The 71,046-nt window shown below is 48.9% G+C and overlaps 5 protein-coding genes across 5 annotated transcripts in view; all 5 read right to left on the bottom strand.

The window, feature by feature from the left end:
* LOC112588762 (uncharacterized) overlaps positions 1–15,080 on the bottom strand; it is a 95,902-nt gene extending 80,822 nt beyond the window's left edge. Inside the window, exons 1-3 of the mRNA XM_025299572.1 lie at positions 15,045–15,080; positions 14,600–14,712; positions 6,739–6,747 (exon numbers count right to left, since the gene is read on the bottom strand). Of these exons, the coding sequence (XP_025155357.1) occupies positions 6,739–6,747; positions 14,600–14,712; positions 15,045–15,080 (158 nt within the window). The remainder of the gene's footprint in view (positions 1–6,738; positions 6,748–14,599; positions 14,713–15,044) is intronic.
* Positions 15,081–36,859: 21,779 nt separating this feature from the next.
* On the bottom strand, positions 36,860–39,110 carry LOC105192486 (ICK-type antimicrobial peptide 1-1). The gene is made up of 3 exons (XM_011156654.3): positions 39,000–39,110; positions 37,903–38,025; positions 36,860–37,264 (listed from the first exon to the last, which is right to left on the bottom strand). The coding sequence occupies exons 2-3, from the start codon at positions 38,002–38,004 to the stop codon at positions 37,130–37,132; spliced, it is 237 nt and encodes a 78-aa protein (XP_011154956.1). The 5' UTR covers positions 38,005–38,025; positions 39,000–39,110; the 3' UTR covers positions 36,860–37,129.
* A 2,990-nt stretch (positions 39,111–42,100) lies between these two features.
* LOC109504723 (uncharacterized) lies at positions 42,101–43,887 on the bottom strand. The gene is made up of 3 exons (XM_019845691.2): positions 43,836–43,887; positions 42,681–42,796; positions 42,101–42,292 (listed from the first exon to the last, which is right to left on the bottom strand). The coding sequence occupies exons 2-3, from the start codon at positions 42,771–42,773 to the stop codon at positions 42,167–42,169; spliced, it is 219 nt and encodes a 72-aa protein (XP_019701250.1). The 5' UTR covers positions 42,774–42,796; positions 43,836–43,887; the 3' UTR covers positions 42,101–42,166.
* A 733-nt stretch (positions 43,888–44,620) lies between these two features.
* Positions 44,621–45,441, bottom strand: LOC109504719 (hypothetical protein). Its single transcript, XM_019845680.2, has 2 exons — positions 45,235–45,441; positions 44,621–44,775 (listed from the first exon to the last, which is right to left on the bottom strand). Exons 1-2 carry the CDS (start codon positions 45,313–45,315, stop codon positions 44,650–44,652), a joined length of 207 nt encoding a protein of 68 aa, XP_019701239.1. The 5' UTR covers positions 45,316–45,441; the 3' UTR covers positions 44,621–44,649.
* Positions 45,442–69,833: 24,392 nt separating this feature from the next.
* LOC105192487 (pancreatic triacylglycerol lipase) overlaps positions 69,834–71,046 on the bottom strand; it is a 2,108-nt gene continuing 895 nt past the window's right edge. The window contains exons 3-4 of the mRNA XM_011156656.3: positions 70,773–71,015; positions 69,834–70,693 (exon numbers count right to left, since the gene is read on the bottom strand). Coding sequence (XP_011154958.3) covers positions 70,287–70,693; positions 70,773–71,015 — 650 coding nt within the window. The 3' untranslated portion in view covers positions 69,834–70,286. The remainder of the gene's footprint in view (positions 70,694–70,772; positions 71,016–71,046) is intronic.

Genomic DNA, 71,046 nt, shown 5'->3' with positions numbered 1-71,046 from the left:
TAGGCCTGGCAGGCAGACAGGTAGGTAGGCAGGCAGGCAGGCAGGCAGGCAGGCAGATACCGAAAATCTATCGCTCGTCCGTTATTTCGCAGTTAGACGTGCGCGACATAACGCGCACGTACGTTCTTCTCTCTCTCTCTCTCTCTCTCTCTCTCTCTCTCTCTCTCTCTCTCTCTCTCTCTCGCTTTCGCTCTCTCTCTCTCTTTCCCTCGCGCGCGCGCGCGCGCGCGAGCGAGCATGTGCACACGTATACGTGTATTTATACGGCGTGCGCACATTTACTTAATTGCTTTCCGATAATTGAAAGACAGCGAGATTTGTGGACTTTCTATCCGCCACGTCGCGGCGAGTGTGTGAGCGGCGGACTGTTCGGACTAAACGAATATAATCTTGTCCGATGTCCGGAGAAAATAGCTAAGACCGAGATTCGTGCCGGATCGCTGATTAATTTGTTTTCTGCCTCTCCGAGAAACAACCTTCAGGAGCGAGCACCGTTTATTTCGGTGCCCGGTGACGGACTCGAGGTACATTGATGACACGTTAAAGTGTCTCAACACGAGCGCTCGGTATGGTTTCGTTGCAACGGTCCGCGTTAAGACACTCGAGGAAATACACCTGCAAATGTCGTTTATAGAGAGGAGAGAGAGAGAGAGAGAGAGAGAGAGAGAGAGAGAGAAAGAGCGCGACGTATTTTGGCAGTTAGTTAAAAATGCGTCGCGGAGACGCAACCTTTTCTCTCGAGTAATATTTGCCGGAATTTGTCTCTCCGCGCCGACGTGATTTCAGTCGCATATTTCGACGACATGTTCTCCGTAATGTTTCCTGAACGTGCGACGAGACTTGGCTAAATGCGGCTAATGGAGTATGCTCCACGCAGTAATACAGAGCGGGATTACACGCGCGACGTAACGTCGCGCGGGTGCGCGCGCGCGCGCACGAGCGGGATAATTGTAATCTAAATAAAGACCGACGAGCGCGCGCGGCTGCTGCGAGCAGCGGCACGATGGGCGAAAATATTCGCGAAAGGTTAAACGTCAACGATTGGTTGAACGAGAGAGAGAGAGAGAGAGAGAGAGAGAGAGAGAGCTGAGCAATTTCGTGTAGACGTGGAACTTATAATCAGCGTTATTTAGCGCCGGCCATGCGGTATTACGGCCTCAAGTAATAACTGTTTAATCTTACCGCACGGGAATCGGTCTCTCCCTTCGGCTATTGATTGTGCGGCAAACAGCGGTGTCGTTTAAACAGTCATGTCATTTAAAATCTCATTATTACGGCATGCTTGCGGCTGATAAACGGGCTCAATTTCGTGATCTATATCCGTTTTCGTCGGACGTCATCATCGGACGACGACGACAACGACGATGACGTTCATTTATCTCGTTCGTATCGTGCAGCAGCGGAAAGAATAAGAATAACAATGTGAGACAGCGCGATATCTCGAGAGTTTCCACGAGTGCACAGCGAGGAGCCGCGTCGAAAATCCACATCGCGAAGATATTTCGACGGTGTTTCAGCAACCGCACTCGCGCTCGCTCGCGCGCGCGAGCGAGCGAGCGAGCGAGCGAGCGAGCGAAATACGTCTCTGTCGATGCGAGCCGCACTCGCGCGGTTCGAGTCCGGCTCCGAGAGAGGTTCACGAACCTTAAATGGATTCTTTGAAAAATTCACACGTAATGGTGGGTCGAGCCAACGGTTTAAGATTGCTAAAAATAACGGTCGAAAAATACCGGTCCTGTTAGATGAGAGCATTATCGGGCAGCCAGCAAGGAATGTTCTTGACGACAGAAAACAGAGAGTGGATATAAACGCGACGTCGAAAATCGAGACCGCCGGAGGACTCCCGACGGAGGCGGCGCGGCGCGCAATAAAATCACGCGATCGCGCCGGGAGCGCACTCAGCCGTACACGCTCGTGACGCATTACGCACTCAATTTGACATCCGCACGTTGGCATATCGCGATGTAAGCACCTCTCGCAAAGGAATCTCGTGTTTTATCCAAAGCGTCGCCGTCGCACTCCGCCGTGTCTCCTACGACGGACCACTGTGTGAAATGAAACATAAGTTAGCGGAGAGGACTCGGGAGGACTGCGGAGGATCGTGCGAGCTTTCGTCGTGCCAACAGAGCGAGAGAGAACGAGAGAGTCGCGTTTCTCGAAAGTTCTCTTGAATTTCGCCTGCAATCGCATACGGTTACGTCGTTGTCGCACGACGAGAGCTCGCAACGGCGCTGAGATGAGACGCGAAAGGATGCAGGGTCGGGGGGAGAGTCGAGGGATCGAAATAAATAAAATGCAACCAAAAGCAAAAAAGCATAAATTGTATTTCGTAACAATGATATGAGCGAACGAAAGCGAAACACTGGTAGCACACACCGCATAAGCCGCGCATTGACAATCGCGATGAATAATGGAGGGGTCAATTAAATCTCAATTAAACACCACCGGATAATACGAATCGCAGCTCTTTTCAGCGTCACCCCACCGGACAGAGGGAGAGAGAGTGAGTGAGAGAGGAAGAGAGAGAGGAAGAGGGTGAGCGAGCGAGCGAGCGAGCGAGAGAGAGAGAGAGAGAGAGAGAGAGAGAGAGAACGAACTTGGTTTTTTAAACATCACCGGGGCGCGCGTTCACCCGTTTCGGAAATCGGCATGCCATCTAGAGCGCGCACACGGTCGGCCACACACATTTTATACACCTCATAAAGAATAGCGCATTAAAATTACGTTGATGGACCTCGAAAATATGATTTCCACTCGGCGCTCATCGATAACCTCGCCATTCGACCGAATCAAATTTCATCCCGACACTTGGCGATACCGATACCGCGCGTATTATATTCCGTATCGAATTATCCGCTAATTTAATATCACGTTGTCGTACTAATTTAAAGCCGCGTCCATCATTAATCACGAACCCGCCCGCGACTCGAAACTAAATCAGGGAGCCGCCAAGTACGCCTCGCGCGCGCTACAACGGCGGGGGTCGTGAACGCGTTTACATATGCGTTACACCCCCGCGTATCGCTGCGGGTGCACGCAACGTCGACGACCTTCTCGTCGCACTAAACTCGGCCAAAGAGAGAAGAAAGGCCGGGACGTACGCGAAAGAAACGTTGTCGGACGTTGGCGGTTTCGTCGCGTCCTCGCGCGACTTTCCTCGTGCGGATCTCGCGCGGTCCGGGGTTCTCCTTGTCCTCGCGAGAAAAGCTCGCGATCGGTATCGCCGATGTGTAGTACGACCGCTCTCTCTCTCTCTCTCTCTCTCTCTCTCTCTCTCTCCCTCCCCCCTCCTCTCTTCGTGTCTCTTTCTCTCTGCCTCTCTTTCCCCCGTAATATCCGTATTATCGGTGTGAATGCACAACAGCAAGCGCAAATCGACGACGATCTCGATCGTCTCGTCGACCTGCGGGACGGCACACGTGAAATCACTGTAGATCGCTCGGACACAACATAAGGAGAGTGCACCGGTGTCACGTAACTTTACCTTGTCTGCGATGCGACCACGTTATCCCCGAGATAAACACACGTGTCACACTGAGTCACGAACGGTGCGTCGGAGGCGCGACGACGATCGTGGAATCGATACGCGTCGTAGTAGCGCGGGTTCGTCGGCTGAACACGACTGTTCGAAGACACTCTCGAAGAGCGAAGGACGAAGGTCGGTGCGTGCGTGCGTGCGTGCGTGCGTACGTGCGTGCGTGCGTACGTGGACCGACGCTCAGACGCTTCACTCCGGTTAATCGCCAGGCACACTGCAGTCCACCTACAATTGTTCACTGGTCGGTCGATCGGGCGATCCTTCTGCGAGATCGCGACGAGAGAGAGAAAGAAAGAAACGCGAAATGTCAACGCGGCGATCACACTGTCTTCCGCGCGAGTCCCATCGTCGTCGCCGTCGCCGTCGTCGTCGTCGTCGTCGCCGTCGCCGTCGCCGTCGCCGTCGCCGTCGTCGTCGTCGTCGTCCTCGTCGTCGTTACGATGTCGCGACCTCAGCAACGGTATCAGCAGCCCAACAGCGCACGAGCACTCTCTTATCAGATTCTTTCCTTGGTCGTCCGTGTCGGCCACACTTTCTCTCTCTCTCTCCCTCTCCCACTTTCTTTCTTTCTTTCTCTCTCTCTCTCTCTCTCTCCTCCTCTCTGAGTGACTAACAACGAACTGAAGATTCCGCGCGGTACACCGTAAGCGGACTCGCGCACCTCGACGTTCGCGGACGCGTAGCTCCACGCCGTTTGGTCCTTCGTGTCCTTAGGTGACGTACGTGTATATCGGCGGGCGGGTGTGCGCGCTCCTCCCTCGGACGTGTACACACGTGCATGTAAGCCGGATGCCTGCGTACGTGTACGTGGAGTCGCGGATCCGTGCGGTGCAGGCCAGTCGCCGTTTCCCCGATGCGGTACGTGTGCGTCGCGCGTGTGTACGAGTTGTGCGCGCGCGCGACGGTGGTAGTCTCATGGGTCGGTGTGTGCGGTGTATGTCGGTGTGCGTCGGTGTGTCGCGGCGTGTATCTGTATGTTGTCGCGGCGTGTGCGTGTGTGTACGTGTCGTGTGCGTGTGTGCGTGTGTGTGTGTGCGTGTGCGTGTATGTGTGTGTGTACGTGTGTATGTGTGGGTGGGATAGCGGTGCGCGCGCGCGCGTCTATACCGGTGGGTATATTACAAGGTGTACGCGTCTTAAGTGATTTCGGCCTCGCTGGTCAGCCCCGGCAGCTCCGTATGATGAGGCCGCCGCTTTGCTACTGACAGACCTAAAGACCACCCTAACCCTGCAGTCGGGGACGAGGGGTTCCCCACCCCCGTCGTGAGCGGACGAGAGAGAGACCACCCTCCCCCGCCAGGGACCAGGGCGAATAAGCAACCCTTAGCACCCGATGCCACCTCCACGGCGGCGGCGCAAACGCACTCCTGCCTCCGAGGGTAGTCTTATCCCCACCGACTCTTTCGTAGGAGCGAGAACATCACCCCCCACCCACCCCCCAGCCGGTCCATTCCTGCCACCACCACCGCCCCCTCCTGCACCCCCTCGCGACGCACGCTACCGACGCCGCCGACGCCGCCGCCGACGCCGCCGCCGCTGCCGCCGCCGCCGCCGCCGCCGCCGTTTCAACCCCTCCAGCGCGAGTCCGACAGCGAGGAGGAATCCCTTCCAGAGACGAGAAACCCCTTCTTCTCGTCTCGCGCGGCTTCTACGGAGGAGAGTCGTCTTAAGATAAAAACACGGACGATCGGGTTTTGCAGTTAACCCACTCACCCTCGGACTCGTACCCCCTCTACGCGCGCGTCGCGTCCTTTCCATCCCCTCGTCGTACTATCCCCGATCCGCCGATGTATCCCCCTACTCCGTGCTACGGACTCTTGCGAACGAGCGAGCGAGCGAGCGAGCGAGCGAGCAAGCAAGCAAGCATACAAGCAAGCAAGCGAGCAAGCAAGCAAGCAAGCGAGCGAGCGAGCGAGCGAGCAAGCAGCCTCGAGTCACCCAACCCTTTCCTCCAACCTCGCTACGCTACCTCCGCGGATCTCTCCACGACTCGACGAAACTTTCGATTCTTTCGGGGGCAACCTTCACAATCCCCCACCCCTCCTCCCCCCCCCTATTTTTTCCTCTCTTCGTCGACCGATACATCGCGTGCCCGACCCGCGTTCGACGTTATCATACCGTTCACCCTCGGAGCACACATATCCCCCACCCCTCGCCCGGCGTTTCCCACTGCGAGAGACAACAACGGGACCGACCTCGTGGTTTTTTACAGGGGCAGAGGGGAAAGGCTGGCCGTATATATTGTTGTCATTTTTTTGAACGGTTTCAGGCGCATCGATCTTCGACGACTACACGTCCCCGTCCTGGTTACGCGTCAATGTGACGCGCCGACAAGATCACTTTCGCCGCGTTTCTTCCCGAGACGAACCCCGCGACCTCGTCACGTTACTTTCGTCGATACCGCGATACTCGCCGCTGACGTACGCGACGAACTTGTCGCTTCGGCTAGGACGCGGTGATTAATGACGGGTAATCTCGCGAGACGAGATTAGGTCCGTCTCTCTGTATCTCGCCGGGACGGATACAGTGTTCGCGAGTGCTTCGCGATTCTTTCGTTACGGAGAGTAATTGTGCGATAATTTCGCATCCGTTTGTTGCGTGACTCTCTCTCTCTCTCTCTCTCTCTCTCTCTCTCTCTCTCTCTCTCTCTCTCTCTCTCTCTCTCTCTCTCTCTGTGTCGGACGAACTCCGTCCCAAACGGATACAAATGGGATTTTCAGATTGATAGGAAGATGGTCGGCAGGAAATGAGATACGTTCGTTTCGCGTGGTGCATCAGTGGAGATTGAGACGCGGAAAAGAGAGTCTCGGAGCGAGCGTGACGAACGTGACGTCGAGATTATCTTAACGTAATGCAAGAAATGAAAGTGCAATTAATACGGAGAATGTAAAAGCGCGTCTCTCGGCCGTGTGTGAGAACGGCGCTCGATCAGCGAGCAATTTTTGCAAAGATTACGTTTCATCTGGAACGATTCTCTCGGGAAATCTCTCAAAAGGGGGATCTAATCAGAGTATTCTGTGCAGAGCCTCATGTGTGAGTTGATATAATGCTTATCTGTAAATGCGAGTTTCTCGTAAAATATGGAAGATGAAATGTGCTCTTCATAAATATGTAATACATTGGCAAAGGCACTCGTAGATTCTCAAAGCCACTCGTGCCGCGTTGCATTAGGCACAAAAGAGCTTGCGAAATACACTGACCGTATTCTTCTTTCGACGATTGATTACTACAAATGAGCGTCGGTTTGAACGTTTTTCACCTGGATGCGAAATGTCGCGCACAGAGTCGCACTCTTTAGCGTCGTCGCGCTAACGCTCGCGCGTCGGACAGGTGGAGGCGTTTCTTTCGAACATTCTGAAACGACCCAACGGCTATTACCACGAAATTCTAACAAAGTCGACGGTGGTTGAGTGCATGCGACGAGAGGGGAATAGCTCAAATACAGGCGGCAAAACTAATTTAAAGAAAGAGAAAGAGAGAAGAGGGGAAATTTAGAAAGTAACAGATGCGAAAAAAGGAAGACCTAAAATCGCCGCGAGGCGATTCAATCACGCGATTCGAAACTGTAATGTAGAGAGCTGAGATGAAGAACGCTATTTTAATAAAAATAATCTCTCTCTCTCTCTCTCTCTCTCTCTCACACGAAAGAGAGAAAGAGAGAGAGAGAGAGAGAGAGAGAGAAATTATTTTTATTAAAATAGCGTTCTCTTTCGAGAGAGAGAGAGAGAGAGAGAGAGAGAGAGAGAGAGAGAGAGAGAGAGAGAGAGAGAGAGAGAGAGAGAGAGAGAGCCACGACGACGAACGATCACGGAAATTCTTCTTGATAACCGACAGTTATGCACCAGTAAGTACGGCACGTAGTCGGCTGGACACAAGAACACGCTTTCGATCTGCTTTCGAACGCGCTCTGTCGCAAAAGTTTTTCTCACGTTTGGCCCTTTGACCGCGCGATCGTACCGATTGAAATGCCCGGACGAGTATGATCGTTTAGGGTTTACCCGGAGTTTCAGAAAACTGATAGCAATTTCAAGTTGGTCCACAGCCCCGGGTGGCTCGCGCAGTGGCAGACGCGTGATCGAAAAGGACCGAGGAGCAAAGTGTATTCCGGTCGGAAAGCGTCCGGCCGACGCTCGAGGTGTCGCGCGATCCGACGTAGAATCGCAGAAAATTCGCTTGAGACTTGAGACGGACGTCGTAGCAGGCCGACGTTCACAAATGTACGACGAACAGGCTTGGTTCGTGCCACGAAGCCGCCCCCGCAGCGCAGAGTCGCGGGGATGGCGGATGTATCGAAACAAATTTTTATGCGGGTCAAGCTTTTCTGCGCTTTTCGAAGCCGCCACCCCCACCCCTGGATGCACACCCCACTACCGATCGACACTCATTTATACTTTTACCACCACCCTACCGCCCCCACCGTGGGGATTGTTTATGACACGATTCGTTTGATTATTAGCTGTTTATACGCGACCATCGATCGAACCGCTAACTGCACGCGGCATTCCGACAGCAAAACAGTTGCGCCGCGCGCTTTACTGCAACCCTTCCGCTCCAAATTCAACGTTTTTTTTTTTTGCCAGTTCTTTTTTTCTCGATTGTCTGTCTCCTTCGAGCGTGTCGGCCCGGGAACCGGTGGAACTGGTTCCGCTGGACTCTCCGCCGGACTTGCTCGCACCTTCTCGTGACTTCAGTTCTGCACCAACGACAGTACAAACAAGATCCTAAAAGTGCCAGCCGGGTACGTTATTGCTGCCGTAACCGACCGTTGTCTCATCGCATCGTAGCGCCGACAGGCGATTTCAAGTGTACGCCAGAAGAAACGGATATCCCCGAGGCTCGTCTGGCGTGCGAAGCGTAGTGTTCGTGTACGAATCTGCGAGCGCGCGATTACCGAAAGAGAGAGAGAGAGAGAGAGAAGCAAGATGAAACGTCACTTTCCGACACCGGTCGCGCGAATTCTTACGTCTTTTTATAAGTTCCATGCCGCACCGAGTACTTGTCCGTTCGCTAACGTAACAACGGACGGTGCAATTCCCAGTGAACGTCGCGCGTTGTCTCGTCGAGATAGTCTTTCGAATCGTTATAAAAGTGGCTAAACTGATGAGTGAGGAACGTGCGGTTGCAAATTGTCTCTCGGCCGAGCTCTTAATGTCTCGGAGAATCGGCACTCGCTACGGTCATTGATGTTGCCGTGTTAAACACGAGTTATTTGTACGTTTCGATTTACATTGCCGCTTTGGAACGGATTCAGTCCAATTGATATCGTAGATTTAAGAACAGAGCCGCTCTGTCCGAATCCTGCGGGTTACACGGCTGCCGTCGGAACAATGTTTGACGTTTGCGCTTTTCCGGCTGACAGGAGCCGGCCGTATTCTACTGCCGACGAAGACGCTCGCAATCCGTCCTGTCGAATCGTCGCGCGTTTGAAGTTTCCTCTGACTCTTTAATACCTCGATGTTACACTGCGGTACCTCGGGGGTACCTTTCTTTACAGCTCGCCGTGTCCATTGCGCGAAACTTGTGATTACGTATTTTTTTCTTACGTCTTGAACCCGTAACGAACCCGATCTTCTTTCTATTCACCGTTGTATGTTTACGTTCTTTACCAGCACGACATTGACGCAATTCTTTCAGTTACACACAAGTCCGACGAGACGCGGTCTTCTTACAACGAAATTCTTCGCGTTACACAAAGTTGTTGCTCGCGGTCGAAGGCTTTCATTTCAGGAGCGTATGGTATAATTTGGATAGAAATTTTTATAAAAAGTGTGTTTTCGAACGCGCACGACACGCGCGCGCGCGCGCGCGCGTGTAATACATCACACATTTTTACCACTGGATTTTTTTTCAGTTGCCAATGAGATTTCACACAGAGAGCGCGAGATTTATTAACGGTTTAACGCGCCGATCGCGATTGAAGTTTAAGTACATCCGATCGAAATTCAACTACATCCGCTGTACAAGAATACACCGAGACGTGCGCGACACTATCTCCCTTTCTCCTTCTTTCTAACGAAGCGATACACAATTTCGTTTGCAATTATCGCGACTGCGTGGCGCGATGCCTTTTATACTGTGATTAAACGACGGGTTTCACTTTGTTCCGTTAAGCAGGTAATTATATGCACCATCATCTCGTCGTACTTTAGAAACGCCAAGATACAGATCTTGTAAACACTGCGGTGTTAATGCGCGTCGTTTTAAAACGCGAGTCCATTTTATACGAATTATTCTTGACGTTGGCACAGTCAGCACAAAAACACATCACACCCGTCACCGTTGGCATCACCACACGACCGAGAATTCTTCCTTCGCGCGAGGCATGAGTACCCTAAGGGGAGACAGTCGGTGCGTTACGGACATCGTAAGAGGTGAGGGAGATAAGTGCTTCGTCCGTTAGCGAGAGATACGTCGTTTCTTTTCCTGTATTTTTCAAAGTCACGCTCGCAACGTGCCTCTCTATTCAAGGAAAGCAAGTGCTCTACCATAAAACTGCTTAATTATACGTACAAGTGTGTGCTCGTATGTGCTCCGCTCATTCAAAGAGAGAGAGAGAGAGAGAGAGAGAGAGAGAGAGAGAGAGAGAGAGAGAGAGAGAGAGAGAGAGAGAGAGGAGAGAGAGAGAGAGTGAGAAAGAGTGAGAAAGAGTGAGAGAGAGAGAGAGAGAGAGAGAGAGAGAGAGAGAGAGAGAGAGAGAGAGAGAGAGAGAGAGAGAGAGGGAGAAGGAGAGAGAGATCGCGCGCTGAATCCGCGTGCCGTATCAAAGGGCAAACGTCAAAGTTGTTACGCGCTCCAGCTTATGTTCGTGCCGCGAAAATTCGTCCATGTGCCTCGTGTATCGTTAAAACAGAGCTTGTCAGTAAATCGAAAGGTCCGCTCGTGCGAGGAGAGATATGGATTCTGTACTGAGCGCGTCCAAGTCCCGACGTTGCTTCCCTTACAGAACGATTCGCGTAATGCCGTTAATGAGATAATCACAGGCCGCTGGAGTCTCGTAGCTGTCGCAAGCGCCGGTCGCTTGGCGATTCTCTCGCTCGCTCGCTCGCTCGCGAGATCGAGCGAGGAGGATCGTACACTCGTGAAAGCGCGGACAACTCACTCGCGGACTGTCGCGGATGGACGAGAGAGACGAGCGGGACGACGAAAGAGGTTAGGTGGAAAAACCGGGTGGTCCGCGCGGGGTTCGGGGTTCTCGTGAACTCACCTGTTTGTCGCGCCGATCCCAGGTAGACGAGTTCGGAGGACGGGTAAGAGAGAAGACGTTCACAATATCGGCGCACTCGAAGCCGGCAGGACGATCCTCCTGGACGATTCTCTCTCACTGCGAGCTTCCGCGCGAGCTCTTAACATCACAGTATCTACAACGTCGGAGCCGCGTTAAAAAAAAGTCTCTCCCGGCACCTTTCCCTCTTCCTCGCGAGTTTCCTTTCCGTGCTTCTTATTTTTGGAAAAAAGAAAACGAAAGCGAACGAAAGAGAGACGTGTTCCCGTTTTGGTTTTTCTTCGAAATATATATATATATATATATATATATATATATATATACTTTAAACAAATCGTTCCTTCTCGTCCTTTTCTCGGCTCGCGCGCGCGGCCCCGGTGTCTCTTTTTGCGTGGGGGCTCCCGGCCTGACGAACGTGGCCGATCAGCGCGCGGGTAGAGAGAGCTTGGGCTGCGTGGCGGAGCGCGAACTTTCGGGCTTGCGGGCGCACTGGCGCACACGGCACACTCGCACCGCGTAGGCGGAGAGAGGAGAAGCTCCGGCGGATGCTGTAAGCCGAAGGGAGAGAACTACGCGCGCCGGCCAGCGGCGGAGCAAGCCGGTGGCCCCTCTTGGCCGTTTGCCCCGTACGGTGGCGCCTCTATCGTGCGCAATCGCAAGCTCCCAATTGCTCTCCTAGGCGCGCACACGAGCGACGAGGACGGCGGACGGACGAGAGATCGGCCAGGCGGTGGGAAACGAACGAGAAAGAAGATCCGCGCGCTAGCCGGAGAGAAGGACCGGCGCGCGGGCGCGCGCGGACGCGCGACGAAGGGTTGAAGGGGGTTGGTGTGAGAGACGACGCGACGGCTCGCGCCGAGGCCGAGTGAGAGAGAGAGAGAAACAGGGAGGAGGGAGGAGGGAGGGAGGGAGAGGGAGAGAGAGAGAGAGAGAGAGAGAGAGAGAGAGAGAGAGAGGGAGAGACGGAGAAAAGTGCTACGGGAGCAGGACCGCCCCTTGGCGCGCTGGATACGTAGAAATCGACTGCCTGGAGCGGTAAAATTGAAGATTTATGCGAGACGCCGTTTACGTCGATTAACGCTACGCTATGCTGCCCACCGTGCCCCCGCTTGTGACTTATTTAAGGACCGCGCGATCGCGCGCGCGTTTTTCACGCCGAATCAGCCCCGCGTGGGGGTGACTTCCGCGCCAGACTCCGCGCCAGCCGATCGATGCCACGAGCGATCGAACTCCTCGGAGGCCCCTCGTCGATCGGCACGACGATGTTTCAGCGAAGGTAAGGAAAGCGCGTTCTTCGGCACGTCGCGTCTCTCGGTGCTGGATGTATCTTTCGAAATATGCGCACTTTTCAGACACGTACGCACGACAAATTCATGGAATCGAAAATTCAAGGTAAAAATAGAGGCAGCCGCTGCTTGAAGCTTGAACGTGCGACGAGGACGCTTCGATTTCGTTGAGACAAGGAATCGTCGCGCGGAGGCTTCAGCGAAAGTAGAATTTCAATCGGGGAGGCACCCGCGCGCAAGGGTAGCCTTACCCGGGGCGACGATGACCCCGCGAGCGGTCCTGTATGAGTCCGGAGGAAGACGATAGCAGCGGCGGAATCGGCGGTGCGACGAGGAAGATCTCGATCGTGTAAGCTTGCGACGGAATCGTCGTTGGTGGATGTACAGGCCGGCCGGGGTCGGAAAGGGGTGAGTCGGGCGCGCGCGAGGGAAAAGGACGGCGCGCCGCTCTCTGCCGGCGTGAGTGCGACGGGGATGTTCGTTGGCGAACGATACGAGCGCCACCGAACTCGTCCGAGACGCGCTGGACAGCGATCAAAAGAGGAAGACGGGGCTTGTGCGGAGGCCGTGGAGAGGGTGAAAGAGAGAAAAGCACGGCCGCGCCGGACGGGTGAGCGCGACGCAGACGGAACCGGGGGAGACAGCGGGGGTACGAGGGGGAGAGAGAAAGCGAGAGAGAAAGAGCGTGCGACAGCGAAAGAGAGAGGGAGGGAGGGAGAGAAACGGTGAGAAAGAGAGAGAGAGAGAGAGAGAGAGAGAGAGAGAGAGAGAGAGAGAGAGAGAGAGAGAGAGAGATCGGGGCCGAGGGAGGAGGGAAAAGCCGAGGGAGAGAAAGAGAGAGAGAGAGAGAGAGAGAGAGAGAGAGAGAGAGAGAGAGAGTGAGAGAGGAGCTTGCGCTGCAAGCTGACCATGCGCTCTTACCCTCTGACTGAAGGTGTACACGGAGAAGGAGGGTTAGATGCGGCGAGCAGCGGGTGCGAGTGAGCGACCGAGTTTTATCACACTGACGGTGAGTGCGCGCGCGAGCGCGCGCGGCAGTGTGAACCGCGCGGATACCACGAGGTGTAACATCGGTATTTCCAAGGCGATAGTGTGCGTTCGGTGTATCGGCGAGATATCTCGATCACTCACCTTGGACGCCGGGCAGATTTAAATAAACGCCAACGCGAGGCCAGGGCGATCCTCAAGCTTACCTTTCCTCCCTCCGGCAGGGGTTTCCGTTTGCGGTTAAACAAACGAAAGAAATGGAGCCGGAGGATCTCCCCGGAGGAAGGGTGTCTTCAGCAAGCGCAAGAGAGACGCGGAGAGACGCGTCGATTCGGATCGTCGACGCGAGACTCTCGGCATCCCGCATCGATCCCGGTCCGCCTGTTCCTCCCTCTTTTTTTTTTCAGCCGCAACACACATCCGGAGCATTAGCAAGTTTTCGCGTAATTAAGCGTGAATAAACAAGCGAACGGACCTATAATTTAGTCGGTCACTCTCCGGCAGGACGGAAGCGGCGTGCGGGAAAGACGGCGAGAGCGAGCTCGGTCATGCGCGATCGCCGGCAAAAGAGAGGCTCGCTACCCTTTCGATACGCGAAACGAGGACACGCGCAACCTCACCGACTCGCCGCGCGCTTGTATCGCGTCCCGATAGGGTGGCGGTGCGCGCCGGTGGTGGTGAAACGGCCGTCGCCTGTGTTGGTGCCCCGAAGAAAAATCGCCGCGAGTCTGTGGACCCCTATACGTGCGTACTAAGGGGTTGAGCGCGGTCTGTGGTAGTGAAAGGGTTGCTGGACAGTGGCGAGCTCTTGCTTAGGCGGCCGACGGCGGAACTAACGAGAAAAGGGGTTGGTTTCTACCACCTTTGCTCTAATGATCGTGCACTGTACGGGCACTCCGTGGTTCTCGCTTGCCTTTCATAAATCCGGCACGTCGGCTCGACAGATCGCGAGCGCGACTCGAGCGTCCGTCACTCTCGACAATTTTTTTTCGGGCGCGCCCGTGCCCGGTGCGCGGAGAAAGCGGATGATTTATGGAAAGAAGTTGACAGCGTGCCCATAAGACAGGATCGCTTGTCTGCACGGTTCTCGGCAATCCTGCGTTTGCGCGAATATATTTATGGAGCTTAATGCAAAGCGACACAAATAATGAAGAGTCCGTAGCAATATCTGTGATTAAAAGCCGAAAGCTTTTTCTTGTATTTTCGAATTATGCGGAGAATATAGCCGGTATAAAGGCAGCGCGGATCTCTCGCGCGCCGCGTATTATGCATGTCAAACATCGAAATTAATATTGAAAATAAAGAGAGCTTTAAACGCGAGGAGCGCGTCACGCGATCCCGATCGAGCCGATCCCCGTAATCCGAGGACGATCGATCACGGCTGACACACATTTTCGCCAGAGGGTTGACACGCCCGGGCGAGGGGGGAAAATCGTTCCTCTCGTCGCGGGACGAGAAACCGCGGGACGCGATCTGCTCGATTTAGGCCTGCATCTCGGCGGGTTACACCACTTTTTGCGCTCCCACCCCGAGCCCGTTTACTCCAACCTCGAAAAGCCCACTTACCCAATCATACCCCAATCTACCCGCTGGCTCAGCGGCGGCGTGCAAAACTCTCGATCAACCGCCAGTATTTTTATCCCCGCGGTTTTTAAGGTCACTTGTTGCTTCTTACTATGCTAGTGCCGTGGAAAGAATCTCGACGCCCTCTTCGCGAAAACCATCGCAATCGCGCGTTATCCTTCTCCCCCTCTCTCGCCCCTCCCCCCTTTCTCTCTCATTCTCTCTCTCTCTCTCCCCCTCTTTCCACTTCCAAGCGGTTTCGCTCATCCCCTGCCCCTTTGCCGCAGCGCTGCACCGATAATTATACAGATACAAATGACCGAAGGCGCGATGTGTGCGCGCTGGTAATTATAATTTTCTTTTTAAGAAAACCGCGCGCGCGGTTGTGAAATCGAGTTAACGTACGATCGCGATTACAGTAATTAGATCCGATATCGAATATAAATACCTCAGCCTGGAAGAGGTCGATTTCATTAAAACGCATCGCTTTACACGAACAAAATATCGCGCAAGTATCGCAACGCTTCGCGCTATGTATACATGCCCTGTGGTCGGTTTGGCATCAGCTAACGGACACCCCGTTCTCTTATTCCGCACCGATCGCGAGAAATAACGCGGCCTAATACGATGAAATTATTTATATTATATTGCTTCGCACCTCTCTCTCTCTCTCTCTCTCTGTCTCTCTCTCTCTTTCACGCATCAATTACGACAAGAACGGGAAATCCGCATCGGGGGAAAAGTCGAGGCGCGTCGGGTGGGCTTTTCCGCGCGCGGCATTTAGCGTGCATTAACGAGGAAATCGAGCCGGGCAGAGCGCGCGCTCGTTAGTCTGCTGTAATAATCGCGTCTGTATTTGGCAAAAGAAGAGAACGAGTGAAGCGAACCGGCTATAATCGGTGTGCAATAGTACCGTTCGCTCGCCCGTTTCCTCTCTTTCTTTCGCCTCCTCTTCACCCCCCCCTCCCTCCCTCTCTCTCTCTCTCTCTCTCTCTCTCTCTCTGTCTCGCTCGCCCGCGCATACACTTTTAATCGACGAAACTTCCTTCCACGTTGCGCCTTGCCGCATTACGTACACACGTTCTGTGTTTTTCTCAATGCAATCGCGATGTTTGCGTTCTCGGCTTGTGCTATTGCTCGGCGAGCTTCCTTGGCTCGCGCTGCACGGAACGCACCGCTCACCCAGTTTCACCCCTTCGCGCCTTGGCCGCAGCTGCGCACGATATCCGATCAGTGGCCGGTATTTTTATTCGTAGATTTTAAGGTCACTTGTTGCTTGTTTAGTTATGTCGGCGTACACACGCGCCGTCAACACACGAGCACCACGGATCGGCCACCGCACGGGAGAGCATACGCGCGCGCGCGCGCGAGCGAGCGAGCGAGCGAGCGGGCAGACAGGCGGGCGGGCGGGCGGGCGGGTGGGCGAGCGAGCGAGCGAGAGCGCGAATGTGTGCGCTCATGGGCGTCCGTTCTGGTGTATCGTAATGCACGTAGACAAAGCAATCCGCCGACATGTGTTGAGGATGCTACATGTACGCGCGGGATTGTGTACGTGGCATCGGACCGATAGGTGGACGCCCTGTCGATTTCGTTTCCCCCCATCGGGCCGCCGCTCGCTCGCTCGCTCGCTCGGACGAGGGGGGTGCGCCGGCGGGGTTGAGCGTTCCACTATTTTTTTCTGGCTTTTTATCCCTTTTTTCCGGGGCGTCCGGATTTCGCGTTGCGGTTTTTTTGCGCAGCTTTCGCTACTCGCGCGTGGTGTTCCTCCCCTCGCTCACTCTCTCTCTCTCTCTCTCTCTCCTTCTCTCTCTCCTTCTCTCTCTCTCTCTCTCTCTCTCTCTCTCTCTCTCTCTCTCTCTCTCTCTCTCTCTCTCTCTCGCTCTCGCTCCGCCGCGGATTCCGCATCTCTTTCCGTCGCTCGCTACGTCTACGCTCGAAACGTCCTCGTCTCTCTCTTACTTGCTGCTTCTTTTCGCACCAGTTCAGTCTCCCAGCCCCTGCCTCCCCCCCTCCTTCCCACCATCTGATTCTTCCTTCCTCTCTCGCTTCATTTTTTCTGGCTTTTGCTTTTGTTTTTTTTGCCAACCACCGCTTGCCGCGTTGCGCGTTCGTTTTGTTGTTTAGTGAGTTATGTCATGGCCACCAAATCGATCTTCGATGTCTGAATGCATACGGCTGGAATTACGCTTGTAAAGCAAGGTGAGAATTATGACTCCGGCAAGGACTCGGCGGTCTACCGTCTCGAGGGCTGCGCGATCGTCTCGAAACTCGCGGCGGCGGTTTTATCTTCGGCGCGCCGAACGCGCTACCACGCGGATTCGCCCCGCGTCACTCTCGCGAAATATTCCCTTCATAAAAAGAAACGCTGGTCGGAAGGGGCGGGCAAGAGGGGGGACGTTTATTCAATCCCGGATTTGAATATCGACTTACTTCTCGACTCGCGCGCGCGTGTGCATGCCGAAGCGGCAGTGTAATGACAAGGAGCGACCGTCGCGCGCGCAGTTGCGGGCACGCACGTATACGACACGGGATGCGAATACACGCGCGCCGAATGTGGTGGTTGATTTGCGAGCGTGCAGCTTCCATAGATCGACCAGATCAATGGCACCGGCTCCCTAGAGTCAGTCTTTTCTCCCATCCTACTCCATCAAGTTGTAATGTACATGTGCGAGGGATCCGACTAGAACCACCAACGACTGACATATTCGATCTCGATTATCGAATGCGCGTTCTCGTAAACAGGTGCAATCGGGAAACCTTAAACACGGCTTACCGTTTAACAGTCATTCACGCTGTCGGTCCGGTGATAAATGATCTCGCGGACTCAAACATCTATCTCTATCAGACGCAGAAAATTCTCCGTCCGTGGATTAACGAGCGCGCGCGCTCGCGGCTACGGCCTGCTTTTTATCCTCATTTCAGACGCGAAATTTGCAAAGGAAACCTCGAACGCGCGACGATACGGACTTTTCCCTGAAAATACATCGCGCCCGCGTCCGAGAGATTCAGCGCGCCCCCGAGGACAAGCACGATCGATAAAATATACGAAATAGCCGTCGCGTCGCGATGCGCGCCTTGTCGCTCGGATGTCGCGACGTCGCGAAGATGAAAAATTTCGCGCGCGTTCTCGCGACCACCAGCGGCGACCAGCATCGCATCGCGGTAAACTTCTTACAGGCTCAGCATCTCCTCTCCTCGCGCCGCCGGCGAACTGTCGTTCGTCGCGCGGCTCGGCAACGGAAAAGTCTAAATCCGGCGCGGGACACGGACAAACAGACGGACGAATCGGTGAACCCGCTGCTGCCGGTGACAGCCGCGGTATTAGCATTCCCGCTCCCGACCAGTAACTTCATACTCAATGATATACCACCGACGAGAAGCACATGTACGCACGAGCACACCCTCGCGCGCGAACACACTCTCGCAAGCGTACGCGGTGGCGGTGGCGGCGACGGCGGCGGCGGCGGCGGCGGCGGCGGCGGCGGTGGCGGAGGCGGCGGCGGAGGCGGCGGTGGATTCGTAGCCGCGCACCGCCGACGCGACGCGACGCGACGCTACGCGACGCGACGTGACGCGACGCGGAGGATATTGGGGCTGCTTTCGTACTCGTTTCACCATAATAATTCGCCGGCATACAAGTACAGGCGTACTAACGTTTGCACGGAGAGGTCGACTACGTCGGCTGAAAGGTACCGGTTCAACTTGGCGCTCCCCTTCGCTCCGCGCGACCGCTACTACCCTCTTTTTCTCCCGCTCCGACCCTCCTCCTCTTCGCGGCCCTGCGTCCTCGTCTCTCCGCTGAGCCTCGTCTCGTGTCTGCCCTCTCGCTCTCCCGTCGACCTGGACTGCAGTCAAATAGGGTCTCTCTCTCTCTCTCTCTCTCTCTCTCTCTCTCTCTCTCTCTCTCTCTCTCTCTGTCTCTCTGTCTCTCTGTCTCTCTCTCTCTCTCTCTCTCTCCGTGCCTCCGCCTTTGACCATTCGAATTAAACCTTTTAACTGTCGCATTGTTTTTGATGGCTCATTTTCTCCCGCGAAATTGTTATTTAAACTCGTTCCCGGTTACACGTACGCGTACGAGCGCGGCTTACTTCCGCTCGTCTCGCCTCGCGCGATCACTTTCACCCCCGCTGCGCTTCGGACAATGTCTCACTGTCATCGTCGGCCATCCCACCGACTTTTTCGCCCGTAAACGCGCCGCAGTAAGGCATCCATCGACCAGCTCGAAAATGAAAACGCGAGTCTGGCAGGCTTAACGCGGCCGCTATTCACCGCGGAATCGTCCATGGGACGATGTTTGCGCAGCGGCGTTTGAGTTTTCGTGTATCCAAACCGATTGTGCCGTGACCCTAAACATTAACGCGTCGCCGTCGGGGCTTGTAATTGTAGGCGACACTTCGAATAGCGTCTGGGTCACAGTGGCTTGGTAGGTTTTCGATCTACGGTTATACGCGGCACGCTGAGGCTCGCGCCGCGACAACGAGAAGGTGCGTGTGCGCGCGCGTGTCTCTCTCTCTCTCTCTCTCGCGGCCGCAGGAGAGAAAGAACGCGTCCGCGGCGTCCGCGGGAAGTCGCGCGGCGCGGACACGTCGCTCGGACACGTCGTGACACATCGCCGTCGTTTGTCAAACGCGTCGAGGAGATTCGACCCTGCCGCGGTAGCGCGCGGCCGCCGAAACTCGTTACCGCGTCGTCTTCGTCCGCGGTGTCATCATCGTGCGGACCCCACGAAGTCCGTGGGAATTCCGGCAATGAGTTGCGCTTTGTCCCGTACTTGCGGCCTAAACCGAAGCGAATTGCGGCTGGCTATGAAAGCTTTCAGAATAGGCGCCGGGTTTGCTATATTAGCCCGTAGTTAGATTTTAGTTTAATGATTTCCGCCGGACAATGTCCGCGGTAATGGCGTCCGAATCCTGTCCGCCTCGTTCTACCCGAGCACATTCTCCGAATGGTTCCGCGGCGTGAACCCGCAACACGTTCCTCCACGCACTCAGGCACGCGCGCGCCTATTCGGCTCGCGCTCGCGATCGCCTCTAACCCCCCCCCTCCCCTCTTCCCCCCCGCGCTCTGGGCGCATGTACATATAGAAGGAGGCCTGTGCGTGTGCGGATGTATGTGCGCGCACGTGTTAGCACTCACCATCGCGAAATGCATTCGTAAGTGGCGGCACTTATTGACGTTCGCGCGTCCGCGATCTTAACAATGCAGATTGAAGGTACGCTTTCCCGCACGGACAACGCGGACAAATCCGGTAACTATGACGACCGATTGTCGCCCCTGGGAACTTGCTCGCGTTATATTCATTCAGAAACGCTTCGAGCCGCAGAGAGCAGAGGCGGTCGTCGTGCGTACACGTCGGGCATTAGGCTCCCGGTTCGATCTTGCCCATAAAACGCCACGAAACTCGCCGAAACGTCATTCTCTCTCTCTCTCTCTCTCTCTCTCTCTCTCTCTCTCTCTCTCTCTCGGCCGAGATCCGCCGCGAGAAGACCTTCGAGGAAACCGATACCGATGTTTACAGCGCGAGAAATCGACCGCGATCGACCGTGTGCGCGCTCTACGTTATATTCTATTCACCCTGTCTGTGATTTTCGCCGCGAAACGCTCCAGCGAGTAGCTGCCGTTATTGCCTAATGGCCGCGCGGGAATAGCCGTTGGGACTGTTGATGGGCGGTCTGACGCCTCGGGGGACATCCGGCTCTTTAAAGACACTCGCCACCCGCCAATGTCTTCGCTACGGTGGGCTGATCAGCCACATACACACACACACGTGCACGCGGGGGACTTCGTTTCCTCGTGGGCCCCCTACAGGTGCACCTCATGCGAAGATAGGCACGCATCGTGCTCGGCCACGTGCGACGCGCCTTTAACGCATGGTGGATTCTCTCAACGGGGACCGTCTTGCACGCACGCACGATCTCATGTCTGCGTGGTGACTTGTCGGTTAGCCCTTATCTCGCAAAACGTGCCCAACTGTCCTCTCCCGTCCTGTCCGTTACTGTCGTAACGGTTTTACCAGACTTGGCTCGCTCGGTACGGCTTGTTTGGCGCGAAGATAACGTCGCGGCAGATAAGAAATGGTTGAACTTGCCGCGACTTACTTTTCAGTGTACGCTCGTGACATGACTTAACTTTCTTATTATCGTTCACATGAGAGAAAGAACGAGAGAGAGAGAGAGAGAGAGAGAGCGAGAGAGAGAGAGAGAGAGAGAGAGAGAGAGAGAGAGAGAGAGAGAGAGAGAGAGAGAGAGAGAGAGAGAGAGAGAGAGAGCGAGCGGGCTGGGGAGGCGAGCTTCGAGACGCCGAGTTCTCCGAGGACTAGGATCGGAAACGGACAGCGTCGCGCGCGTTCAGGTCTAGTTAAAGTGAAGCGTGGATAAAACTTGCATTGTATTTTAAATACATTAAACGGATAACACCGAGTCGAACTGATATATCCGCATAGCGATTGGTTTAAAGTGGTTTAAAGGGAGGCCGATAGTATCGAATTCTCTTTTTGATGCACAGCCAAGAATATTTTTCCTCATAATATTCAGGCGCATGCACAGATAACAGATTAATATTCAAACAAATAAATATTTATTTTGCAATCAGGCAGCAACAGGTAGCAACGTAATTAAAGCGTGCAGTTTAAACATTATTTTAACAACGTTTCCGGGCACTGACAGGTATGCGATAATTATTGATGGCAATTAGAGGTGTGCGGTAATGTAGGATTATGCGGATTTATAATTTAATCGATATCATAAAGTGATATTAGTTTTTCTGTTTTATACAACGAGATCAGCGGCCACAGAAAATTTAACTAAAGCATCAGGCTTTTATTGGAAATTATAAATCGCGCACGGCCTGTTGCACATTCTGTTTAATTACTCGTATAACGTTAAGTTCGGCTCGCGCAGAGGCGGCAGTAGCGCAATTTGCCGTTTCAACGAATCATTGTGAATGACTGTCCCCGTTCGCGGCTATCTTTGCGCGATTGTGAAGGGCTCCGCGAGCGGTAAGTAATTGCGCGCGGAAGTCTAACGGCGCGTTACATAGCCGGCGAGATGATAATTGAAGGGCGTGACGAGTTCCACGGAGAGAGAGAGCAAATATACACGCAATATCCTAGGAATAACGCACCTCTCTCTCCTCCCTCCCTCCCTCTCTCTCTCTCTCTCTCTCTCTCTCTCTCTCTCTCTCTCTCTCTCTCTCTCTCTCTCTCTCTCTCTCTCTCTCTCTCTCTCTCGGATATGAAATCTCACGACACCAAAGTTACCACGCGTTTTCTTCGTCTCTTCTTCTCTTCCCTTCTTTTCTTTCTTCGTTTGTACATTCCGTGTGCTTTAAGATGAGAAGCGTAATTTCTGAGATTCGTTGTCGACACGAGCAAACCCGCAGCACCCTCGGTCTCTTAACGTCGCGCGCGAAAATTTCACGTGAGCAATTTCCGCTTAAGGGACGACGCGATAAAGTGCGCGCAATAAAGCGCGCGAGCACGAGATGTTTTTTTCTGCATATAAAATTCAGAAAAATCTAAATTGTCTTCTTGTCTCGTTCTCCTCCCATTTGACTTTTCATCGGACTTTCCTGCTTTGACTCACATTCCGCGCGCGCGCCTTTTTAATTCGTATTCGCAGAGGTCTTTATCCGTACGACAGTACGGCATAAAGTCCTGTCATTTCGAAGGCTCTCGGCTTCGTGAAAATATGAAATAACGGCGAACGCGTTGCATATCCTGCAGGTGCCTTTTATGTTCTCATTACCGGCCGAAATAAATGACTTTATGGCACAAAGTAGGTATAACCGTTTGGCGCGCGCACGCGCGCGCGAGTCTCTCTTGCTCAATTGTATAGTTTTAATAACGACGGGTAAAAGGATCGGTCTTGCGGACTCGTCGATACGGTCGAACAGATAAACTCCCGCGCCGGAGTGATACCGTATTTACCCGTACAATCGCGCTAATGTCGCGGCGCGTATCATCGTATACCAATTTCGGCCGTAGACGCAAGTAATCGAGTTTTACGCGTGAATCCACGTCTACTGTGCTACTTACTGCTGCTAGGTAAACCGTAAGGGACGGAGATTCCAATCAAGATACGCTACTTGCTTCGAAACAACGGTATCTTAGCGCGGCGTTATCACCCGGGGACTATCTTTATCCGCTATAACCTTTGAAATTCGGCCGTATTCACGGCCTAGGGGACATTCGAGGAATAACAAACCTCGAGCGGTTCGGCAAGAGTTATCGCAATGTGCGGCGAAGCTCCCACAATGACCGCGTGTAAAATTGTAATCGCGCTCACATCCATCAGGCGCGACGTCTCGCAGACGGAGATTCTCAAATCGCGCAAAAACTTTTGCTTTCGTCAGATATCCGGCGGCGGCGGCGGCGGCGGCGGCGGCGGCGATGTGCAACATGCGGATTTTCCGATCGTAACGCAGAGAAACGGCGCGAACAATTATGAAATCAAAAATATAACGCTATTAAACGTCGCATCGCCGCGTCGCGCTTCATTGCGCCAATTGATGCAAAACCGAAAACAATTACAAATCTGAAAGGATTAATTTAGATTACGCTAACGCGTATCGTTTACTTGGAAATCAAAAATACAAACGAATACCATTGATAGAGAGGGCTTTTTAATTAAGCAGTCTTGTAAATTGCTCTCTGTCGAGTTGGCACAGCGGATCACTTCACGCTAATTTTTCACTGTTAATTACAAGTATTTGTTTGATCATCGACACCGTGGCGAGTCAATAATAAAATCACGAGCTGCGTATAATTGTTTTCGTGATCATGAACATTTTGTCAATTTCAAACGCTGCCACTGTGACTCGATGCGCGCGGTTTCGCGAGTACTCACTTTAATCGGCGAGAAAAATGGTGGGAGGGGATATAAATCGATGGAAAAGCCCGGCGTGAGCGGGAAAAGTGTCGGCGACACGCGAGCGTACAATGAGATATTAATACTCCCATTTGGTTTCGATTTCCTGGAAAAACGTTTGATGGAGATAAAATTACCGGCAACAACGGTACAGCGCCACAATAAATCAACCGCATACCCACCGTCATTTCCATTGTATAAAATCCGGCCAATTATGCGGATCCGATGAGGATCGTATCGATCATTATCTTTGATTTCATTAACGGTGAAATTTAGAATGAAAATACCTCATGACATATTTTTGAACATTATATCATTAATGATCTCTCTCCGCGCGCGCGCGCGCGAGCGATTATCCCCTCAGGACCGTTAAATAAATTCTCCGTATCCCAGCAGCCGCGCGTTCCTCGAGAGTGGAGAATTTAACAATCGGTCGCGAAGGTTTCCCAGCCGAAGGAAAGATTAGCTCACGGCTCACGGCTCATGGAGTTTAAGAGCGAACTCATTACGGCTCATACATAACTCATCGGTCATATCGGATTGCACACATTTTCATCAGCTAAGATTCCCATCCAGACTCCGATCTAAAATCCATCGCAGCTCAACTCTTCGTCTACTCAGCGCGAGACTCAATGATTCAGCATGTTATGAGCTCCGTGTGTGTGTGTGTGTATGTAAGGTTTGTCTCGAGCTACCGCTCCTCGTTCCGTTGCGCGTCTTGCAGCGTCGAATCGTCGGTTCAAAGCCGGCATAATCTTGCCGGATCCCGCGCGGCGCAAGTTACCACGTCAAACATGATCATGCCAGCAGCCTAACCGTGGCTCGTCCTGCACATGACTGCGTTCACGCTCAATAGGGTCACCGTATCAGTGGGTCGTGTGCTGCCGTGGTGCAGGGACACGGTAGTGCCTGCACCCCCTCCCCTCTCCCCTCCCACATGCTGCACCCTCTGATAATAGCATTATGATTCGCCTGATTGTGGAAATAAACACGGGATCGCACGGGACGCGACGCGTATACGTGTGTACGCGCTCTCGCGCATGTGTGTGTGTGTGTACGCGCATGCAGGCGGCACACACGTACACACATACGCATACACACACACACACACACACGTGTACACGCAGCGACAGTTCCGGCCGCCGGTTAAATACGATGTGACAATAAATTTCGTTCCGTCGATCGGCCGGTCGATCGCATCGTCGATAATTACGATCGTGCGATTATCTCGTCTGTGAGCGATAACGATGCTGCGGTCTAATTCGCAGGTGATTATTCGTATGCAGTATGCGTTTCATCGAGGGTCACCGCTGCGCCGCGCCCGCGCCCGCGCAGCGGTGAAAGACATTTGTCAACTCGCCGGGTGAGACTTTGTGTCTCGCGCGCACTTTTCATCGAAATCGTCGGCGCTCGCGCGAAACTTCAGTGCCGAAGCTCTCCTCTCTCACCGTCCGATCGCGATTCCTTCGAGCGCGACTCTGATCTTGCCGTCTTCGTTACCTTCCTAGCGCTTCATCACTGGCCATCATGCGATGCTCCGAATTAAATAGAGCAGTTCGAACTTCTCTTCGTTCGTCTGGATATATTTTACTGCCAGACACGAGCACGCAGGTATAAGTAAGAACCGCGAGAGCGCGAACTATCGCGAGACACCGAAAGCCAGGTGTGCACACAAACGCACACAAGCGCGAGACTGCCAATATTGCGAGCGTGCCAAGGAGAAGAAGGGAGGAAGAGAAGCTGCTCGTCTGTGATATTACACCAAGACAGAGCGAGGGGGCTAAGAATGGGGCAGAGGAGGGCAGTCTCGATGACACATGTTTCAGACGCGTTCTTCCTGACGACGTCCGGCCCCACGCAATGTCAGGCTCGCGGCCGATGACTGTCGTGCACCGCGCCGCGCCGCGCCGCGCCGCGCGGCGCGTCGAAGGCGCGGAGTCCGCGAATATTTCGTAGGGCGACATCGTGCTGTGCAACAGGCGTCTCGGTGCGGGGGCACGTGCGTTCGGGCTGCCTCAGAATCTTCGGTATTTGATCGGTATCGATGGCGAGCAACACACGCGCGCACCGGTGTACACAGTCGGCGCGCGCGCGCACGCTTGTGTGCGGGCGTGTGTTTGTACGCGAGAATGTGCCGACTGGTGGTGTAGGTAACAAGGTCACTGTGCCAGCAGGACACGAAGGGGTCGTGTGCACCCCCTCGTGCCCGATTGTATGTCCGAATACGTAACGGACTATCGGCACTACTACTACTACTACTACTACTACTGCTACTGCTACTGCTACTACTACTACCACTACTACTACTATTACTAACAGCGGCAGCAGAGGCGGCGGCGATATCGCGTTCGGTAGATCGATCGATCGGCGCCATTGATCGCGTTCGTTCGCACGCGCTCATGGCGAGCCGCTTTACTATCTATAAACACTATATGCATGGATTCACTGTCGCTTTAGGTATGCGCCAGCCATTAATTATCAAGGCAGATAACAGCGACCGCCGATGTTAAAACGGCGCGTAGCCGTTGTAACGGTGTAATATGTAAAAAGCCGAGGGATCGCGCCGATACAATCCTATTTCCTTCCGAAGTGTTGGTCGCTCGCGCGCGCGCGAGCGCGCGAGCGCGTCTGCCCGGGCATAATTATCGGTTTTAGCGGCGCGCAGACTGCGGAATCAAACGGTTACGGGTTAAACGGTCGGTCGATCGGTAATAGACGACGGAAACCGCCGCCGTGTGATTTTTCGGCGTATAAAATCCGCCGCTCGGCCAATTGTTGCTTAACAAGTCGCGCGAGCCACTCGACATTTCCGCGATATTTCGCCGCCGTGTAAAACGCTTGCGTTATCAGGCTTCCCCGGGGTGGCGTTAATTATCCGTGCGCCCCGTTAAAATCGCCCGTCGCGTGAGCAGAAAAGGGTGTGGTTGTCGTACGGTTAGCCGCCGGGCGACGTATTAAGACGTCACGCGACGGCGACGCTCACGTCGGGGGTGGCGGTATAAAGCAACCGAGTGTCGCCGAGCGAGCGAGCTAAGTAAAACGCGGACCCTCGCGTTTCGTTCCCGTCGTTTTTTCCCGAAATTCCACGACGTCGCGATTATTAATCACTAAGCAACCTTCGCCTCCTCCGCACCAACGAGACACGCGCTCTCTCGACGCTCGCTCGCGTGCGCCGTCGACGCTCTTTTTCATCACGCCCCCCTCCCCCCCTCCCCGCGTTGTAATTAGAGGAGCATTTCGGGGCATCCTTGGGCAAGACAATTGTGTTACATCCGGCCATAGCGACCGGATGTAATTATTTTTACATAGGCCGAAGCCATTCGAAGTTCCACGCGCGGGCGGGAACGCAACTGCTAATGATCCTCCCGCGGCGGCCGGCGGCGCGCGAGAGATCCTGCCAAAAATCCCGCGGTACAATACACGGATAATTCGCCATTGTTGCCAGATGGCCGCCGAACATCTTGTTCGAGCGGCGCGGGCGGCTTCCGATGGAAAGCGAAGAATTCGGAGGTTGCGAAATGATTGGGCGCGGACGGACGGACGGACGGACGGACGGACGGCGCGAATCGATGGACAAACTCGGCGCAGTAGAAGACAATTCACGGGCTTAGCTGCGTAATAAGAGACCGGTGTTTTTGGCGCGGTATGGGACGATGTTGTCCGGCCGCCGGATCACCGTGCATGGGGATAGAACGTAGGTGAAATGAGGGGTGAAGGGTGTCCAGTGACGATAGGTCGCCATGGCAACCGACTGCACCGCCTCACCACCCCGTGCATCCCCCATGGCTGCAGTTCGAGTTTGCGAGCGGAACTGCATCCTGGCAGAATGGGCAGCGGGGCCGGGGGCTGGGAGGGGGGCGAGAGGGCAGCAGGGGAGCGCGAGGAGGGACGGAGGCACCCTGAATTTCGGTGGGATAAGTGCGGAGGCACGGAGACGGGGCTTGAAACGAGGGAAACGGACAGTCACCCCTGCACAGAGAATCTATGTCTAATGATTATCGCGTATCCGAGGATCTCCGTGTGTGTTTCCGAGGGATCCACCCCTCCGCCTCTTCCCCTGCTCCGCGGAATTTCCGTAGCCTTCCGCGTTCATTAAAAATATCAAGGCCTCGTCGAGTCGGGAAATCTCCCTCGCGCTCGACGCTCACGCGGAAGAGTCCACTCGATGCAGATTCGAGTGATTCGCTAGTCGCTCGTGCGCGTCGCGCTCTATCGATAACTAGGATAACCACCGTCTTGTTCGCTCAGCGAGACGAGTACACTACCTCGTCGTCTACGCTTGTCGTGAGGAAGAAATACGAAAGATGACGAAAGAAGAAGAAAGAAAGGGTCGGAAGGCAAGGAGAGAGAGAGAGAGAAAGAGAGGAAGGGAGCGGGGAAGAGAGAGAGAGAGAGAGAGAGAGAGAGAGAGAGAGAGAGAGAGAGAGAGAGACAGTTGATGGAGCTTTTATAATTTGTGTAAGGCAAAGTGCACGTCTGCGTGCGCGTGAATGACGCGAACGCGCGTCAATGGGGTTAATGACACGGGAGAGAATTGATAGAGTAACGCTTGGCGCACAGACACGCGATCGGGGAGATAGTCGAGTAACGACTTTTACTCCGCGGCGGGCGCAAGCAGCGTAATGGTCACTCCCGGCGAATCTCCTTGAACGAGGCCAATCGTAGTCATTCCGCGCGAAACACGGCATTAGGGCTCGGCACTGATGGACGTGCACGCGACTTTGAAAGTTTTTCGCGGGAAGGGGTCGGGCCGGGGATACGGAAGGCGCATTACATTATTTATCTTATTTATCGGAGTTTGCGCCATTTTCTGATCTGATTCGACGATAGCGGTCACGTACGGTCGCCTGGCAGACCGGAGACAGCACACAAGGTGGCGTGTCAGAAAATTATTATATGCCTTACTTTGCCGTCTCTCTCGCTCTCTCCCTCTCTCTCGCTCTCTCTCTCTCTCTCGCTCTCTCTCTTGCGCTCTGTCTGCCGAGTGAATATTTTATTAATCCCATAAAGCGCCCGCGCCTCGACCTAACTCTAGTAGCTCGCGCGCCCGGCGGCTTCCACATCGCGCGCCGACAAACGCACGTCAAAAATGCCAAATGCCCTTTATTCGGCGCGGCGCGCCGCTTCCGCGAGTTATAATTACGCCGGAGAGGAAGAGAGAGTGAGTCGCGTTCGCGCTGCTGAGAGCGGCCGATGGCCGAGCAACGACGCGCCCACGTATCTCGCGGTATTTTCACCAATTTCGGCCACTTCGTGCATTATTCACGACGCGGGAGCGACGAGCAAGAAGCGCTCAGCCGCGCCGAGCAGCGCGTATCGAAAGAAGTTTCTTGCGGGGAAAAGTCGCCGTTATTTTGCGGGGTAACTTCGACACGCCGCGCGGCGGCGAATCTCGCGGTCGCGACGGCATCGCGGCGCGATCGCGAAGGCGGCGAAAAGTTCAGCGACGCGGGATAAGGTGTACACGAGCAGCGTCCTTAGCTCTCCGAGGCCCTAAGCCGCAAACTATGAATTTATGCAAATCGAGATAAGACTGGCGCGTCTCCATGACCTCAGCCGAACCCCACGGCTGCCCCAGGGTTACGTGGTGGCTTACAGTTTGGACTTCATGCCCTCCGCACCAGCCGGACTAGCCAAACGGTCCGAACTATCCGCGGACTTAACCGACTGTTAAGTTCGACCTGAGTTACTCGCAAGACCGACCCCGCGGTAATCCGAAGGATCTCGGCGAAATGCCCCGGTGCGATTGTGCGAGCGTCACGCTCAAGTTGCAAAGGCGTCTCGAGGCGAGCCCTCCCGCCGTCAGTGTTGCTCCCGATCGGGATAGATACTGATAAATAATAAGCGGCAGTTCTCCTCGGAATCGACCGCCACTCTGGCGCGCGATAATGGAAGTTAAGCGCGACGATAGGGTAGTTTCGACGAACGAACGGGTGGACGTACATTCAGAGACGGACGTGTATCAATATTCCGATGAACTGGGGCAACGTGAAAGGATATATGTATACCATATATATATATATATATATATTTTTTCCTTTTTCTCGCGTCAACGACATCTGCTCAATACAATTTCAAAATGTATAACACTATACTGCACACACAAGCTCGTTATTTTCTCCCTTTCCAATTGATTAATATCCGTGCAGATTAATCGATTCTGTGCAATAATCGCGATAAGTGGACGATATTCTTCTGCGAGCAGAAAAGGAGAAACACATTCGGTCAGAACACATATACATGTAAAGATATTGTTTATCAAGTTCTCTGTCAACGTTCTAGTCAACGCGTGACAATTTCCTCGTGCGCTTTACTCGCTTCAGAATATCGAATGGCGTGGTGGTGAGTCTTGATACGCTTATGCAGCCGGGATAACGTATAACACATCGTAATAAACCGAAGATTATATTCTCCAGAGAATTTCTCTTTTTCTTCAATTTATCCCATAAGCTATTATCGAAATCGTGCTTTCCCTCGTAGACTCATGTCCGAGCCCACGAAGAAGGTGATCGATTTCTCGATTTACCTCAAAATTCGATCGATAATGTAGAGAAACGATCGCCCACTCGTCGGAAGCGGGACAGTCTTAGCTTTGGAATGCAATTTGCTCCACGTCTCAGCGACTTTTCCGCGCGAAGATATCGACGAACGACGAAATAGTCAGACGGGGACTGAGGCCGCAGAGGTGCGCCGCTCGTCTCTGCCGCACAGCGGGTGCGCCACCATGGAGGGGAGAGGTGTGAACGCGCGATACAATGTATCTGCGAGCGTGCCGGCACTTGGCGACTGAAAGACCGCACGCCGCTTTTGTAGCTTCGAACGTTCGTATCTTCATGAAAAATCGACGTACGAACGCGAATCAAACAGCATTCTTCTCGGTATCTCGCGCGGCACGCGCTCGCGCTGGTCACGTGTGCCTTTATCATGACACGTGTTCATGTGTATATGATTGAACACGTGCTGTACGCGATGTATTGCACGAAGCTGAAGATGGCGGAATATAATTAAATCGCATTGATTTTCTCGAGATATTGCAAACACCCATCACCATAAAAATGTCTTTTCTTCTCTGACTCACCGATACACAGCAGACAGAGTCAGCCGCGTTCTGCTGCGGATCTGTAACAAAAAATATAGTTTCGTTAGTTAAACCGTTAGGTTAAAAGTTAGATCAGGTTGAGTTCAATTCGCGGAAGCGCGCGCGCGCAGATACAAACGTTGACCCTTTGCCATTGTAATTCAACGGCTTTTATTCCAATCGCTCGGTTTTCGATCGCAATAAATCAAGAAGAAATGTACGAACGATCGGTGAACCTCACCTTCAAGCCGACTCTGCTCGGCCCGAACCGGATCCTCCGGTGCGGCATCGGCGTCCGTCGAAACTGCGTCCCGATAACCGCAGCTATCGCGTGGCTGCAAACTCCAGCAGATCTGTAACAAAAAACGAGTTTCCTCATTAGTATTACAGCGACAAATGCAACCCGTATAAAAAGTACGAAGACTCGAGACTACAAATTAGCTTCTTCAACTTAATCAAGTTAACCAATAAAAGTTTACCTTTAAAGACCACGAAACACTGCTATTGCTCAAGATACTCCGAATCGTCACGCACACACACACACGCACGAATATTACACGTTACACGCGCGCGTACACTGTGATCGAGCGTGAAAATTCGGAAATTATTACGCGCGGCGATCCGCCGATCCGTCCGCCGCCGCGGCGTAAACAATAATGGAAACGGTCGCGGCAATTGCGCACTTATGAACATGTTGTTTTCAAAGTTGCGCGACCTTGTCCCGCGGGGATGCGTCTCAGAGAGCCCGTAACGTTCTATAAATCTTACCTTTTTAAACAAAAAGGTAAAAAGAGGCGCCAAGTACACGCGCAACACGTATTGTGTTATTTTTAGAAATTTCAAATTACTTTTTTTCAAGTTATATATGTAACATAAAATTTTACAAGTAAAATTTATAACTGTAATAAAACTCTACAACACTACTTTATAAAAGAAACGATAACGATAGCGTGTAAATATAAACGGCGATGTTTACGCTTTTGGTACTGCACTTTTGGTGCATCGTACCGCACCTGAACGTGTATCTTTGAGCAATGTAATTTATTATTTTCGTTATACAAGTAATAAGTTTGTACAAGTAAAACTTATATCTCCAACAATAAATTCTTCTATTGAATACTATAAATAAAACTCTACAAAACTGTTCTACAAAAAAATGATATAACAAAACAATAGCATCAACTGAAAAGCTCTACTCAACATCAACTCTGCAAATGAGAGCGATTTGCAATCTGAAGATAAATATATCAAAAAATCCCAGTGATACACAGTCCGGTACTTCAAAAACAGTGTCTTCATTATTTACTAGAACACTGAGTTTTATGGTTATTTTACTTGTTATTATAATAAATTAGTTATTATAACAATGCAATAAAAAATATTTAATCCAAAAGTCTTGGCTTCTCTCTCTCTCTCTCTCTCTCTCTCACTCTCGCTTTCTCTTTCTCGCACATTTCTATTCCCGTATTCTAGTAATATTCTTCTCTCACTTACTCTCTATCGCCTGCTCATTCGCACTCGCTGCTTCTTCAGCGCGCTTGTAACGCCTCTGGTGTCGGAAAAGTGAGATGCACAAATACTCTCTCCTCTGCGATCTAGCATTTCTTACTTTCTTACTGAATCGAAATTTTCCGTGATTTGGACTTTATTTTAAAATATCTACATTTAGAGACAACATACAGAAAAAACACAAGAACACTTTTCTTCCTATTTTTTAAGGCCGAATCGATTGGTACTGAAAAAACCTCGATCGGTTTAGCCATTGCTGAGATATGAATATCTCAGCTCGTTTCAAGTCGCAGTTTCGCGTAATATAGGCACGGTGTGCCTCGCGTTGTTCGGGCGCAACTTCGTTGCGCTTGAACATGACGCGAGGCATTACCGTGCCTATTGATTCAGATGAGAGCATAAACAGTGTGGGAAATTTTTGTTGCATAAAATAATAAATTTCGCTCAGAAATTTTCCAGAGTCTTTCTTCCTCGATCCGAACGATCCAGGCATACTACGTAAGAATTCATTTTCGACTGATTGTGCGACCGCAAATGTTCGACCAAAAATTCAAAATACACTCTTGTGATTTTGAAAACCTGAATGAGAATTGTATTGTCAAATCCAGCATCTAAAACAGTGACCTGAGGCTTAACCGATCGTGAAACTTTTGTACGCGTGATATCTAGCCCTGCCTAACATTTTATATCGATTTAAGAAGGCTCGATCGCCAAGAGATACTGGCGCCGCCAGCTAGATTCCGCGCGTGCGACAGCACTCGTCTTGGTTTCAAGTCCGTTTTTGCCGGACATGCGTGGTGCCGATAACATCGTTGTGAATATTTCAGCGCGCGCTTAATCGTCGCGATTCGTCAGCATCGGGGTATAAAAAAAATACACACACCAAGCTGGCCGGTGTTCCAAGGAAATAACAAATGCAAGAAATCAATTCCACGCGGCAAGATAGCCGGGCTCCGTCCTGCATGCCGTCTACGCCACGTGTCGGTGTAGATGTGTACGTGTGTGTGTGTGTGTGTGTGTGTGTGTGTGTGTGTGTGTGCGTGTGCGTGTGTGTGTGTGTGTTGCGTGTGTACACATGCATGCGTGTGCGCGTGTACGCGCGATGTACGTCCGAGGCGAGACCCAGGCTGAGCCGGCGATAAGATCGGTCGCGTGAGAGCCAGCCTAGGGGTAGTTTGCCCCAAATGGCTAGTCCCATTTCCCTCGCGTCTCTAAGTAGCCGGGGTATTTGTATCGTCGTACGTGTCGGTACGCCGTGTCGTGTTCGTGCGTTCTTCTCTTCACAACGTCAGTCCCGTCCTCGTCGCCGTCACACTTTACTCCCACTCATCGTCGGATCAGCCTGATAACGGAAAATCACTAACGCGACCCCGATGCCACGGCCGCTGACAAAGCGTCCGTTTAAACGCTCTTTTTGTCCGCTCGCGCGCTCGCTCCAGCGCGCTCGCGAGTACACGGGCACGTCGGAAATGTCAAGATCGACGATAGATTTTCGACTAGAGCGCGCGCTTCGCCCGCCGTAGCGGCCGGAGCCGCGGGCGAGAATCATCGTCGCGGCTTAAACCCCTTCGGAGCGCGCTTCGGTCTGCAAGACGAGCGGAGGAGTCCTCGAGCGCCATCGAGAGAGAGAGAGAGAGAGAGAGAGAGAGAGAGAGAGAGGGAGGGAGAGAGTAATGCCGGCGAATAATCTGGCGACAGTTTCATTAACGCTCTCTTCCGGCGGATCCGCCATGGATTTGGGACGACGGAGCGCGGCTCCGAAGCTCGTCTCCCCGCTGCATCGCCTATCCCCCGTTCCTTTCGCAAATCGGCTCCGGTGGCCTCCCTTCCTCCGTGCTCCCGGCCCCGAGAGCGAGCTTTTGGGCCATGCGAATCCGGCGGACAAGTACCCACCTGAAATCCTGACGTCCTGACGTGGCACTGCACCGGGAGTGAGAGATCGCGTTGCGGAGAGCCGGGACTGCCGGCTAAGCTCAGCACATTGCTGTGTGCCTTACGGCTTACGGCCGATAATGTTTTCATATTGTGGCGTCCGCGCACATGCTCGCGGCGTGCTGCCGGCATTACCGGCGCTCTCCTTGCGGCTCGCGAGTACATCTTTGCCCGAGAACGGGAAAGACCGTGGCGATCTCCCGCTCTCTCTCTCTCTCTCTCTCTCTCTCTCTCTCTCTCTCTCTCTCTCTCTCTCTCTCTCACTCTCTCTCACTCTCTCTTCCTCTCTCACTCTTCGTCATCATCTGCGCTCATCACGCATCCGCCGTCGTGTGTCTTCGACCTACGCGCCCTCACGCGCTGCTATTATACTCTCGCTTCGTGATCTCTTAGCGATCCGCCACGGGAACGAGCTTAAAAGCGGCCTGGAGGACCGACGCGGCATACCTCGCGGATGAGGACTCAAAAGGAACCACCAAGAGAGACACTCGACTCGAGTCGAGGACTCACCCCGGCTCGCCGTTTGTCTCAGGTGCGTGTTCTCTCTCACTTTTCCTCTCCTTCCCTCGCTCTGTCTCTCTCTCTCTCTCTCTCCCCCTCTCCCCCCTCTCTCTCTCTCTCTCTCTCTCTCTCTCTCTCTCCGTGTATCCTTCTTAACGTTCGTTTTTCCTTTCTTTCTCGAGCACCGCAGCTTCCGACGCCGGAATTTCCCGCGGCTCCCACTGGTCCGCTCTCTTGCGGCTCGACCTTGACACCACTTTGAACGATGCTCATCTCGCGTGCGCGCTTTCTCTTTTGGCGAGCTAAGTAGGTGCAACGTGTAACCACCGGCTTCGAGATGCGCGAGGGCATTCTGCCGATCGCAAATGATATTGCGACACGTTCCAGTTTCGGAGAGCGCAGAGTATGTATCGCGATAACCGTGCATCTCACGATGCGGTGTCGATCAATTCGTTACGATCGCGATTGACTTTTTAAAATATTTCTTCTGTAATAAAAGTTAGAATAAAACTTCTTCTTAAATAAAACTCTCTGATACTGTGTTGGTCGCAATATAAAAAGCGTACACGCGGTGTGTATTGTATCCGTGCAAGACACACGGGCGTATCTAAGACGGGGATAGGTGTGCGTGAAATATGAGCGTACGCCATATGGCAATTAAGCTGGAGCACGATAAGGGATAGCGAGCAAATATTTGCAGGGTGACGTCTTTACTAGTAACGAACTGTATGTGTATAGGACTCTTTTTTCTGCCTTATCGATGTCGTGACAGGCGCAGATTTACGGAAATTAAAATGTGAAGTGCGGAAGAATTGTGTGCGTCAGTCGTAGACCTCGATAAATCTGACGCGATACTTAATTATGGTCTTCGTACCCGCCGCGAGGGGGAGAAGGAGAGAGTAAATAAATAAATTCTCCCTTGGAAAATCATAGAAACGGAGAAACTAAAATTCGACTGAAAGTAAGTGAAGTCGTTGAACAACAACGTGAAATGAAGTGAAAATGTCCGCGTTGAAACGGCCGGAGATTACGCTCTTTTGCAAAATGACTGGCCGATGGTGTCTTTTTGACCGTGATCGAAGAAGTGCGCGAGTCTGTCTTTAATTTGTCAAGAAGGTTGGATTTCCGTTGAAACAGCGCGATGGTCAAAGAGCACGTGCGGTCCGGCGCAAAAGAGTTGGGGCGCTTAACTTTAAGCCGGCGCTAATGAGATTGGAACACGGCGGAAATTTTGTATAACGAACCGAAGAAGCTTTTGGTCTTTGAATCAAAGTCCGGCTACTTTTCAAATTTACAAAGGCTCGGTCTCGTCGATGGGATAAATTCACGGCGGACTATCGTAGAGCAACTTCGCGAGTTCGCGCGGAAACTTTGAGCCTCGTTAGCTCAGATCGCGCGCTAAATGCTCGGCGAATCGTCTCGCGTAATATTCGAGCATTCGTCGTATTTCGCGAGACGTGTATTATTTTGACTCGATTGGTCGCGTAGGGCAGAAATATACGCTCTCAAGACATCATTGGAACGAGTATGTGTATGTGTGTGTGTGTGTGTGTGCGTGTGTGCGGATTAAGTACGCGATACGGCAACCATGACGATACTTTTATGCATCACTAAACTTATCCATCGTAATCTGGAGACGCGGAAAGAAATCGTTCACGAGCGATTTCGAATCGGCCATATGGCGGGTCCCGGTACGGGCTTATCGAAAGATAAGTCGATGCTATTAAACCACCCCAACGGACCCCCGCGCACCTGTCCTTCGCACGCCACGTAACATGTCGAGTCCGGTGGGATTTTTACTCCGTTCTGCGGATATACCGGCGGAGTCTTTTTATCGAACAAAGGCTCGCCTTTTAACGAGTGTACGGTAAACCGAGATAGTAGATAGTGAATTTAAATGTCCTCGAATATAACAGACGGAGCGTAGAGAGGCGCGCAGGGCAGACAAAGCCGGGGGATCGTCGCGACGGATCTGTCCGCTCGAAATTTTCGTCACTCGGCAATCCTGAAATATCCTTTTTCATCAAGCCGCGTCGGCGGGCTCTTTTGAAGTTGCGCATTATAGTTTGTCACTAAGGAATCCGATATAGCAAGAGCGATTAATGCACGGTGTTTGAGAGAAAACGAGAAAAATGGGAGAAGAAAGAGAGAAGATAAATCCTTGTGTCTGCAGATTGACACAAATCAACAAGAATCTATGTACGCCAACGATTAATCGATTGATGCTCCGTTCCTATTTCCCGAGGTCAACATGTTTCTTTCCTCTCTTTCTCCTCTCTCTCTCTCTCTCTCTCTCTCTCTCTCTCTCTCTCTCTCTCTCTCTCGCGCGCGCGAAATATCTCGTTCGTAAGAAAAAGTTCTGAACTAGATAAGAAATAAGTCTTCAGTTTGTATTTATCCTTCCTCTCCGTCGAGAGATATTGCACTATTTACTCTTACACAAAATACACATACGTCATAACAGTTTATAAATCACTACGCAAAACGTATTATACATTTCTACAAGGAAATTTCCTGAAGAACAATCTTCGACCCAAGTTCTAGAAAGTGTTGTAGAAGAGAGCCTAAGCTTTCGGTCATGGAATTAGAAGGATTATTATCGCACAGTTCAGCATAACGCAACGATGGCCGAATGTTCGCCTAGTGTTAGTAATCCTTGCCCCTTCGGCCCAGTATCTTTTCTCGCTGTGCCATCAATTCTTCCTCGGTAATTTGAACTTGACATCTATTCGCATATCGGTGACACTTTATATTGGTACAGCATTGTGAGTCGGAGATGCACTGAAATCAAATAACAAACGAAACGATATTACACGTCACTTTGACATCCTGAAATGAGTCAAGATATGTTAACTATATTTCCGTAAATCATAAATCGTAAACGTCTCCAATGAAATTTCTGCTTAGGATGACGTGTTAAGTGGCACATTAAATACGCATTAAATCGTTCCGAGAGAAAATATCACGACGAATAGAGAAAAAGGATACATGCAGAAGAACAAGCTCACGCGCAAATTCAAAATACGTTGTATTAAGATAATACAAAAAAGAACAAAGTAAACAGAAAGCGAATAAACATGTAACGATAGAATGTGCTCTTTATTGCTGAGTGGATTGAATCTCGGCGGCATTACTGCTAAAATCGGACGTATGTTTGTTCTATATTCAGCCGCGAGTTCTTGTTTTCACGGTGAACCGATTGTACACTTGGCCGCAACGTGTTATGCGTGCAAATATTTGTACAAATCTTTTAATATTCTATTACGTTAAATATAAGCCGAAAGCACTTTCTCCGTTTTCCTTATTGATCGCGAGCAATACTGCGGTATTTTTACAGCGCGCAGCTAAAAGGCGAGAGTGAAAGGAAAAGCAATATCGAAAGAGAAAAAACTGAAATACATGACAATAAGTATACTTACCGGGTCACCATGTCGACCGCATGACTGTTTATCAGCGGGTTTCGCCGTGATAAGAGAAACGACTAACAACGTCGCGAAGACGTATAGCATTAATTTCGCCATCTTTTCACAGCGTTATATAATCTGAAAGTAAATTTGAAAAATTTGAAAGATGATCGAGCACGTCCGAATCACAAAGTAAACCTTCAACGTGACGCTTTCATGTCAATTATCAAACGCGCCTCTACGTATAATTAGTACACACGATTTTAATAAAGATTTTAATCGCTTGTTGAAAATATTCACAATTTGATAGCGCACGTAACATTCCACTCGTTAGCCTGATATACGTATCGCCGTTTTAATTCCCACTTTATAAACGTTCTTTCAGACTCGGAGATTCGGCTTACGCAATGCGACAGGCCGACCGTGAGTTTTATGGTAGAGCAGTGACGACAGGTATATATGTGAGTGAATCACCCAAGGTCTGACTCGATTAGTGTTTGAATAGACAAAGTAGATACTGAACTCCAGAGTTAAGTCTTGCAATTTATATTGAAACTCGACTACGAAAATACTCCTAATGCACCACGTTCAAGCCTACCATTATTTTAACTGTCGACGACGAATGTAGCGTAGACTACGCTGCAATTCTGCCCAATACAGCAATAATTATGAATAATTGAGAGGTTCACGTATCGCAAGAAACGTTTTTGTTACGTCAGCGAATACTCAACATCTCCAAAGAGAAAAAAAGGAAAACGGATTTCTTTTTTCTTCATACGAGTGAGTTTAAATAAGTTCACTGTAATCTCTAAGCAAATCCAACAACGTATAAAACATTTTCAAACATAAGATTTATCATTGTTAATTTAACAATTAATTTTACGAGGAAATATGCAGTCCGTATTTTTTTAAGTGCTCTTATTAATTTTATTAATAAAGGAAAGACACACGCACACACGATCTTATTTACTTAACGTTCTCAAGTGATTTATTTCACCTATCTGGTTTTCCCACAATTTCTTTCTGGAGAAATATTTTTAGAGAATGTTCGATATTACGATTAGCTCCTCGAGAAAACATACGAGTTATCACTCGCGTAGTTAGGCGCTTACCAGAAACTCAACGAATGTTCCTTCTTGGATCTGACTGTCTCGAAAGCACGACCTCGACTGATGTCTTGCTTCACAACGGCCAAGACTCTTATATGACTCGAACGTCTCACACAAGCAAATTCAGGCGTTTACATATAACGTATGAGCGATAATCGTTACATTTTCTTACATACGTGACGCACGCGTGCAACATGATACAGTTGCACGCATAACTATATACGTGCACATACTATACATTAAATATAACGATTACTCTTTGTGTTTTACTTCTCATTTTTTTAGCATCTTATCTAAACTTCATGCGCCACATATACATTTATACTACGTTATCGCGCTAACTGTGACGTGCCATACGTACAACATCCCAGAAATATCAAAAATACTTGAGAAATAAATTCTTTATGATTATTGATGTTATGCTTTAGTCGCGATATTTACATTTTATGTAAATATTCGTTCCGAATAATTAACGTAAAACTTTATTAAATTACGTAGATTGCATCATCATGATACTGATTTCTCTATCTGTCTAAATGCTTTATATATAAATAATCCATAAACTTCCTACCTAGAATTTTATCGTCGGAAATTTTCATTTTTCGTCGATTACCTCCTCGACAGCGTAGAGTCCGAAAATTCTTTTCTTCGCTGTGATATGAAATTATCTTCATTACCGTAAATTGATTCTGTCCTACCGCAACAATGTACATCCATGCATTGAGGAAAACGGTAATTTCGAACAAGACAGTAATTTCATCGTCGCATCTGAATTACTTAATTTCATGTTTTCACGAGAAAAAAGCCTAACCTTATACCGAGGAAAAACGTATGCAATATTTACGAATACGTTATCTATTCTACTTACGTCTGTGTTCCAAGTATCCGCAAGTTAGTTTTATATTCTAAGCGTATTAACTCCCCGCGTGATTCGAACGCGTATAATTGCTAAACGCTATGCCACGGAAGGGAATTACAACGCGGGCACATCCGTCGCGTCAATCTCGAACGCGCCTTTGGCGGACGGGCTGTTTTGCAGTTTTATTGCAGGCATTTCGGTTATTAAATATTACCCCCGTACAGAAATACAGGGAATTGCAAAAAGACGCCTTCCGCTGATATCCTCTTTCCATTTCACCAGTATCGAATGCACAAGTGCTTTTTGCCCTTTGCGCCGGCATTCTATCGAGTGCATATTGCGCGCCTCGTGCATTCCATTGATTCTCCGACAAAGCGCTCTTGTTCTTTAATTCGGTTGACAGGAAACAACAGGAAAGGAAACTGAATCATCCGGTAGCATTGTCCTTTTGTTCGCCCATAGTGGCTGAATAGGAATAGTCGGGGTTTTTTTTTCCTGTCATCGGGGAAGCTTCGACACATCATGAGCCGAATTAACCTTTTTAGTATATCCGCAGAGCGGTGGCAGACACGCTTGACGCTTTTAAGCGACATGCGCGTTCCGCGGATTTATCGCCGTCCGTTCGACTCAAGTGCTATCGCCGTTTGGAGCTTTTCAGTGTCAGTCTACGTACGAGATGTTGAGCAAAAAGAGGAAGAATATTCACGAATATATATATTTATAGATGTCTCGACAATCCTATCGCGTGGCAGTCGTTTAAAGTCATGAAAATGCAATTTTCGTCGGTTAGAACATGTCTGGAAAGTACTTGCGCAATTTCGAGTGTCGATAATGCTCGAATGCCGATAATCGCCGATCGTAGTGCAGTAATGATCCTACGAGGAGTAGGAGATAATTAAGTAGCTTGTGTTTTACCAGCGGCACAAAGTACGCTTTATCCATTTTAAGTATATACATTACGTATATATTTAATACATACATACATGTATATATATATATATATATATATTATATATATATATACATGTATGTATTATATTATAGTTACAAATTAATACGAAACAATATAAATATCCGGAAATTTGCATTTAATTGGCGAAAATATAAATGTATAAAGAGTGCGTGCGTATGTCAGATTCAGTTTAACAAAGTGCAACACAATACCAATTATTCCTATATTATTAAATATCATGCTCATAACGCAACATCTATATTGTTCACAAATGCATGTTTTGCACGCAACATTTACAGAATTTTACACGGCTATTTTACTTTTGTCGACGGAATATAATAGTTTGCTCTCCGTAATTAAGTGACGTTTGCGATCTACTCTAGGACTCATCGCGTAATAATATCTGTTCGATTAATAATAAGGAGAAAATTGTGTTAAAATCGCGCCGTGATTGTCAACTCGATGCGTCAGTGGCGGTACTGCTTTTGCATCATAATGAATTATTTATCTGCTCTCTAGGTCCTTAACATCTTTGCGCGCACTTTTGATATTCGAATTTTTCATTCCAAAGAGAGAACGAACGGTTTTAATACACGTAGAAATATTTCGTTTCCCATTTTTTCTTTCGCTCGGATGGCTCAACGATCCGATTAACGTGTTCCCTTAAAAACTTTTCTGCGAAAAGGCGAAATAGACTTCCGATTTGTCGCTCAACTTATGCGACTTTAATCGCAAATTTATAAAGCGCTAATAACGACATGCCGATCTTTTTACGTGCGTATTATTATGTCGATTAATTGAAGTATATTTAATTATTCATCTAACAACTAAACATAGCGTTCATAGCGGGGGCTACATATGCGTATATGTGTATGCAGCATGCAATAATAGATATTAAATTTCAAGCACATCCGATTGTTCCCGCAGATATATTTACGATAATCCCTCTAAATAATAATGGGCGCGGTCGTCTAATTCGTTTTGACCATTATCGAAGAATTAATGATTATATGTAAGTACTGCTTTAGTGTGCGTGTAAAGTAATTACACGAACGCGTTCCCTCCTATCGTGTTCCCGTTTTTTTATAAATCCATAATTACAATAACTAATTACTAATAAATAAGGTGAAGAGCGTCGGTGTTTTTTTAATGTTTTTTATTTAAAATGCTGAACATAATGTGAAAACTTATCCGTTATTAAAAACAGAAGAGAACAGAAGAGAAACAGAGAGAAAGAGAAAGAGAGAGAAACAAAATCGTGATCACACAGTGGTGATCGAGATACAATAAAACGTCGTCGTAGAATAATGGGTCGTTGTATTAATTGATCATTGAGAATTTGACTCATACGTTTGGTGACTATGAGTCGTCAGGTGAGAGAGGTCTTTTATCTTCTCCTGGAATGATCAAACCTCCTTTTGGCACGCAGCGAGCTAAATAGGTCTGACATACTAGATGACGACAGCAGTCTTCATACACTTGGCACTGAAATATATAAAATATTTAAAATTTATAGATATTTACAATTATTATTTGATGCTTGGTACGAGTCACGGTATCGTGAGTCAATTGTCACCACGATCAAAGCATGTCTCGTACTCCAATATATATTTCTACGGGAATTTGATACGCGAACCGTAATAGTCACAATAATATGTTTCACATGGTATCAGCAGTCAGTAGCGCGACTGAGTGACTTGTGTACAATACTTCTATTAAATAATATTAAATAATAATAGTGCGGACGTTAACGCGCAGCGCTAAGATCTTCAATATTGTTTCGACTTATTTCATGATTTGTCACAATTACATGTAAAATGTTAAACGTAAATTTGCAACTATTTAAAAACGTAATAACAATTGAAACACTTACATATCCTTGGTTAGCAGAGCACACTTTTCGCTCCTGAGGTGCAGCGATGACCATTGCGGCGATAACAAGAACGGTGAAAATAACGAACTTCATTTTGCCGAGGATATTTATCTCTGCTGGAATTATCAGATTTCTGTGTAAGCGGTGTTTCATACGGTCCGATACAATGATAATTTAATAATTATATATTATTTCGACGGAAATCTCAGTGACAACTCGTGTGTGCGCGAGTATATCTCCCTTTTTCTCTGCGAAACTCGTGAAACTTTTTGAGCATACGTCCCTCGAATATCAAAAATAAGTATGTATTGTTATATATAAATATTCTTATATACATCAGTAATACAAATACTAATATATAATTCATTACTGTGATATTACGAGTGTATAATTTATACACGGTGACATGAAACAACTTATTGTCCTTGAAATGATATGTTCTTGAATAAAATCTAAGACGATTCATCCGAAGCTTAGTTTTTGAGTTGTAAAGATAAATAGTTTGCCTATTATACGGATTGAGTATAGAAAGTAAGCGGAGACGGCACAACTCACTGTGGTTGACAACATATTTTCCTGCACTTAAGCTTTTATTAGGCCTATAACTAAACCTATCTAGGGCCTAACGATAACGATAAATCAATAATAAACAGAATGTAGATAAGATAAAACGGAAACAAAGACAGTAAGTTATAAGCCTAATAAAAGCTTAATAATAAGCTTAATAATAAGCGAAGTTAGATTTATTATTTAAAATGTGCTTAGATTGCAAGAAAATATGTCACAGTGAGATGTGCTACCTACCTCCTATATCCAACTCATAATAGGCGAATTACTTGATTACACATAATAGGTGACTTATCTTTTTTAACGTTTATAACTCAAAAACTAAACTTTGGATTGTATTTTGCAAACGGAAAAATCGTCTTAGAATTCGTTCGAGAACATGTCATTTCAAGAACAGTAAGTTATTCCGGATATATAGGATCACCCTATATATCAGTATGTTTTTTATATATTTAACGTTTGTTCAAAGCAAATCAGATGAATACCATAACTTTGGCACTTCTTTTCGTCGCGCTTGTCGCACTGGCTTTAGTGGAAGCTTGCGCACCTCCTGGTATGATGGTAAGTATTACCTTTCGATAAACGTACCTTTCGATATGGACTCGCGAGTCGTATTTGTCCCCAAATGGTCGATATCATGATCTTCATGGAGCTTTTATACCTCGCATACACTTGAATACACCACTAATTCATCCGTACAATTTCTCAGTAATACTCTTTTCTCACATCTCTTTCCTTAACACCTTCGTTAGCAATAAGACGTCATTATCGGTGGTTATATAAGATAAGAACATTCGTCACCGAAAGTTTCGAGCAAACACGCGGTATGTATTCAGTTGCAAGTGCACATCAAAACGTAAAATACAGAGATATTTTGTCGAAACAGATTATAGTAGCCGTGTTGTGTGACAGATTCAAGTATTGAGAATTTCTAATCAAATAAGTACACTTGCGCACGTAGCGTCTAATATTACCGTATAGCGAAGATTCTGATTCGTCAATTACATCGATCAGCTTACTGCGGTTTATATTAACGATATAATATTTTAAATTCGCATGCAGCCTAAATTACATGTACGATATATGCACTCTTGTAGCTTGTTATATGCACTTGTAAATGGCTGTTAATATGGGGAAGGTTTTACGGGGAAATGCACGAAAGAAAAATTTGATGTTACAATTCGTAATTTTATAAGTATATATTGGCAATTATTCACATCAATTGGTTACATGAAATAAATCTTTGTTTTACGACGAAACGTGAGCCGTTGCTCACGGCTCACGTTTCGTCGTAAACGACGAATCGTTGCAGGCTTATGCAAGAAAATTCCAAATCCTCGAAGACGGACTAATTTCATTGGATATTGTCGTTGTTGTTGTCACCGGCTCCCTGCCATTGCAGTTACCATGGTCTTCCGTTACCGTTGCCGTTGTCATTGCCATAGGGCCCGTTCCATTTCGCTCCTGTGCAACGGCCAGCCCATGGATTGCAGACAAAAGTACCGCAACAATCGCTGTCTGATGAGCACTGTTAAGACGAAATCAATTAACAAACTCGTAAGACACATACAGAATTATCGCGTAGCTTTATTATCACTCGAAATGATCATTCGAGCTTTAAATGCCTAATCGAGCCTGTTCAGGTATATTTAATTACTCTCTGTGACACAACGTGAATTGGGACCTTTACCGCCTTTACCAACGCACTGCCAGTGACACTTTATTAATTAATTAATACAACTGTAACTATTTCAATTAATCTTTTCTGTAAAAATTAATTTAGGATCTATTGTAGAATCCGTGTGGAAAACGACGTGTATGAATATACGATTAATGTATTTTGGTCGCTGCGCACCGATAGAAATTTCATTAGGAAAGAATAGCGTTGAGTTACACGATTCATTTGACAGTTTCGATTAAACAAGCGTCGCAGTGGAAATTTTTCGGTACACGAGTGTAACAGTTCTTAATAAAGTGCAATACTTACCATCATACCAGGAGGTGCGCAAGCTTCCACTAAAGCCAGTGCGACAAGCGCGACGAAAAGAAGTGCCAAAAATTTTGCCATTGTTGATCAGTATTCTACAAAGCGCACGAACGTTCAGGAAACGCGTTCACCGAATTCGAGTAGGCGACAGTAGGTGTTCTCTCTTCGCTGTGATCGAAACGTTATGAATCTCGTCAGCTATCGCTCAGCTTATATAGGCCGACGTGTGTGAACAGAGGAAGATAAAACCTGTAATTTTTGAGAATCTTATACCTTGAGAATCTCATGACTGTACACCGTCTAAGTACCACATCACCGATATTATTATCGTTTATCAGATTTCGTTGGTCGTGTAAATATAGTGAGCGAGTCACAGGAGTAGTAAATAACATAGAGATACATGTGCACTTGCGGATTTTTGCATATCTCCTGCAAAAAAATCGTAAACCCCCCGCAAAACAACATCGCGATAACAACGGTCTTTCCTCGCAGCTTGCGATAATGCGCGCAATCGCGCCCCGCGATTCTGTTTATTCGATATCGCGACGATTAACCCGACCTGTTAAATGCAATCAAATAACTAATATCCGAAAAACAGACTTCAATATTTGCACGTGTGTACGTTGTAAGTATGTTTGTATGTATTAAACTCACATTTTAATATTTATATGTATATATATATATATATATATATATCATGTTTTATATTATCATGAATGTATTTAAAACAAATGTTTCCCCCTTATGCATCTGTACGTTACAAGTGTATTGAATTTCTTCAGTTTTTACGCTCAATATTATGCAACAGAAAAATATGTCTACAATTTTTATATTTCAGCTCTTTATTCAGAGTACGATAATAAAATGAATCCATCAACGGAGACCCAAAAGTCTATCATAAATCACGTACATAATCAAGACTTAATAATCATGATTATATATCACGACTAGTTCACGGTAACAAACAGAATAATAAAATGTGACTAATATTGCTTGCTCTACCAATCTGTCTGAAGAAAATTATAAATTAAACTCTTATTTTTCAATAAGAAGTCATCCCTCCAATGCTTTAATAAAACACTAGCCTGATAAGGTGCACATTAGCCTCTGCGCAACACTTGATTATTATCTAAACATAGTCATCACGTTTAAAATTAAACCAGCATTAACAATGCAACTTGCATATGTCTTGACAACGTTATTTCCTTACTGCGTTCCTTTCCATCACGCTGAATCACGAACAGGTCTTGTTTTCTTCCATTTGTAAATTTATTCCCGTACGTAAAACAGCCTTTACGATAGAAACTAATCTATAATGTTGTAAGGAAATGAAACATATAAAATAAAATATGCGATGTAAAATAAAAATGTGCGATCTCGCGTGCGTTATCGTAATTTAATATCCCATAAAAGTAGGACGCGCCAACGATGTGTGTATTTCTTTTCAATACACAAACAACGAGATGTTTGGGCAAGGTTATAGTAAACAAAACAAACGGCTCGCCGAAAATCACGCGACCTTCGACCGTATACACGTCTCACTCCAGATTATAACACCACTAAACATGAAAGTGGAAACACACAAGACAAGATCCTCCGTTGTTTCTATCTAAATTTCTAAATTAAACAGTTAATAATCAAATATTGATATAAAAGAGGATTTGCAATACTCGCGTGGTAACAGTGTGATCGTCACAAATAACAAAAAGCATTTTAATATTTAACGAGTAATTGACGATTTTTTTAATCTTATCCAATATTTAAAAGAGAAATACTCCGCAATCCTTTCTCTATGTTGCATTACCTAACTAAAGAAAGTACGTTCCGATGTTTCAAATTCGTCAGATTTCGCGAGCACAGTATGAGTGTAACTCGGCAACTTCAGTTAGGGCGGGATTACGATGAACTTCACGTAACGGGACGCGACGGAACGTGAAGTGACGTGACGTGAATTTGACGTTTGAGGTTATATTTGATATTACGATCACCGTAACGTGCCGTAATAATGAATTCTGCTGTGAGGCATTATCAATTTGTAAATTTAATTTTGGCCGGGTATTTGTATCTTCAACTGTGGAAGAGGAAACGAATACGAACCGTTGGTGTGAGAGATATTTTTCGAAGAAGAATTCAGTTTGGTGACGGGCACAACCTGGTGGAAGAACTCCGTTTTTGAAAGTGCCATGACATGAACAGTCCGACTTGACGGAACACGACATCTAAACTTGACATTGGCAAGTTTCACATCGCGTTAAAGTTCTGAGTCTATTTCGCGTCACGTTACGTGAAATACATCGCAGCCAGGAGCCGAAATATATTTGTCATCGATCGAGTTTTGATTCGCGATTTTCCGCACGTACATTCCGCACGAGCATTCACTTGTTCTCGATCTCAACAGCGCGATTTTCATTAACAGTCCGCGCCATGGCTGTATTGAGAATTAACGTGAGATAAAATATTATGAAAACATATCCGAAAAAGTTGAACGATTCGTTGGTACATTGTGCTCAGGCCGCCGAAAGTCACCTTGTCCTTGTACACATAACAACGCTTATATAGGTTAGGCTGGTACGCGCCGTGCCACAAGGACCTTAGACGCGCAGTAATGAGTGAGCGTGACGCGTTCGGAGCATTTTCTTTCCGATCTCCTTCGTCGAAGCTGAGAATCCACGGTCTTCTCGTCAAGGATAGCATACGAGGATGACAGGGTAATTATCACGTTTCACTTTTATTGAATTTGAGAGATAGAGAGTATATGCGTATTCTCGATAATCCGCTTAACCTATCATAACCTCACATCACTGCTATCGTCGCTAACCGGAAAATTATTTTTTGTCTTAGATCAAGTGGGTACACCACAAGAAGCGGGCGTTCTGAAGGAAGCAGATGTGGAAGCTGCAGATGCAGTGCCGGAGGATCCGGCTCGGGCCGAGCAGAGTCGGCTCGAAGGTATGTTCGTATAACTACTACGTACATCTCCCTGTGTAATCCTTCATGGTTGAAAGTCGCGAAACGATACAGACGTCGAAAAGATTCGTATCGCGGCGGTAAAAAATTAATCCACCCGTATCTATATCCGCACTTTATATGTAAACTTTCTTCAAATCTAATCTGTAAAATAATTTTTGTTGCAGAACTGAAAGCGGAATGCGGCTGGCTCTGAGTTGCGGAATATTCTGTAAGTGAATAAAAAAACAAGAGATATTTTAAGGTGTTTAGAAAATCTCGTTGGAGTCAGAACGATTTACATTTGCTAGTAGATTACATGTGTGTGTGTATGTGTCTTACGAAAATACGCTGCTCGAAACGATGGAATGTCTACGCGTCATCTCTAGCAAATATGCAACATGTCTGTAATATATATTGAAATATATTACTCTATGCGTGTTAATATTTAAACCTGAGCTTTAATAAGCTCGTATAAATTTCATATATTTCGACCGTCTGTTTTAACATTTTTTTGTTCGGGCAGCAAAATTATTCAACGCGACTGACCATTTGGCGCAATTCCCTCGTTGTTTCGAGCAGTACATAATGCGCATCAGAATTGCGCTATCACGCGCGAGACGCGCGTCTACTTCCGTAGATTTCGCGAGCACTACGGTTATTAACTTTTCACATCTCTCGTACGTGCATACGCGTCGCAATTACGTTTTGCGACAGATTAATTTTGCCAACAATTTTCGCGAAAGTAAAAGTACCACGGAGTGGTAATTTTCGCGCAAGTATTTCGCGCGAGCCATCGAGCGTGAGAGGACTCACGCTGCTTGCGATCTCTTCGTTCGCATATGATGTTAAGGAATTTCGCGGCGGATCTTTAATTCATGACTTTTTCTCGCACGTATTCGATCGCGGATCTTGATTCATGGAGTTCATTATGAATGTCTTCGCACACGATTCGCGTACCTCGACTGTATCGAAGGAATATTACAAACAGGCGAAACGAAAAACCGGTTTTTCGTTCCTATCTTTTGAATTTTCACTAAAGACACACCACGCGATGTCTTCGCAGTCCGCGATATTTTACACGAGATTCGCGCTTTGTGTTTGTGTTACGTGCCGGAAAAGTTATCGCGTCGCGATAGAGTTAAACGAATTCGCAAATCCCGAGGCTTCGCTTCTCGCTTAGAAATAAATCAAAGCCTTTCACCGGCGGCTGTCGAGACATTCGTTACACGCCGTTATGATGTAAATGTTAATCGTGTCGCGAGTGAAATAAAGTGAAGTGAATCAACGTGGGACGACGCCTGGATGCGGCGCGATGCTGTGCGAGCAGTTCAGGACGCAGCGGCTGCTTTCACCGGGTGGACCCGGCTGAACGTTGCTGGACTTCGTCGCCGAATGGTGAGCGTTCAATTAAAACGCTTACAATGCGTTCAAATCATATTACGTAGTGCATGCGTAGACGTAAATCGTGCCTGACTCCCAACGAAATAGAAAATAGAAACGATAGAAGATAGGACACTATTTATATGAAAACTGCATATATATCCATTGATTAAATATCCGAATTATACGTGGTACCAATTTAACATCCAAATTACACATTATATCATATGATTGATGCATACGTTGGGTGATTGATGCATACGACTCATGAATAAATCCCCGCGTCCTTTTCGTCATTATGTTTCTCTCCGGTGCGAAGTATCCGACGATGAAACCCGATCTAGTCCATATACACTAGTCATCATTAACAACTCGCGTTCCCAACCGGTAAACTGGTAACTCGTTACGTCTTCGCACACAAGTGCCCGACAGAAAATTAATATTTACTATCTTCGTTACTTATGAACCGCTACTCGCGGTTCGATACATAATATGTCCACGTGAAAAATTATTGTTGCCATAATTAACAGCTATAGTTCGCAACGATGTCGCGCGTAATACACGAATATTACGTAATCACATTTTGTCAAGAGCGCGCCGTACAGACGCACGACATGTGTTTGTACGTTCTCAACTTTTTATTGACCGAAAGTGTCGGGATTTTATGTTAGTCGTAATCGGCCGTTGCGTTTTTCGCGCGCTGTCCGCGATAATTGACGATACCACGCGGCGTAATATTTCAGAACGTCCGCCGTGTAACGCGCGCGCCCACGTGTCATTCAGCCTATCAAAACCTCTCTCTAAATTGATTCAATCGTCGTGTTCCCCGTGGGAGGAACCTCTTCGCTCAGATATTTTCGGGAATCTAGTGAAACCGCCCGCCGCGATAGTTATCGCGTCTTTTTTTTCCGACCGCATCATTTATTCGGTGCCAAGCTGGGATCCAATGTGGATCCTCGCACCAAACTGGAAACACCTCTCGTTGCAGGACACTCGATTCCGATAACGCAAACGTAACGTGTATAACCGTATGCAATCGATATAGCCCCATTTATGATAATTTAATATTCCTAAACTATTTGACGGGCTACACTTGCAAGTTAGTAGCATTCGTTAGCTCGCCGATAATGTCGTGTCGCGCTTGCTGGGATCATATAATATGTCGAAACAAGATATGGCGAATGAAAGCCGAGTAGGTATCCTTATATCTCTCACTTGCTCCCTCATTTTTGTCATTTGACATCATTCTGGAATAATATAAAATGTTAGACGATCTCCCTCCCGGAGCCGTGTGCGTGCGCACGCGCGATTGGCGCTTTAATCGAAATTACGGTTTCGACTTTCTGCGAATCCTCGTAAATTTCAAGTGTTTTCATCTAGCTAAATTAACGGTATCAATAGTACATGGTCGTTATAATGAATTATATAATTTGTATAATTTGTGCATATAGTATTAATTACATGCATTAATAACAAACAACCCGGTGCAGCATACAGCCGAAAATATGTAAACGCCTAATTCCCACTGTCACTCAATCTCCGACCAAACCGTAGCAACCATAAATAATATTTTCTCTCTGCGCGTAAAGTTCGCTTAATTGAGTGCGCCCCATTATCTGTAATTTAATGCAATGTAAACGATTAAAACGTTTACCAAATTTGGTCTTGATTCCGGACTAACTGATGAATGGTAAATCATTTCATTACGGCGATAATTGCGCGATTATGGAATCGGTTGCGCGGCCGAGCGTGAGGAACGATAAAAAGAAAAAAAGCGCGGCCAGTGGAAGGAGCTGCGGCCGCGAAGGCAAAACATTCCGCGGAAACTCGATAAGATGGGAAATCCTACGCGCGAGTGGCAGAAATTACATTTTTCCGTGGGGAGACGCGCTCGCCTCGCTCGCCTCGCTCGCCTCGCTCGCCTCGCGCGGCGGAACGTCGTCGCTCGCTGCATCTCGTGATAAAATTATTGGAAGCGAGGTTATCGCGGTGCGATTCCAGCGGCCGCGATTATCGATGCGTATACGTCGCGACGTCGTCGTTCGCCACGTGCGTCGTCGTTCCGCCGTAACAGTCGACGAGAGTCGCGCTCAAGATATTATAGACTTTTTCTCAGAAACGGCAGATTTGCGGTGGGCTTTATCTTTTCCCAGTATTTTGCCGCGAACTCCGCTTTTTGAACTTGATTATTCGTCGTCTGCAAACGTCTACGATCGTTCTGAAATCAGCTCCCCTTTCGTCACATGTGCAATACATGCGCAGATGTAATGCGTATGTTGCACGTTGTCTTGTAATTCTACGGTCATAAAAGACCGAGGAACGTGTACAAAAGGAATCAACGTGTTGCCATTATGACTCGTACGACGTGACTCTCCTTAACGGCGCGATCGCGATAGAATTGTCGTGTTTAGAAGGCGGCAAATGAATTACCTTCGCTGCGAGACTGACGCCTGAATTAGACTTGCGTGCAGAGAGTGTGTACATTTGTATCCCTTTCCTTAACGCCGTGCAACATCTACACGCACTTCCGACTTACATTTCCGAGCTAAACCACTCCTTTCCGTTACACGCGACGGCTCGGCCCCTAAGAAACCATTAAGCTCGTTATGAAATTACCATAAACTTGTCGGATAAAAACAACAGCTGCCAAGAACATTCAGCGTACGAAATTATTAATCGAAGCGTTGGATCAAAAGATTTGGAATTTTTATGGCGGGGAAATGTTAAAAATCTTTTTTGTATTTTCACATCAAGTCAGTTTCATATCCGAGATAGGAAGGGAGATATTTACAGAGATTAAATGTATCGTAAGACGAATGGGTATCTCAAGATACTCGGTATAATCAAAAGTTCTCATTTGTTGTTTATTAGTCATTGTTCAAGGATTCAGTTATTGGAGATCTATCGTTAAAAAAAACACGCACACATACACGATGTAACATACGAGCGCAAGATCACACGTTTTTTTAAAAGATATAATATACCATTAATAAATTTCTCTCAAATTCACGGACACGATTATTCTCTCTCTCTCTCTCTCTCTCTCTCTCTCTCTCTCTCTCTCTCTCTCTCTCTCTCTCTCTCTCTCTCTCTCTCTCTCTCTCTCTCTCTCCTCTCCCTCTCTCTCTCCTCTCTCTCTCCTCTCTCTCTCTCCTCTCTCTCTCTCTCTCTCTCTCTCCTCTCTCTCTCTCTCTCTCTCTCTCTCCCTCTCTCTCTCCTCTCTCTCTCCTCTCTCTCCCCCCCTCTCCCCCTCTCCCCCCCTCTCTCTCTCTCTCCTCTCTCTCTCCCTCTCTCTCTCTCCTCTCTCTCTCTCTCTCTCCTCTCTCCCTCCTCTCTCTCTCTCTCCTCTCTCTCCTCTCTCTCCTCTCTCCTCTCTCTCTCTCTCTCTCTCTCTCTCTCCTCTCTCTCTCTCTCTCTCTCTCTCTCTTCTTCTCTTCTCTCCTCTCTCTCCTCTCTCTCCTCTCTCCTCTCTCTCTCTCTCTCTCTCTTCTCTCTCTTCTCTCTTCTCTTCTCTCTCTTCTCTCTTCTCTCTCTCTCTCTCTCTCTTTTTCTATTTCTCATATCGTTCTATATTAAATTGATGACTTCAACATATAACGCAATGCTATTGGTAAATAATATAAGTAAAGAACGCGATTATAGAAATCTCCAGTTAGAAAAGAGATCAAAACACAAATAAATGATACAAGGTTCGGTCAACAAACACCCACCGTTATCTATCTCACGTGGGATTAAAAAATATAACTGCTATATAAAAGTTTCTTTCTACAAGAATAGCCATGTTGTTCCAATCGTGTTTCTGGAACGACGCAAAATCATAACGTCGATTTATCCGTCTCTTCTCCAGAAGCTTCCATTTCGCTCGTTAATTCATTAATTCGTCCGCTGGCGTAGACGAAGGCGCACAATCAGGCGCGTGCGAAGTCATCCGTTTATCGAAAAATCACGATGGAGAAAGTCTCTCTTGATCCTTCTGTCACCGTCTCTCTCTCTTCCTGCCTCTCTCTCTCTCTCTCTCGTGCGCGCGCGCGCGCTATCTTTCGCTCTCCGTCTCTTCTCATCGTGGAGCAACGAGCGCGCGAGGTTTCGATTCGATAGAGTCACTTAAGCAATAAATCTTCGCCGCTAACGTCGTCGTCCCGTCTTTCGCGGTTTTGCTCTGCAGGATCTATCGCTCCCTTAGTTAACGGACTCGGTTGCCTCGTCGTCTCGGTCGCGTTCTTCGGCGTAAACGTCGCCTCGGTATCGTTCCCTCCTTCCTTCCCCGATAGCCGGCGAGAGAAGCGGAGTCTCTCTAGGCTGAAGTGCCGGACAATTTGATAATTGGATCTGCGGCAGTGCCGTGATTTACGCGCGAGAGGGTCTACGCTGACCGTCCGGGCACCCGGAGGGCCGCGGAACCGCTCCGGAAGCAAAGTGGAGGCGATTTCGACAGATAGCGAGAGGCAGAGGGTGAGGGGGAAAGAGAGACGTCTTCTCGCGAATTAGCTAAAACTACGTCCCTACTACGCGGACTAGACGTTGTTTTATAACATTTCCCAATCCCCATTACATTTCCCGTTACGAAGCGTCGCGAGCGGGCTATCTTACCTCCACGCTGCGCGTGGTGCTTTCGATATTGCGCGATGTGTCAAACGATCGCGCGCTCGTTCGCTCATTTGAAGATTATCGACCGCTAAAGCGTCGATATGCGGAATACCGTGATTGTTCAACGGATGATTATTGTTCTGTACTTATGTAAGAGGCCTAAGCTTGAGCTTCTTTTTCATGTCGGTTTACGTCGGACACAATGCTGGTGCTCACTTGAATATTGATGGAATAACTCTAGCTGATAGCTAGCTGATTGATAACTAACTAATTCGCTAATTCCGTTTTTCACGCGTCACCATTTGTAATCAAGTATTCTATTTTACGGGCAATCGATAGTTCTGTGTTTATTTTATAATCATGTACTACTTATGAGCCATTAGCACTTATTTAATTTGTGTTACCTGATAATCTGCGACTATATAATGATTGTTTTTTGTACACTTAGGGGGGTAATTTCTCGTCAACGAAGATTATTATTATTATTTCTCTCTCTCTCTCTCTCTCTCTCTCTCTCTCTCTCTCTCTCTCTCTCTCTCTCTCTCTCTCTCTCTCTCTCTCTCTCTTGCCGATTTCCAGTTACACTTTTGTATATTTCTTTGCTTTACAAAATTAACGCTTTACAAAATTAACCTTTTGTATCAGTCTAAGACCAAGATGTCTTACGTGAAAGCAGACATCTCTTAAAAGTCATATCATCGCGCGCGAAATATTCGGCGAGAACTTTAAAGTGATCTCGATTGTTCCCCGATGACGAGGGCGCAAAGAAGTCTCGGACAGGGGTCGGGAAGATTTGCCTACAATTCGAACGACGTGTCCTCGAATGGGCACTTCGAGTTGAATCAAACCTACCTCGCTGAGAAAGGTGATGACTCGTAAAACGAAACGGTGAGACGTTCGAGAGGAACCTCGTAAAGCTTCCCTTCGCTAGCAAGATGCGCAAAGCCTGCTGCTTTACCTGCTCTTCCTCTCCCTCCCCCTCCCTCTCTCTTTCTCTCTCACTCTCTTTCTCTTTACTCATCGCCCTGATTCTTCGGTTTTGCGGACGCACGTCGTGCGGGACGCGTTAGCTGTAAAACAACACGAAGCGTGAAAAACCGCCGCGAAATAAACTCCAATTTTCTTTATATCAGGCATACACGCACGACGCGTGCGACGATGCGTAGGCGGGTTCTCTTCGGCGTTCTGGCAGAAACTAGAAGAGGCTAGGTCAGGATTAGTATTAAATGTGCGACACTCACGTGATCCTTGTTGAATCGCGACCTTGTGCGATCTCTTCGCGTTAGGAGTAGCAAATTGCGAAAATCCGTCTGTCAGAAATCGTAACGTGGGAAACGCTAAATAAGAACGCACGAGTCGCTTTGTATTATTTTATTGAACAGTGCGCTTTTCCTCGTCGACATGATAATCGGTATGTTACAAAGTACATATGTACTCGCACATACAAATTAAAATGATTTGATCAATCATAATTTGTGACAAGAGGAAATATGTGTTTAATCAGCTTCCGCTTAATCGATTTTTGAATCCTCGATAAAGACCACTCATTCCTCCGTCTCTCTCTCTCTCTCTCTCTCTCTCTCTCTCTCTCTCTCTCTCTCTCTCTCTCTCTCTCCCTCTCCCTCTCCCTCCCTCTCCCTCTCTCTCCCTCCCTCTCCCTCTCTCTCCCTCTCTCTCCCTCTCTCTCCCTCTCTCTCTCTCTCTCTCTCTCTCTCTCTCTCTCTCTCTCTCTCTCTCTCTCTCTCTCTCTCTCTCTCTCTCTCTCTCTCTCCCTCTCTCCTCCTCTCTCTCTCTCTCTCTCTCTCTCTCTCTCTCTCTCTCTCTCTCTCTCTCTCTCTCTCTCTCTCTCTCTCTCTCTCTCTCTCTCTCTTCCTTTTTCTGTCTCCTCGTTTTCTCTCTTTGTCGCTATCGCGCTTGCGCTATTTATTTATTGTCACATGTGCGAATATCAATATAACAAACAAGACAACAGCAATGGTGCGCGCATCACATCTAAATTGTAAATCGACATTTGTTACTTTTTCATTAGAAGGCATTTTTTTAGAGCATAGTGCTGAAATTGGGACACAAGTTGAAGGAACGTCTTGGCGGTCTCCTCGCACGTGTTTAGAGGAATGTCAAAACAATTCTTAGCCGCCGTCGGACGGCCCTAAAACTAATTTTCATCGTTGTTACGTAGAACGTTCGCGTATCGCGTTGACATGAAAAACATTGCTTTGAAACATGTTTAAAAAATCGGAAACCGCTTTCAAACGCCCGCGTAAACCTTAAGGCCGGTCGGAAATCCGCGCGAGGCGATATCATCGAAGGGATGAACGCGGCAGTAAGCAAATCTCCGCGGAAGAACGCCCACGGTTTACGCGACTCTTTATCCTCGTGTAAGAGGATTTTTCTCGGTTGTAAAAAGCTGAAATCGAGGGCACGGCGTCGCTTTATTCTCGCGGTCTGTCGCGGTGACGTTCACGGCATATGAATCTTTCCGCAGCGACGCGAGGACAGCCGGCGTCGCGCGAGGAGGAAAAGGCGGGTTACCGTCTGCTCTCTCTCTCTCTCTCTCTCTCTCTCTCTCTCTCTCTCTCTCTCTCTCTCTCTCTCTCTCTCTCTCTCTCTCTCTCTCTCTCTCTCTCTCTCGCTCTCTCTGTGTTTCTTTCTTTCTTCCTTTCTTTCTATGTAGCTCTCTCCCTCTCGCTCTCTCTCCCTCTCTCTCTGTCTTTCTCTCGAGCGGGTCGTGGCACGGCGCGAAAAGTTAAAGCGGAGAAAGTATGCAGGAGTCTGCCGCCGCGAGAAGGAGCGTCGGAAAGTTGGCGGCGGTGGGAAAGAGAGGACGAGGCGGGACGAAGTCCTCTCCTCCTCCTCTCCTGGCACTCGTATTATTTCCGCCAGGCGTGCGTTTCCGCGCGTTACCCTCGCCTTTCCGCGTCCCGGTCGTCCCGAAGGCGGTGACGGCGTCGCTGTTACCCGACATCCGCGTTTTACTGTAAATTGATCTCCCGTCGTTTCCCGCCGCGGTGAAATAAGGCAGGTTTGACCATGTCGGGGATAACGCGCGAGCGAAATAACAGCCGGAAGAATCCGTCGAGCTATTTCACTTTTCTTGGTGTGCTTGGTGTGCTTTACTGCGATCTTTTTAATTTAATTTTTCTTTTTTTATTTTTTTTTTACAAGATATATGCTGAATAGAACGATGGGGGAAGAGAGAGCGAAGAAAGGGAGAGAGAAAGAGACAAGTTTTCCTCGTATTTTACTTCGTAACAAATATTTGCCCACCTGTACTTCGCGCATGATAACTTTATCTTCGCGCGAAGAACACTCTTTTCGCGCTTTGACCGTGCGACTTGTGATACAGCTCGAAGTTGCAAACAAACGCGATCCAACTTTACATACGAAACCACAGTACGTCGAAGAGCGTCGTAGAGCGCGAATATAAAGAACAATACGAACGTCGAGGGGGTAGAGTCATAATCTCGGGAGTCGAATCCTCCGGGGTGATGCCGCGCCGGTAATAACCTTTATCTGCGATAAAAGAAATTGATCTTATACGGCGGAAATGGCAAAGTAAACTCGCTGCCCGGGCGATATCTCACCTCGCGTAATCTCGGCTTTAGTGTCTTAGGTAAAACGTATTCCCAAGCTCCCTGCGCAACACATAACCGAACGGCAGACATTCGCGAACCCTCGCGCCACCGGTTTCGGCTTTTCGGGTTTACGTTTGAAACGACCGATAAAATTAGACGATGCAAATCGATAGGATTCGTGGGATGACTCCCCCTGCTGGATAACCATATCGACATTTTGTAGGTAAACCTGTGAAATGCACGCGCGCATCAATCGAGGCGTGTAAAACTGTTAGAAATATAGCCAAAATGTTCTTCTTTCCCTCATTACGAATGTGAAACGTCAGCTATATAATGTAATATACGCTCTTCATACATATATACCGCGCGATCGGACTTCATATACCGTGCACATTTACCGTAATGTTGGAGGAGCACCAGCTTTATGCGGTCAGGCCATCGTCTAAATAAATGATAGCGCTCTGTATCATATCTATTAATAATTAACTCGCGCGACAGTATTTAATGAAGCCTCCCCATGAATAGTGCATACAACAGCAGAGAATACGCCATGGCGACCATTAATTCGATTGAGCAGTCGACAACCTTGAAACGCTATAAATATGATATCTTCGTCGTTCGTTCCTTCAATTATGGTCGCTGCGCAAATAATCAGAGGTACGCGTTCGCGAGGCCGTATAAAAACACGGACGCGTAGGGAGGTTCGAATGAGCGATAACGGAACGATGCGGAGCGTTCGAGAACGGAGCATGTTTACGTGTGTGTGTGTGTGTGTGGGCGCGTATACGTACATGTGGGGAAAAGTCTTAATTTCCTCCGCAACGCCAACCCGCTCGCCGCCAGAGACTGTCGACATTTTTTAAGTCTGACGTGTGCTGGCCTTTTAAAGGCCTTTCTTCCAGCTGTTTAGGTTATTATAAGGACCGAGGGACGAGCCTGCGTCGAAAGGGTGACTATCCGCTCCCGGCCATTTCCTAGCAATTTCCTGACGCTGTTTTTCACGTGAACTTTTGAACTCGTTTCCCCGCAGGGCACCTTTTCACTGTAAAATATCTGCTAAGTAGCCGCCGGCAGGACTGGCCAGTTATAAATGGTCGCGTGCAAATACTACGGGTTTTGTGTCCAGATGCGTCCGGTATATTTAATGCCCCCTGGACGCCGGTCATTGTCGATGACTGCACGACGAAAGTGTCCCTTGCAGATGATTAATGGCCTGTCGGCCTGTGATATCGACGGTCAAAGATCCAGAAGGATGATCGAGTCGCGCGAAAGTTCCTTCACCGTTACGCACTGTCGTAGATTCGCTCTCTGTGTGTGATACGCGAAAGGGGATTTAGCTTCTTAGCGTAAATAATTTTAATTTCATTTCGCGCGGTACCTATCTTTTTCCTCCTATTTCTTTCCGCCTCAAAAAGACGACCACGACGATATCTCGCGAGCGACTCCGAGTGAAAAAGACGCGCGGGACACAAAAATTCGTAACGTACGTCAGAGAAACGCTGCGAAGTAATAAATAGTATGACTGTAAGACCTTTCATTTTCGTCGAAACGTTTAACGGAGCAGCGGGTTTCAGAGCTTCATAAAATGATCCAGTAGCACGTTAAAATGAGCGGTGGACGATGCGCGAAAAACGCGTGCGCGCGCGTTCTGAGAACTTGAATTTATTTCGATTGTAACTAACATCGATATATAGCGTGGCTCTCCTCTCGCGAGGAGATAAATTCCCTTCGGAGATAAATTTATATACTTTATTTGTGATGTGGTAATAATTATTAGTTAATAACATATTTTATTATAAAATAGAAGTTAATGGTTACTGATTGATTCAATTACCACATAATTACAATTTAACTGCCTCGGATGATAAATAAATAATAAATAATTTAAATTTAATTTCAATAAATTCCCGTTATACAGTTGACGTGCAAATAATGATTATTTGTCGTCTCTGCAGACATATAACTCTGTGCGCATGATTCTGTGTGCTACCATTTACGCGATGGTTCAACCCCGCGCTGCAATTTTGCATTTTGAGCGTAAATATCGCGTTATAAATAAATTGCTCCCGATAAAAAAATCTATAGCCGCTATCAAGTAAGAAAAAGTGTCAAACGACGGTGCGTTTTCTGATTAGCCGCAACAAAAGCGGGTTGTTACGAGGCAAAGAGCGTATCGCGTATTTCGCAAGAACAATTTTGCGCGGCGGATATAATGGGAGCGGTATTTTTACACGCGTGCAGAGTTACCGTAATGCAAGTGATAAAAACGCTTTCATCTCGAACTGGCCGTTATTTATCCAGTCGTTGCCATTTCTCGACCAGTTCCCTGCCGAAAACGGAGGTTAAGTGTCGCGAAGAATTCGATTTGGTCGTAACGGCAGGAACGAGTCGTATACGTCGTTGAATCTTCTTAATCAGGCCAAAATGAAGGAGATCGATTTGACTTCACTCATTGTAATATGAGTCTGATGTGTCGCGCGAAAGCCGGATATCTATTCCGGTGGAATTCAAAAGCGATCCGTGGAGGATAGTTACTAGAACGCTGTATTATTCAGCGCGGACGAGACCGTGAATAATCCACGGCTCTTGGAACCTCAGGAGAAGCGCGGCAGCACGCACTCGGAAAGTTCGACCGGATCGGTTTCGCCCGAAAATGATTTACCGAAATGACCGCGGTGCGACGTTGTCTCTCCGGCGCATATAGGCAGGGCGAGCTCGGTCTTGACGAGGCCGCACGAGCGGGTTCACGCATACTGACACGCGTGATTATCAGTGCGCGGAATTCATTGGCCCCCGAAGGACAGGGGTAGACTATTCATACCAATGCAGCACCCTTGTCGAAGGGTCGCTAGACTTCGAACTTGCATCCCCTGTATTCGTCCTGCGTTGCAAGGGAAACGTTACGACCTTCTCAAGACTCGATCGAATGATTGGTTTTATATTTCCAGGCGTTGCGAGTAGCTCGTGGTTTTTTTTTCTTTTTTACACGCGCGATATTATCGGCATCTTTTGTTCGCGCTTACATCCGAGGATTTACAAGCTGGATGTAACGCCTTTTTCTTTCTCTTTCTTTTTTCTTTCTTATACGCGTTGTTACACGCAATGTCCGAGCTGGTTTACAGTGTTCAGTGAAGAAAAGTGTTTCTATAAAGAAAAAGTAATATTTTTTGTCGCGTATATGTTGAACTACGTTGCACCGCGGTCTGTGTAGTATCGACATGAGTTTAAAATCGCATAATGGTTTTGCGAAAGTAGCATATAATTATCAGGATATCTCGAGACGGTAATACACGTGTACGCAAAAGTAGTGAAATCGCACCTCGATATCGCGAAAAAGTACTTAACATTTTATCGTCTCATTAATTTTACGCTGCTGCATCTCAGTCAGTGCTGAGCTATCATCACGAGACACACCGAGCACGGTCAATAGATGTCCGACAGCCGCCGACAAATTTCGCGGACAATACTTTGACCCCTTTTTAAGCAGGTCGATGGTGCCATCTGTCAGTGGATGCATCAACTAAGCAAATTTTACGCATGTGCATTATGCCTTCAAGTAGTCTCTGGTAGGCTCTGGGAGGGAAAGTCGGTAACGAGGATCCCTATTCGGATCGATAGCATGGAGAAACGAGGAGTGCATGGTGAAATTCGCGTCGCGTAAAGCAAAAGTCTCGAGAAAAAAATATCAAAACTGCGAAAAAATATAAAAAGAGAATAAAATGAAAAATTGTGAAAAAAAAACGAGTCGCCGCCTGCGGAAAAGGGAGATTCCAGACTCGATGAAGACACCCAAAGAACGATCTTCTTTCGGAGCTCCTTAGTATCGCGGGTTGCATTCTCTAAGGCGTTTCTCAACACTTTCTGCTTTTTTATGCAACAGAGACACTATAACAGAGACACTATCGTACAATATCACTAGTATCGTGCGCGCTAATAGATATTCGTTCCGATATTCCTTTTCATTTCCGACCACGAAAAAGAGAGAGAGAGAGTCATCGCGTTTTTTTTACTACTCGTGCTTGCATGAAACAAGCTCAAAATGCCCTTCCCTCTTTGTCGCACGACGGAGCTCGCCGAATAAATCAATGAGTCGAAACCGTCGAGCGAAGTCTTCATAATTCAAACAATAATGAGTATCAGTTGAATCGGAGAATGGCAATAATTTCAGGGCAGCGGCGGCGGCAGCAGCAGCGGCGTATCGTTCGGTGAGAGCGCCGGCGAGCAAGCCGCCGCTCGCTGTAGCTTACGTTCGAAAACGCACGTAGATCCATTACGAAACGATATAATGGCGCAGTCTATTACCTAAACAACGAGGAGCCCAGCAACGGAATCGCGGCGCGGCGCGGCGGGGTTTTGCCGCGAACGTTATTGATATTCCCGGCGGTCGTCTCGCTTTACGTTGAAATTAGCCAGCGGAGGAAGCCGCTGCATAACGTTGTCGCGATACCACCGAGGAGAGCGACGCCGGTGCACTATCGAGTATCGATCATCCGGCCGCAGTCGGCCGACGAGAGCAGCTCGAGCATCGCGGAATGATACGCGTCTCCTCCGGCACGGCTCGCTTAATATCTTCGTCGAGATTCGCGAAGTGGCCGAGCTCTCTCGCCATCGCCGCCGACTCATAAAGTTCGGCTCGAAGCGCGGGCTCACGCGAGACACTCTCTTTCCTGCGGAATGATAAAAATGGAGGGAGGGAGCTGGAGAGAAAGAGAAGGTGGGAGGGGGGAGAATGGGAGAATGGGAGAAAGAAGTGAATCAGGAATCGCGTTGGAAATGGCATTTACGTGTATCAGAAAGAAAAAAAGGCTTTTCGTGAGCTCGAGAACATTCGATTGTTAATCATCGACGTTTGCTGCGAGCGAGACGTAAACGCGAGAACGTTCTAGCAATCGCTGCGCAACTTTAGACTTGCTAGAAAATGTCCAGCGGGGGGAGGGGAGGTAAGAAATAATTGACGCTTCTAACTCGCTATCATTCGCAAAACAGTTGACTCCGTGTCCTATCCGCAATGAACGATTCACGTGTAGAAATAGCGGAAAGAGAGCTTGCGGAATGCGGAAACAGCTGTGTAAAGTGTGCGCACCGCGAGCTGTCATTGGCGAAACGCGAGCCGGCCGATAGGGTCTTGCCTGTTTGTCCAATCGATCGGGTTAAAGATTTTCGGCTTTTAATTAAGATCGCGAGGACACTCAAGTTTTCAATTAAAAAAGTACCGACGCTCCCTGCCTCGTTCCCTTTTTCTCTCTTTCTCTCTCTCTCTCTCTCTCTCTCTCTCTCTCTCTCTCTCCCCCTCCCTTTCTCTTCTTCTCCCTCTGCTTCTCATCATCGTATTCTATCGCCCCGCTCTTTCGCTCGGTCTGTCCTCGTCTTTCCGCTCGTATTCTCGCATTTTCGATCCCTCTCGCTGCGCGCTCTTTTTGCTTCGCTCGCCTGATACGCTGACAACATTAAATGCAATTTTGCGCAACGCATCCTCCGAGGGTACTCGGATCCCGATGGTGTCTCCCGATCCACTTTTTCCGTTTTGGCCACTTTTGTGGAGTGCGCGTGCACGTGGTTGTGTCATTTTTGTTTCCGGCAACGTTTCCGATTCTTTGTCGGACAATATCGAAAAATATTTGTTGCCTCGTTACCTCGATGCTCGAGATCGCGCGCGATATTCGAGCGAGGGCGACGCTTCGAGAATTTTTCATCTACTTCTCCGCCCATGAGTATTAAAATATTCGAGCGGCCGCGCGCCGCTCCTCTCATCCTACTTTTGGATTCTCCGCTGCTGCTACCGGAGAGCCGCGTTCTTTTTGCACCTTGAAAGCGACCAACCGCCACGTTACACGCGATCGGTGATTGTCGAGAGGTATCGCGAGTATCGCGAGCTCACGATCGTATAATGGCTCGAACCGAGGCGCCCCTGTTTGCTTTGCGATAAGAATCGAGATATCTGCCGCGAAGGCACGGCAACGAGCCCGTCCGCGATTGCTACCGATAATCGCGCGTGCCGCGGTGACGGCAAACAAAAAGCGAACTGTATAATCGGCATGAGCTGTAGCGTGAAGCGATGGAGGGGTGAGGCTGCGGCTGAGGGGGGTGGTATTTTTGCCGACCATCCCCGATCAGCATCGATGCGAGAGTTGCGAACGGGTAACCCTCGCGCAATGCCAATTTTTACACATACAAAAGCGCGGATGGCGCGCGATGTACGCGCGTGCCGCCGCGGCGCGCTTCCCGCCCACGCACACACACGCACGCACACGAGTGCGGCCGTAGTGCGTCCGATAATACTGCACGATGACCATGGGACACCGGGCTGATTGGGGTGTGCTGGCGACCTATGCAGTTTAATTTATGTTGCATCACCAGGCAGTCGTACGTTGCACCAACTGCTACGTTCGCGATCGCTTCGCTGTCGCGTTCCGTCGTCGCAGTGATTTCGTCTTCCGCGATCGGCGCCTTCGCGTGTGACTCGCGTATCCGCATCGTGTACGTGTATGTATCTACATGTACGCACGTAGACGCCCCGTGTGTGCGCGCGCGCGTGTGTGTGTGTGTGTGTGTGTGTGTGCGCGCATATACGTGCGCGCAAGTTGAGTCCACCCGCGCGACGTCAAGCTGCACGCTCGTAGCCAGCCATTTTTGCTAACCGTGCTGGTTGCGAATAAATAAATAAGGGGACTTAGGTTTGTTTGCAAGCACCGGTGATTATCAGTGAATCTCGTTACACGTCTCGTATCGGTGAATGAGCTCGTAATCAATAATGACGAAAATCTCCGAATTCCATCAAAGCTGTTTGCCGATGAGAAGGAAAGAGAGAGAGAGAGAGAGAGAGAGAGACAGATATCTTATCTGGATGATAAGTAACTGTATTTCTTTTGCGTGAAAATCAGTTTAATATCACGGAGATAAGCGATTTCGGCATGGCGGCGCTCAAGCTTTGAACTCGCGGAACATTCGTTCGAGTGAGTACTTGAATGAAATAGTAACGTAGAATACTGTTCAATTTGGCGCGCGTATTTCCTATCCGGAACGGGAGAGGTGTCACCCGCCGGAGATTCATAGTCTTCTTTAATACCAGCGTTATATCTCTTCTCCCCCCTCTCCGCCCCTCTCATCGCTTTGTAATGCGAAAGTAAATCTCCCGGTCGTATTGCTCGGTCGTGGAATTACTGAAGATTTCATTCTGCGAAACCGCGCAAACGGCAGCGAATCGCAGCGTGAGAATTCCGCCGAAGACACGGAAGACGACGCGACGCGCATTATGCCTTTTCGTAGCGTAATTCATGTTCGACGTATCCTCTCTCGCCCCTGCTCCCCTTACGATGAAACTAAAGTCAATGGACCAATACGCTCGTCACTGGCCGACGTGTGATTTAGTGGTCGGTGACGAATCGCGCTCGTGATATCAACCGGTCGTTTATCAACGCATCCGAGCCGAAGATCAAAAGAACAATAAATAAAGGAGCGTTATGCACGAGTCGTCGCGCGCGCTCGCGCGAGACTGAAGCGGAATCCGAGAAGCGACGCGGCAGGAAAGCTAATTAGCGCGGATCGAACCTTCGGCGCTTGATAAATGGACAGCCAATATTTGGACTAAGGGTGTCCCCCCTCCCCCCAGGGCGCGCTTTTTCCCTTTTTATCGCCGAGTTCTTCCCACACCGAGTAGCAGTCGCAGTCGAAAGACGCACGTACGCCGCTCGCACGCGCGCGCGCGCGCGCGCGTGTACGACGAAGTTGAAAGGAAATAGATGACGTCGCGCGTATACGCACAACTTACGCGCGTTCGGGTAAATATCTCCGCGGGTATTTACACGAGCAAGCTCGACTCCGAGATAGCCCGTGATTAATGGCCCTTCTTCAGGCTTTATTAACGACCTGTCCAGCCAGCCCCACCTTGACCACTTTTGGAAAGCCTCGCGTAGCGGCCGGCGCGCGTTGTCCGTGAATCGCCATACACGATTTTATTCAGGCAGCCTCGGCTGAAATGCCGCGAAAAGACTCGCCGGCGGCGACTCGTGACGATCATCAGACAGCCAAACTCGCGTCTAGAAACACGTCTGGAACATGTTTTGGAACGTGTCCAGAATCGGACGTGCTCGCGATCGTTCGCGAGCTTCGTGTGGAACGGACGTTAATTATTATCGTTTGTTTAAGACACGCGCGGACGCTCGCGCGCGCCACGCGCTCGCACACATCTCTCCTTGCCTCCCCCCCCTCCCTCCCCCACCGCAGATACTCGCGTTAATTACTACGAATAATTGAATCGATTCCGCGAACGGGCGATCTTTGCTACGACCGACATTGAGTCACGCCGCGAGTACCATAAGGTACCGTATAAATACACGGTAATCCTATACGATAATAGTCGCACGGTCAATTAAGATGACCGTCATAAGAACCAATTAAACGTAAGTGCGTGACCATCCCGGCTCGGGTTACGTATTTACGATCTAAAATTATGCGTTTTCGTCGGCCGGCTCTGCCATTAACTTGCTCCACGATTTCTTTCTCGAGTGTATCTTCCCGCCCCTCTCCCCCTCCCCCCCCCCGCCCCCCAACGCCCCCGCGATTATGAAATTTCATCTGCGCACCTGGTTTTCGACACACGTGTGTTGCTGTCTTTCCTCCTCCCCTCACCTCCACGCGCGCATGTGTGTGTATGCACGCGCGCGCGCGCGCACCGCACGCCTCGGTCGGGAAAACATTTCCAAAGCCTCCGTATAATTCCTCGTCAAAAATCGGACATAATTGCCGCAATTACGCGTATAACGCAATTATCAAGTCATTTCCTCGGCGCATACGGACGCAATGAATCGAAACGAATACTCTTTGGAAACGCGTAAATAATATATTTGCGTAAACGTGACGACCGGATGTGTGATCTACGTGATTAATCGCCGCGTTAATTAAAATGTTCGCTTAATAAGTACAGCGGGGGAAAAACAGCGCGGCACGATTCATTTAGCAATTATTTTATGTAGTCCGCACACATATGTACCGTTAAAGTACTCCGCGATGCGCAAGCTCGATGGAAACCGCGTGCATACGATAATTCGGAAGCACCGAAACCGCGCGGCGATAATGACGATTCTCCGAGCGAGTTAACGCGGAGAGACGCGGGGAGAAGGACGGACGCCCTCGAGATATCTGACACCCTGGATGAGAATAGTGCGGCTGTTGGGAGAATCGTGCTCTAAGATCGAGCGAGAGGAAAGACCGTCTCGCCTATGCTTGGCTATACGTTCGTAGAGAAAAAAAGAACTGACTCCCTCTTTCTCTCTCCCCGCCTCGGGAGAAAGACACGTCTCTCTCTCTCTCTCTCTCTCTCTCTCTCTCGAAGAAGAAGAAGAAGAAGAAGAAGAAGAAGAAGAAAAAGAGTTAAAGAAGGCGTCGTGGTTTCTCACATCGGCGAACATTCAACGACTCGCCGCGCGAGAAATGAGAGAGACGCGACGATTATTAAATATGCTTTTATTGTTTCGGTGATTTTTTGGTACTTTTTTTTCCTCGACGTGAGGAGATCTCTTCGGCCGATATTGTGACGATGATTGCGTTGTTGCGTGATTTGCACGATGCCTCGCAGGTTCACGGCAGACGCTTCACGATGTGATTCTCCGAGTCCGATGATTGACCTTGATCTTGCGATATTTATGTTAAATTCTTATGATAAGATTATCTTTCGACAAACTATTCACGACATTTCGGGACACGCCGCCACACTCGATCGATAGACATCTCCCGCTCGTTACCGTCGTCGGAGCATCCCCTTGTTGTTTTCTCTATGTTTCCTATTACTTGTATTTTGGCTCCATGATGCGGTGTAAAGAGGCGTTTGAATGATCGCCTCTCGGATTTAATTCGCTGGGCGATATGAGAAATACGCGCGGCTGCCCTTTGTATATTCGCGCGTGTCCCTGTCTAAGCATCCGCGATTGAAACGGCACGTGTATACACGATACGGTATCCTTGAACAATATCAACTGTAAAAAGAGCAAATAAATTTCCGTTCGGTGTCGATACTTTCAGAAAAATGAACGGCAGGGGGATTGCTTCGCACCGGCGAAAGAATGGTCCGCGGCGAGCTCGCGGCCGCAGCCGCGACCAGCGAGACAACACTTCCGCGGCGAAGAAACCGACCGAGCGAGCGCCACGTATGCGCCACGTTATGTATGGACCCGTCTCGCGCGCGTTGATAGATACCAGAAACTTTACAACTTTAATTTCTCCCTCGGCGTCAGTTTCAGGTTTTAATCTTGACCTACACTCCGCGTCGGCCGCGTCAAACCTCGGGAAGAATTATTACTTCCGCAACGTTAAACGACGCGCTTTTCGGCGGGCCGAGGTGCGCGGCCGAGAGTCGCGTTAGGGATTACCGTTGGAGAAGCGCGCCTTTACGCGCCTTTCAACAACGTCGGTCAATCGCCAAGGGACAAACGCGAAATAAGGCAGATAATGGTAGCAGATATTATTCGTCTCGTTTTCTTCCGGGCGTACTTCCGTCTAACCGTCTCTCTCGCACTGCGCGTTATATATAAATATTATTCGCATCGTGATATTTCGTTTCGGACTTGTGGCTCGTCTTGTGTCTCAATTGATAACGAGGCTTGCAATAACTCGTCTGCAAATTTGACAGAGAGGTAGAGATAACGGTCTAACTTGTCCAATTATGAAAACAACGTATCATAATTGGCGTATCTTGCGCCAGTGGCGCGTCAATAAAACACACAGTCGCGATACGATCGTATATTTATGTTCGCCAGCCGAAAGACGACGCAGCCTCGTGAACTTTACGGCTCTTTCATGAGCAATGTTGTGCCGTTTTACGAGCGCCGATGAATCGCCACGTCTCTCGTCGCGTTCTCGAAACACAGCCTCCGCGCGTGTCAACCTCGGCGCTGAGGGATCGCCTCTTGGCGATCGAGGAAGGCGCATTCCTGTCTGGGACGTCCTGCATCAGGATTTTTCAGCGGTCTAGCTCCTATCCCAGTGCGGGACCCTTAATTCATCTCAGGCGGCTTGCTCGCACCTGGCAAACCCATTGTTCGCTCATTAGTGGAACTCGGCGCGCGCGCGAGTTGGCTCCGCCAACTTTTATCGCGGATATTTCAATCCCATGTGCGAATAATCGATGCACCCGGCCTATTCCACAATGGAAACATTCGGCGCCTTATCGAGCTCGTGGCGTCGAGATATCGCGTCATAATTTAGCACGAAGGATCAATCGTTTCAAATCGAATGTTCTACCTCGATTGCCGCAACTCTTTTTTCCTCCCCATTTCTCTTTCTCTCTTCCTTCCGCTGCGCTCACGTATATTGATCTCTCGGAGGCTTGGGAAGCGGCAGGTATAAACAAAAGTAACTTTTTATACATATAAAAATACAATGGCTTTATTTGTACACTAGTGCTCTGTAGTCCAAACCAATTGCCAATCGGCGTAAACGAGCAGACACACATATTATCACATTTCTTCGCGGCGTCGACTCCACAAGATTAGATATTTGTAGCGTATCAAAGAGATATTCGAAATCGGTCGCACTTGTTTTATATGCCTCTCGGATATAATGGCGGTCGCGCTTGCACGCAATTCGCGGATCGCTCCTAAATTATCGTCGTCCCTGCGAGCGACGTCACGTTCGCGTCCACGCTGAAATTATTCGACGAAGGAAACCCGAGCGCGGAGCGAGCTCTCGTTGCAAAATCACATCTCTCCCTTCTTTGCCAGCTTTATCTCCGTGTATTATACCAAAATGATAAATATCCGCCTGCATCTGTGTTTATTCGAAACAGCCCGGAGCCTAAAATTCAGCGCATGCTTTGGTCCAACTGTTTTCCGCATCGTCTTGTTATCTTTGTTGCTGTGCGCGCGATATACACGGGAAATATTACGATAAAATTTAATGCACCGCACGCGGCTAAGGTTCCGCGGCGGCCGGCTCGACTCGCGATTCGCGCTTCGAGAGGCCGCGTATCTGCCCCGACGTGTGTTTGGGATTCTTCTTCCGCTGGGAGAAACGGACGACCGGGGGAAATTGATACACGTATTTAACACTCCCTTCGCAAGCGCTTGGCGAAGCTCTCCTCTCCCGTGTGCGTTGCATCCTTGACGAAGCGTTATGATGCGTTTTGCATATCGTGCGAGACGCTCTCGCGGAGTGCGTCTCGCGCGCTCGCGTTTACGCGCCGCGCCGCGCGCGGAGAATTGGCTCGGCGACGAGGAAAAACGAGAAAAGAGTCTTTCGCGCGAGACACGTTTCGCGTATCCGGTCAGCTGCAATAAGCTGCAATCGGGCTACTTCCGTGGATTCAGACAGTGCGAAAACATCCGGAGCGAGAGCCGCGTGCGACGAGGAAGAAGTTTGCGACGTCCGCTGCGAAAGAAAAGAAAATTACGTACCGCGCCCAAACGCGACCAATCGATCGCCGGGAGAAGAGAGTTTAGCCCGGCGCGGATCTTTCCCGTTGCCGCGGTGAAAGTCCGAGTGCAGGAGGCGCAAACGTTCGCGACGGACGTGAAGATGAGCGCGAACTACCTAGAGCCGTTTTCCTCAGATCGCAGAATTGCCCGTGAGTTACTTCCCCTTCGCGAATGGCGACGACGATTTCGTCATCAAGTAATAGATGCCGTCGTTGAAGGCCGTCTTGGGACCGCCCATTATAGATTTCGGCTGCTTGTCGCACCAGCCCAGCATGTAAGACAAGAAGGAATCACACTGGGTGCCGACGAAACCTACCGGGCTGTTGACGGACTCGGCAAAGAACATGTACGAGCGTGAATGAGAACACGCGCCGCCGACGTCCAAGCCACAGCCTTTCTGGCTGCTTCCCCCGTTAGGATAGAAGTCGGAATGGCCGATGTCAGACATGAAACCGAGAAGACCACCGTTAGTGTGGATGATCTCGACATGACTCGCGTCGTTCTTCGATATCCTGGACCCGGGGCCAGCCAAGAGGAAACCGGGCAGGGCTGGGTCCAGTCCTGAAAAATACGAATTCGCAGCGGATTAACGGCTGCTCAGCCGGCCAACGATCTCACATCGTGAACGTCAGAAACTCACCGACGACGTAATTGACTCGGCCGTTGGAATTGTGCGCGGCTATTCCGACTACGTGGGCGCCAAGCGAGTGTCCGACCATTGTAGCCTGGGACGTATCCATTCCATGTTTCTCAAGAAATCTGATCATAGAAGCGACAAATTTCCCGACCGCTTCCACATGACTGCTAGCCCAGATGTACAGCTTCATGCTGATGTTGCTCCAGTCGATCACGATGACGTTGTAGTCGTCGTGTTTCAAGTAAGCTGTGGGCACAGGAAGCGACGAGCACATTCG

The sequence above is a fragment of the Harpegnathos saltator genome, unplaced genomic scaffold (assembly GCF_003227715.2).
Source record: "Harpegnathos saltator strain DR-91 unplaced genomic scaffold, Hsal_v8.6 scaffold285, whole genome shotgun sequence".
Classification (NCBI taxonomy): domain Eukaryota; kingdom Metazoa; phylum Arthropoda; class Insecta; order Hymenoptera; family Formicidae; genus Harpegnathos; species Harpegnathos saltator.
Note: the sequence above shows the minus strand (reverse complement) of the source record. Positions and strands in the feature narration are given on the sequence as shown.

What these genes read in the sequence shown, in the direction of transcription:
- LOC105192486 (XM_011156654.3), bottom strand. Translation starts at nt 38,004, where the DNA reads ATGGCGAAATTAATGCTATACGTCTTCGCGACGTTGTTAGTCGTTTCT. An exon ending in GCGGTCGACATGGTGACCCG is followed by an intron (nt 37,265 to 37,902) that starts GTAAGTATACTT and finishes ATTTGATTTCAG; the next exon opens with TGCATCTCCGACTCACAATG.
- LOC109504723 (XM_019845691.2), bottom strand. Translation starts at nt 42,773, where the DNA reads ATGAAGTTCGTTATTTTCACCGTTCTTGTTATCGCCGCAATGGTCATC. An exon ending in GCTCTGCTAACCAAGGATAT is followed by an intron (nt 42,293 to 42,680) that starts GTAAGTGTTTCA and finishes TATATATTTCAG; the next exon opens with TGCCAAGTGTATGAAGACTG.
- LOC109504719 (XM_019845680.2), bottom strand. Translation starts at nt 45,315, where the DNA reads ATGGCAAAATTTTTGGCACTTCTTTTCGTCGCGCTTGTCGCACTGGCT. An exon ending in GCGCACCTCCTGGTATGATG is followed by an intron (nt 44,776 to 45,234) that starts GTAAGTATTGCA and finishes TCGTCTTAACAG; the next exon opens with TGCTCATCAGACAGCGATTG.